The sequence below is a fragment of the Xenopus laevis genome, chromosome 1L, assembly GCF_017654675.1.
Source record: "Xenopus laevis strain J_2021 chromosome 1L, Xenopus_laevis_v10.1, whole genome shotgun sequence".
NCBI classification, from domain to species: Eukaryota; Metazoa; Chordata; class Amphibia; order Anura; family Pipidae; genus Xenopus; species Xenopus laevis.
The window spans coordinates 47251471-47323559 of NC_054371.1; the positions used below are offsets into that span (position 1 = coordinate 47251471).

The 72089-nt window shown below is 39.2% G+C and overlaps 2 protein-coding genes across 3 annotated transcripts; both read left to right on the forward strand.

Annotated features, from left to right (window-relative positions):
• The first annotated feature begins 931 nt into the window (after window positions 1-931).
• Window positions 932-36011, forward strand: irf2.L (interferon regulatory factor 2 L homeolog). 2 transcript variants are annotated; one of them, NM_001095257.1, is given in 9 exon segments: window positions 932-1073; window positions 17078-17184; window positions 25877-25976; window positions 27598-27774; window positions 29105-29151; window positions 30198-30315; window positions 33047-33211; window positions 33760-33800; window positions 34748-35345. In NM_001095257.1, coding segments are annotated over 8 exon segments (1044 nt in total). In that variant the 5' UTR covers window positions 932-1073; window positions 17078-17097; the 3' UTR covers window positions 35057-35345.
• Window positions 36012-46241: 10230 nt separating this feature from the next.
• On the forward strand, window positions 46242-64686 carry enpp6.L (ectonucleotide pyrophosphatase/phosphodiesterase 6 L homeolog). Its single transcript, NM_001093348.1, is given in 8 exon segments — window positions 46242-46545; window positions 50779-50958; window positions 55383-55494; window positions 57369-57510; window positions 58914-59093; window positions 59666-59803; window positions 60237-60360; window positions 64224-64686. Coding segments are annotated over 8 exon segments (1326 nt in total). The 5' UTR covers window positions 46242-46304; the 3' UTR covers window positions 64433-64686.
• Window positions 64687-72089: the final 7403 nt, after the last annotated feature.

Here is a 72089-nt window from a genome sequence, read left to right on the forward strand (position 1 = left end):
GGGTATTTTCCCGGTATCCCGCCGGGCCAGTCCGACACTGGGCACAGACCACACACACAGGGCCGCCATCAGGGGGGGAGGGGGGGAAGTGTCCCGGGGCTGAAGGGGGGCCGGCAGTGCTGCACTTTTCGAAGAGCCGGGCCTCCCTTCGCCGCTCCGCAGCCGTGCCTCTGCTTGTGAAGTCCCAAACAGCCAGATGTGGAAGTGTCGAACATACGAAGTCCTAAGCGGCGGAAAGACCCAAAGTCATGAAAGGAGCCGACACTGAAATCCTGAAGTAGCGAAAAGACCCGAAGTCACGAAAACAGCTATAATTGAAGTCCTGAAGCCACGAGTTCAATTCTACTGACACCAATGTGGGGTTTTTTGTTTTTTTTTAATCCCCTGGCCACCAATGTTTTATTTTAATAATCTATAGGCCCCTGCCACCAATTTTTTTTAAAAAAAATATTTTATGGGGCCCCAATTTTTTTTTAACTTGTTGTAAGGGAGGCCCTGGCGCAAAGGTTTTTTTAAAAAAAAATTATTTTTGGGGCCCCAATTTTTTTTTAACTTGTAAGGGGGGCCCTGGCGCAAAGGTTTTGTTGTATGGGGCCCCGTGACCCCACACACACGTACAGTTATTGATTGGAGTGTGAAATTAAAGTGTATTTTAGCTGTGAGACAACCGTCGGGTGATTTGCTTGAGGACATGAGTCCGCCCTTTGCCTTTTACAGCCGCCTCACACAAACTGCCGACGCCGAGAGCGGCAACAGGGAAGTGAAAATGAAATTGCCTTTTTCTGAGAATCTCTGAGCTTGTGGGCCGGCCTGGCCAATGGGAAGGCAGCAGCAGTAGCAGTGGCGGCGGCGGGGAGAGAGAGCCAGAGAGAAGCTTCCGCACTATACAAACCCTCCCCTCCCTGCCCTTGTGCTGAGTAAACCCGAAACAAACAAATCCAGCATCAGCCGGGAGGGGGGAGAGACTTCTTGGCTGAGCCCTCTCTCTCTCTCACACACTTTTCTCTCCTTGTTTTGCTTTCGATCTGGAGCCGTCACTTTTAGTTTTGATCCTGCGATCTCATTTAGTGCTGGTATGTAACTTCCATTTTGCACCCTTCCTGGGCACTCACCACTCGACTCCACCGAGCAACTGTCCATGGCTCTGTTGTAATAACGTGTTGTATGGGCGACGAGCAGTTCCGGTGCAGACACAGGGGAGACACAGGGGCCGCTGAATAAAGAGTCCATGAGCACTAGACCGGGGCACAGCGGGAGGGATAATGATGCCGGTGGAGAAGACAGACTTTTATTTTCACTTTTGGATTTGGGGGGTGGGGGTGCAGCTGCTTTGGGTAGTCAGTCGGCCTGGCAGCAGGGTGTGAGTGGGGAATGAGATCATTACTGGCCAGTAGTCAGTGTAGTTCATTTGCTGAGGATTTTCTGCTGGTGTAGAGCAGTCCGTGTGTACGCAAAGCTTGCCTGCCCCCCATTATTACATGTCATTCAGTTGCTCGCCCAGCTGACTCGCTGCTATTTACGGCTTTGATGTAAACGCCTTTAAAATAGCCCCCCGGTGGGTACGTCAGCAGGATTGTGTTGCACGTACGAATGTCTGCGCCTGGCAACTTCCACAACTCTCAAGTTGCAATGTGACAGCAGCTGGGGGGTTGCATACAGCCTGGGGAAATGTTACTGGTTAATGTGTTCTGCAATCAGTCGGGGCTAGGGGAGGGTGACTACATTTCCCAGAGATCCCTTTGGACCACAGCGATGTGTGGGGATCAGAAGCTTAGAGTAACAAAGTTTGCCTGCCTGATCGCTGCTGGCTCAATGTTTGGGGTTTACTTGCTGCTGTTATGGCGACAATTCGCGAGCGACATTTCAATGTGTCAGAAGCGCCTGGGTTGTAAATCCGCCTTTGGCATCTCAACCTGAGCTGTGTCCATAGACTGTTCCCCCTGTCTAGTATGTCTGGCCGGGTGTAGTCTCTCGCTGCGCACGGCCTGCCCACTGGCCTCCATTTTGAGTGCGCCTACGAGTCCCAGGGCCCTGCCGAGCCAGTCGCGCTTTTACCCTGTGCAAGCTCTAGTGACTGTCTCTGTTTCCGTCCTATGTGGCAACAACACCAACGTACAGGGAATATGGCGGCATCAGGGATTTGCCTTTTGGCGTTAACTATTGTGAAAAACAAAATATGACAGGTCGTTTTACAGCTGTTTCTGCCACCTTCTTGTATTCAATGATATATTGTTGCCAATGTAGTGTCACTGTCACCCCCAGGGTCCTGCTCTCCCGTTTGTGTGGAGATTGACTTTATCTTCAAGCTGCATTAGCTCCCAGTGTACTTGATATAGAAATATATTGCTCTCAGGTAAACTTGTCACACCTGAAGATTAGGGATAAGGGCTGGTCTGAGGGGAAGGCAGGAAGCACCAATACAAGGGGGGGGGGGGGGCTGAGAAGGTAAAACTACCAAAGACATATATTGTGCACATATTATTAGGTATTTCATGGGGTCTTTTCGTACATACACTAGATATGTTGACTCTGCAACCCTCCTGCTACTTTGCTGCAGCTCCCACAACCCTCATGTATTATTCCAACCTTCCTACATTTCCATCCTATCTAATGTGGCCATATCATGCATTGGTGGCTGCTTTGAGTCCCACTGGGCAGTGTTAAGGTAACTCTTATGTGCCCAACATATTTATTTTTTTGGGGAAAGGTGGCAGTTATGGTAGTGTGAAAGGAAAAGCTGTAATGTCAGTAATATTTTGTATTGGAGCAAAACAACCCACTGCATTCGCTACAACTCCCGGCTTGTTGTAGAAGAGCTGCAGATTGTATTATACTTGCCTGATGGCAAGTATACATTAAAAATAAGACTTTGTGATACTATGAGAGAAAGAAGGGATAACAGATCTACAAAAAATGTTCTTATTACGTTTGCCACGTTTTCAAGTAATTGAACACTATTTTTTTTTCAAATTTTAACCTTCAGCACCAGCTCCAGGAAAAGTTGTAGTTACGTTTGCCACTTAACAGTCTTTTATCAAAAAGGTTTCAACACTATCTGTGGTATAAGTAGGTTTCTCAAAGCAGCTTGTAGCCCCCCCCCCCATTTTACTAAAAAAAATCCATGTAAAACGAGGGGAAACTTACCAAAAGGGGATGTAAAATTGAGGTTTCACTGTATATTTTATTAAAACAGTAATTTTTGAGTTCTGTTTTGGCTTTTTGAAAGAACGTAGGGAAACATGAAAAATGCGGTTATTGTAGAAAATATATTGGGCAATTTTAGTGTGGAACCCATTCTCCATAGTAAAACAGGTGCCATTATGTTATGATTGTGTTTATATAGGATCTGAAGAAATTGAGAATACTGAGTTTATCTGTAACCTGTCTCAGGGTGGTGTTTAAACTGTGTGGGACATATGGTTTTGTTTACTTGTGTATTTTATTTGTGCATCCTGTTTAAGTTACTAAATGGTGAGCCTAATTACGGTAGTAAAATCCCAAGTATTTTATTTAGGTAGTACAAACTGCATGGGATTGTTGTACTGCCTCTCACAAAGATGAACTTGATGCAACTCCAGGTGGTTCCGGCCCCCTGTTATGGTATCAGTTCTGAGAATTTGAGCTACATGGAGGAACTTGGAAATTCCATGTAAGAGGAAAAGAGTCTGAAACTTGAATTGCAGAACATTGTTGTCATTTGGAAGGAGTACAGAAGCACTACAGAAGCACTGTGCATTCATGCAAGTGTATTACTTCGCCCAAGTGTACATTGGGGCTCTAGTTGACCTTTAAATAGCCTCTAAGGGCAGTGGTGCACGTTTCGACTCCAAGCATTGAGCTGCAGTTGCCTGGAATTGTGGGTCCATGTGCACATCGGAATTGCTACATGCCCCATTACCTCAACCTTGTAAGTGTATCAGTCCTACAAATTAAAGTTATACCTTAAACTCCTCATAGGCACTAAGATTGCACTCTGACTTGTAACTATACAGAAATGACTATAAGGCTATTTGTCCCTAATCATGATTGTGTTGTAGGTATAGCTCAATTGAATGTAATGCTTTTTAACTGAAGTCTCTGGAATGAGTGGTGAAAATGTTTTCAAGGCTACTCCACAAGTTCAGTTGCTAGATGTATCAGTACTTTGTATGGTTGGGCACCTTTAGTAGACGTATTTAATCAGTTGCTGCTGGACTGTAATTTCCAGCGTACTTTAACATATTAAGGCTTAAACCATTTGTGGGAGTTGTAGTTCAGCAGCATCAGAATTATATTCTGCTTGATAAAATCTATTCCCAGCTCTTCAGAACCATGATTAATATAAAACAATCCTCCAATGAGAATCACACCCAGTTTGTGTGATTTAGCCTCCGTTTTCTTTGATTTTTTCCAAATGGCGTTGAAAGCATTACGTTTTCCTAGCACCGAGAAGGAATGGACTCCCTCCCCATGTTTACATATGTAATATAAGACATACTATGTAAGATAAGTGAGATAACATAGAGCTGGCAAGCCGCCGTTTCATTGATAAATTCCATTGCATTTATAAATACGTTTTTTTGGTCTCCAGAATACGTAGTGGTAAATTGTATTGGTGAAGTTTTTGGTTCCTTTGCCAGCACAGGGTACTGTTGGCATTTGCTTTGCCGGCAGACATAAGCCGCCTTCATGATGTCTGGATATAGAGTATATCAGCTGCAGTTCCAAATTGTCTATTTAACAGTTCCTATCAAGTGGCAACATATTCCACAGCAATGTATAATAGAAGGATGTATGCGTCAAACATAAAAATGATGGGACATAATGTGTGCCCTGCTTAGTATAGCTTACAATCTAAAATAAGTGACAGTGTGGGGTTCTCTAACTATGTTATTTTCATTATCTTTTATTCTATTTCAGATTCTTTTTCGAACAAACTATTCTCCCATTACTTATCAAATAATTCATTGTATTCTTTATAGCAACTATACTGCATGAATTTTTTTCACGTAACATGTACATTTAACTGAGTCTAATTCTCATCTGAGCATGCTACCAAAGGACATTTGTCCTTGGCTATCTATTTTTTCCATTGAAAATGTGTGTTCATGGATGCCACGTTAAAGGGGTGGTTCACCTTTAAGCTAACTTTTTATATGTTTTAGACTGGCAAATTCTAAGCAACTTTCCAGTTGGTCTTCATTATTTATTTTAATAGTTTTTTTTTTTTAATTATTTGCCTTGTTCTTCTGACACATACTTAGCTTTCAAATGGGGGTCACTGATCCCATGTAAAAAAACAAATGCTCTTTAAGGCTACAAATTTCTTGTTATTGCTACTTACTCATGTTTCTATTCATATGCCAGTCGCTTATTTGAGTGCATGGTTGCTAGGGTAATCTGGACCCTAGCAACCAGACCGCTGAAATTGCAAACTGGAGGGTTGCTGAATAAAAAGCTAAATATGTGCTAAACACACACAAAAAAAGAAAACCAATTGCAAATTGTCTCAGAAGATCACTCTCTACCTCATACTAAGAGTTAACTTAAAGGTGCACAACCCCTTTAAATAATGATAGACGGTCTTATAAACTCGAAAAAAGATTCTCTTATTGGGCACTGGTCTTGTGTGTGAGCTAGTCACTGCTGTGAGGAATATATAGAGCGAGAAATTGTTGTGTAAATAAGTTTGATGCTTGTGCCCAGGCAGCATTAGCACCTTGTACCAGAAAGTCTTGTAGCAACATGTTGCACTTTATGACAAATGCCACTGGAATTGCTTTGTTCTCATACAGAATAATACAATGTATTTCAGGCACTTTTTCTTGGAGTGATCTTTTGCAAAATGATTGTGTTAGTTTGTTTGCGATGTAAATAGAAATTGTAACATAGTAATGTAATCACTTAAACTATAAAGGGAAAATACGGTTGTTATCTTATGGCAACAGTTCTATATATTTTTAATTTGCTTGTCTATGGTATATCATATTTAAGGTATCACATCTGTTATCCAGAAAAAATACTATATTATTGTTTTTTTCAATTTATAGTGCAGTACTGAGGAGGAATGCAGCATTGTTATATTCTGGTCATGTTTCTGAAAATTGATTCTGTATAATGCTGAAAAACTGGTTTAGCAAGAAAAAGTCCCCCCAACAAAAACAAAAGTCTAAATGCTTATAGTTTTTCAGGCCATTGATGTTTAACAGCAGTTTGGAGGTCATTGAGTTTCTCCCTGTTGGTTTAAGCTCATTGTCATAGTCTGTTCTGTTATTAATTAACAAAATAATACAAGTACATAGATTGAGCCCATAGATTGCTCAGGTGTTGAAATACACAGTCTGTATACATGTATATCATTAGAAGCTGGGGGCATCAGCTTGAATATTGCCTATTACAAGTATGTCACAAGAATGTTATAAGCCGGGCATAGAAATGTAGGTAGCTAGAACTTGTGAAGCCACGAGTACCGGTTTTTTCATTTTTTAAAATCAAATATTTTTGAGGAGAGACCTTTTTAAAAGTCAGATTTTCTCTGGCAGCTTCTTCTGTGATCATCTTTTTTCTGCAAGGCTAGGGGCTCAAGCCTTTGCAGGTAAGCACTGATGTCAGAAGCAGCACCGTAAGTGATTGCATCCTATACAGGAGGCTTCTGGCTAGAGAAACACCCTATATAGTAATTAACTCTATAAACTGATATTTTTGCATAGTGAAAACAATGAAGTAACTAGATGATACTGAGACCCACAACAAATTAATTTTAGGGACCCCAACATATGCAGAGGTTGTCCTGTTTTACCAACATATGTTATGGGGGCTTCCTTTCCTAGCAGATTTATTAGCGCTCATTCAAATAACTGATTCCAGTACAAAATCTAACAAAATAATTGCCTATAGCACAAATTTATTAGTCAGCTCTAATACATCTTCTTGGAAAAGGAGCCCCCCCCATAAGATATATTGGATTTAACTGTCAATGATTATCTGACATATACAAATATAAATCAGTGGAGGGCACTTTTTTTAGCTACAGATAAACAGGTGCAATAAGCCCCAGAAACAGGCCTCCATATAAGGCCTAAAACGGCACAAAATATTCAAATACAGGCTTGCACTCAACAAAATGAACAAACCAAGTGGTATTTCTAAAAAAAATTGTATTGATACAATAGTGCAGAAATGTTACAACATTAAAATACATATGAAAGTCAATTTAACTAGTTGTATCATGAAAATCAGTTCAACAAGATACGTTTTATAATCCAAGTACATACCACCTTGGTGCAATCACAGGTTAAAGGAAGTGAATATACTGACCAAACTGCACCAAGGTGGTATCTACTTAGATTATAATACTTATCTTGTTGAACTGATTTTCTTGATACTACTTGTTAAATTGACTTTCATATGTGTTGTAACATTTCTGCACTATTGTATCAATACAATTTTTAAAAAAATATCACCTAGTTTGTTCATTTTGTTGAGTGCAAGCCCATATTTGAATGATCATCTGACACCCAAATCCTGCATGAAGACAGAATTAAGAGAAACAGATTCTGAGAGAGGAATAGTGAAGATAAACTTGATTATTTCAGAAACAGTACAGAATATTTAATTGATTATATTTAGAAAATTTCTTAGTTTAGTATGCTGAGCTTATATTAAATTTTCATTTTGCGATCTTTCCCCTTTATGTTCTATTATTCACAGGCTTGAGCAAGTGGGGTATGTATGCTTATATTTTGAAAACTTATTATTTCAGTGTGCTGAAGCTTATATTAAATTTTTATTTTGCAATTGTTTAAATCCCCTTTAAATTCTGTTATTCACAGGCTTGAGCAAGTAGGGTATGTATGTGTAATACAGAGCATTTCAGTAATTGCTTTATTGGCTGTGCTTGTGCCTCCAGCCCGTGCTCATTTTGAGTGATTCAGATGGCAACAGCAAAACAATCACATAGCTGTTCTACAATTACATGCAAAAGTTTTTTGGTTCTTGAAATTGTTCATTTCAAGGTTTGAACAGATTATTTTCTTTCATCCAGCCCTGTATAACGGCTTGCAAAATTTAGAACTAAAAAGGTAATTTAAAATGACTGCACATTAGACAAATACGGTGAGACTGTGTCCCATAGATCCCAATTATTTTGCCTTATTGGCCTCCCCTTTACTCATTGGTGGGACAGTCTTCATTTAAAGGGGAACTGAATTCGTTATACTGAAATAAGAACATTTCTAAATGCAATCAATTAAATATTCTGCATTGTTTCTGAAATAATGAAGTTTATGTTCACTATCCCTCTCTCTCATCTATTTCTCTTCATTCTGTCTTCATGCAGCAGTTGGGTGTCAGATTTTCATTGACAGATCCAATATATCTTATATGGGGGGGGGGCTTTCTTTCCTAGCAGTATTAGAGCTCACTCAAATTACTGATTCCAGTACAAACAAAATCTAACAAAATAACTGCCTTTTGCACAAATTCTGCATGTAGAGAGACATGACATCTGGTTATTTCAATAGAGTGAGTTCTATATTGGATCTAACTGTCAATGAATATCTGACACCCAACTCCTGCATGAAGAGAAACAGATGCTGACAGAGGAGTAGTGACGATAAACTTGATTATTTCAGAAACAGTACAGAATTTTTAATTGATTGTATTTAGAAAGCTTCTTATTTCAGTATGATGAAATAAAAAGACGGGGGTTATGCCACTAATGAAGTCCTGATAAAGCCAATTGGTGGCTCAATGATAGCAATACATTTACACCTAGGAAGAAAGTTTAAGCTGGTATGTGTGCTACACCCAGGAGGTTTATCTAGTAGTGCTCACACATGAATGGCTTACTGTATATGCTTTTCATTCTATACAGCCCTTTCGACTGGCCTATATGTTATGATTTAGTATTTCTGATTTTAAATCATTTCACAGCCAACAGAGAGCTCTATTATTAGCACTTAAAAAAAGGAAGTAGAAGGAAGGAAGTTAACAAAAAAAAAAACAACATTGCAGTAAAACCTGCCTGATGTTAGCAGTGCACACAACTGCAATAACCAACCATTCAGAGGCAGCAATATATCTGGCAAGGAGTTATTGTTTTCATTGCACTGCTGATTATTACATGATTATTTAAAATGAAACCACAATAAGCACATCTGTCTGAATATTTTAAAAACACGCCCAATGACTAGCCTCATTATTCAGTAGAAGTGTTATACCACAACTTGACCTGTCCTATGTATCTCTTTTGATAATAAAGTGCCTTATACGTGATTTGCTAAATGAAAATGGACTCATCACAAATGTTTTGTAAACATGGGCGAAGTTATTCAGTAACCTGCAGCAAACAGCAGTTATATTTTACTGCTTTCTAGTGGAGCAGATTAAAAGCAAACATCTGATTGGTGCCAGAGAGTTAAGGCCCCCATACATGGGCAGATTTAGTGCCGACAGATTACGATTTATTGCCCAGTGTATGGAGCCCTCCAACGGGCTTCCCTGATTGATATCTAACCAAAAGTCAGCCAGATGTCAATCAGTAGGGCTTAAAAAAAAAAAAAAAAATCCCCGTTGGGTCAAGGACAGCATCTGTACTTTGATGCGGTTCTCAATTCGACTGTACATTTTCTCTTAGTTATGACAATCGATCAGCCAGATATCTCCCACCTCAAGGTGGGCATATTTGTGCAAGATCCGCTTGTTTGGCCAGCTTTTACAGTGATGTTTGTATCTAATTGGTCGCATTACACCAAACTATGATCAGTTTAGAATTTTCCTGGCAAATTAACTTTATAAATATAACGTGCTAAACTCTAGTATAGGTCCTTTGTTCTGTGTTGGCAAAGGTGCTCACCTGTCACACAAATCTTCAAAAGCAGGATTATCCTGGGAATTTCCAAGGGAATTTCCCACTAGCTTTGAATATCTTGGTTGTAGCTCTACTCTAATGAGCTGACTAGACTAGTTGTGCATGACATGGAATGCGGTCTGTACTCAACGTACGGGAGAGTAAATGTTAAAGGGATACTGTCATGGGAAAACATGTTTTTTGAAAACGCATCAGTTAATAGTGCCGCTCAAGCAGAATTCTCCACTGAAATCCATTTCTCAAAAGAGCAAACAGATTTTTTTATATTCAATTTTGAAATCTGACATGGGGCTAGACATATTGTCAATTTCCCAGCTGCCTCCAGTTATGTGACTTGTGCTCTGATAAACTTCAATCACTCTTTACTGCTGTACTGCAACTTGGAGTGATATTGCCCCCTCGCTTCCCCCCCCCCCCAGCAGCCTAAAACAGAACAATGAGAAGGTAACCAGATAGCAGCTCCCTAACACAATATAGCAGCTCCCTGGAAGATCTAAGAACAGCACTAAATAGTAAAAGCCAAGTTCCACTGAGACACATTCAGTTACATTAAGTAGGAGAAATAACAGCCTGCCAGAAAGTAATTCCATCCTAAAATGCAGACACCAGTCTCATGACTGGGGCAGCTGGGAAACTGACAAAATGTCTAGCCCCATGTCAGATTTCAAAATTGAATATAAAAAAATCTGTTTGCTCTTTTGAGAAATGGATTTCAGTGCAGAAGTCTGCTGGAGCAGCACTATTAACTTACGTGTTTTGGAAAAAAACATGTTTTTCCATGACAGTGTCCCTTTAACAATTAACATCAAGAGTAATAGTAACGCTTGCAAACAAACCAAATGAGCAACATTCATTTGTCTTTGTTCTGTTTTAAGTTTGTTGCAGTTGTGACAGATAAGAAAAAATGGCAAGCAGCCTGCAGAGGGAAGGCATCAGTGCAGATGAGCTGTTTATGAACAATATGATTTGAGAAAAGGGGCAGAATATAAAGCCTGAAAGTAAATTAAATAAAATCAACACCATGAAACTCTGCAACAGTGTTTTTTTCTTAGTCTTTATAATGATGTTGCATGAATGCAATACCAATTTTTACCCCATAATAATATTCATATTCTTTCTTAGGGGATTATTTATTAAAAGTCAAGTTTGAGGTTTTTTTTTTTTTCTACCTTGAATAAACTCACAACCCAAACGTTTGCTCATTTATGATATAACCCGAATGTTACAAAACCTGAATTAATGCAATCAAGGGGGAAAAACTCAAATTGATCGAATTATCGGCGAAAAAACCTAGAATTTGGAATGGCTGAGTTTTCGAGAAAAAAAAAAATCATGAAGGCTAAAAACATCTTCAATGGATCAAGGGACCTTTGCCATTGACTTCTACGTGACCTCAATGGGTTTTAGCTGAAGTATTTTCGTATTTGGACTTTTTGCAGCATTGGGCATAATAAATCTCGAAAAACTTTAGTTTTTTTTTTTTATCCTGAAATATTCGAGTTTTTACTGAAACTACCCTACAAAAGGTAAATTTTTTTTCAGGGAAAACACAACTCGACCTTTAATAAATAACCCCCTTAATGTATGAATCTGATTCCAGGTGCTAGACGTTTTGTGGTAATCTGAGTGTTTCCAGACATAGTCAAATGTTGCATAAACACTGAATAAATGTTATCCCATTGCAATATATTTTATTTACAGCAAAATTAAAGATCTGATGTAGGCCCTGCTCAGTGGAACTGTTAGCGAGCAATAACGCTGATTGTACTGTCAATCTTTCCTCTTGGCAAAATTCTGCTCAATTCTGTGCTGATTTTATATGTGAAGGATAAAAATAATTTCCCATTTCTGGCTTTTCCTTGTTGTAGCATTGAATAGTATTTTCTGCCCTAGGAAGCAGAGGAAACAAATTTCGTTTTCTATTGGTTGGAGTGGATACAATATATCGCAGTCACTTTAGTTTTAAGGTCATGTGCTCATTTATCTGTGCATGGTTTGCTTTAAGATAATCATGTGTTTTTGAGAGAAGTAAACACTGCTCAACAGAAAAACAAATGCGTTTTTTGTTCAGTGTGTTACCATGTGTTTTGGCAGGAGATATTCCCTTGCTCCAAAACACACAAACATACTGGTGGAAAGCTGTTTAAAGGAATTGTTCAGTATGAAAATAAAAGCTGGGTAAATGGATAGGCTGTGCAAAATAAAATAAAAAAAAAAATCAATATAATTAGCCAAAAATGTAATGTATAAAGGCTGGAGTGACTGGACGTCTAACATAATAGCCAGAACACTAATTTCTGCTTTGCAGCTCTCTTGGTTTCCACGGATTGGTTACCAGACAGTAACCAATCAGTGACTTGAGTGGGTGCCAAATGGTCATAGCTATTTGCTTTTTAGTCTGACCTGCATACTGAGGCTCAATTGCAAACTCATGGGTAAAACAGTTATGTCCCATATGGCCCCCTTAAAGTCACTGACTAACTCAGAGTTGAAAAGCTGCAAAGCAGGAAGTGTTCTGCCCTGTTATATAAGACATCCGGTCACTTCAGCCTTTGTAGATGACATTTTGGTTAACTAATTATATTAGAAACATTTTTTATTTTGCACAGCCTATCTATTTACCCAGTTTTTATTTTTCACTGAACTGTTCCTTTAAGGCCCAGTAATCTTGGGGCTTTTCATGCTCTTTGATGCTTCTAGGACATCATTTATTTAAATACCATACGTCCCAACTGTCCCGTTTTTGGTGGGACAGTCCTGATTTTGACAGCTCAGCCTGCAGTCCCAGATTGTTACTGTAATGTCCCGAGTTTCTTTTTGATCTCCTGCACTGATGCCAGAAAAAAATACAATGTTTCTTAGGGCTCTTGCAGACAAGCGTTTGAAGCTGCGCTCCGTTTTTATGCGTTCAGCCGCAGGGGAGCGCAGGAGTAGACGCATTCAGTTTTTTTCAATGGGGCTGTACTCACACAGGCGCATGTAGACGCCAAAAGCAGGAAAAATGCAGCATGTTGCGTCTCAACCTGCGTTCGGCGCCTGTGTGAGTACAGCCCCACTGAAAAAAACTGAATGCGTCTACTCCTGCGCTTCCCTGCGGCTGAACGCATAAACACGGAACAAGGGGAGCGCAGCTTCAACCACTCATCTGTAAGAGCCCTTACTTAATTAAACAAGAGGCTTTTTGGCAGAGAGCCCAGAACACTCAGTACCTGCAGTTAAATACATTTGTAAGTATTTAAGATAAGCAAAGGTACAATTGTAACTATTTAAGATAAGCAGGTCTCTTGGGAGAACTGACGCAGGTTAAATGGAAAATCACCTTTATTAGCAGAAATGTATAAACAAACATAAAAAAATTGCCCTAAAACCACCAGACTTTTGTTCAAAGTTTCCATGACCTGCCTTACAAATCTTCTAAAATGGACCTGGTATTTAGGGGGTGTGACGGCAAAATGGGCGTGGGCAGAACTTTTTGTCCTTCTTTCTCTTTTTCAAGTGTTGGGAGGTATGATAAACAGTAGCATAATCCAGCCTGTGGCCATGTGATGTATCGGATAATTAGTTAATCATATTGTCAGAGCTCACAGATGATTTACAGTGAATTTCAGTGAATGTAACCCACATTACCATGGCTATGTTACAGGTTTAATTAGATACCAGTTGGATTTCCTGAAATACAAACCAAACTTACCGTATGAGGGGTCTTTTCCATGTGAACAGCTCTGAGGTATTCATGAAACTGACAAAATAATTGCTTCAAGGCCATTTTTCTTTTGCTGCGAGCACCTAGAGTTTTGAGGACTGCTTTTCAAAGCCTTCATAGTGAGGGGATATTAATATTTTGGCACTGCCTTAGTATATTAAGATCTGTAGATATCCACCACCCTTCCTGTAGCTATTATAATTTTCTCTTCAGAATCGTGTACCATTGTAACACTCAGCCTGTAAAATACAGGTGGTAACCCTTAAACTCATAAACCCTGTTTAGCAAATAGAAAATAAACAATAGATTAGCCAAAATGTACTTTTCACCATTGCCCTGTACTGGTCTGAAGCTTGGGCATACATGCTAAATTAAACTGGTTTGGTAAAGTCTCTAAACAAGTGGATCCTGAAGGGTTTCTAAACAGGCCATGTATGTAAATCTGTATCTACCCTGAAATTATGCATACGTTTTACTCATGGTAAGAAATTTATAATCCTCAGTGATTTATTTACCTTTACTGAAATAATGAGGTTACAAGGTCCCACTCATGTCAGTCTGTCTCTCTCGACATGCTCACTTTATGTCAGAGTCTGTTCTTTTGAATGCCAGTTACCTCTTATACATTATCTAGTGATAAACTAGTGATGGATTAGATTAAACTGTCCAGGCACTTTTATTATTATTATTATTATTATTATTTTATTTTTATTTATTTATTTATTTTATTTTTTTTGCATAATGAAGGATTGTAGTTGTAAGCACTTAATCAGCATATGTTATTATAAAATAAAATATTTAATTTGTTTTAATAGTTTTTGAAATAGTGTTTGAAAGCAGTTTCTACGTGTCCTTTGATACTCCCTTTTCAATTTGCCAGACTAAAGACAATACATCAGAAATACATTCTCCAACTGTCAAGACTTCCTTGTACTTCTGTTAATCTCTTCCTTCTCAAATCTGTTTAGGGCATTGATAAATGGGTCGTTTTGTCACCTGTGATGCAATTAATCGGCAGGCGACAAAATGTTCATTGTTTCCTCTCCATTGGCTAATTTGGGAATCGGCACAGGTTACATAACAATACAATACGCAAGATTTAGGTTTTATGTAGAAGATAAAAAAACTACAGAATGAATACCTTGCTCTCTCTCACGTTTGTTGCCAAGAAATAATTTATTTATAGGTTCTAGATCAGCAGACCCTTAGGGGCAGCTTTATTAAAGGAATAGTAACACCAAAAAATGTAAGTGTTTTAAAGTAATGAAAATATCATGTACTGCTGCCCTGCACTGGTAAAACTGATCTATTTGATTCAGAAGCACTACTATAGTTCATATAAACTGCTGTGGAGCAATGGCGGAAATTGAAAAACGGCTATATGGCACAGGTTAACTAATGGATAATAGATAACACCATTAGACAGACAGAGCTTATTTGATATCTGCTGTGTAACTTGAGCTTTTTCTCCTTTGAATGGCTGCCCCCATTGCTACACAGCTGCTTATTTATATAAACAATAGTAGTGTTTCTTAAGCAAACACAGCAGTTTTATCAGTGAAGGCAACACTGCATTATATTTTCATTACTTTAAAACACTTGTGTGCCATAGGCAGAGCTTTTGCCTCGCTCTTCTACAACAGGTATTAACAGACAAGTTTGGTCACAAATGCTGTTATTGGTTTCTGGACAGAATGCCCAATGTGCCATAAGTATTATTTATGCATTTGCCTACTAAATCAGATCTGACTGCTTCCACTGGAATCCAGAAATTGTATTCACTGACCTGTTTGAAGCCAGATGTGTGTGTTGGGGTTTTTTTTTGTATAAACCCTTTTAAATCTATTGTCAAAAGAGTTACGTATATGTTGCATGTGGCACGTCATTGGTTTTACAATTCAATACTGTGGTGTATCTTACAGCTCGAGTTTCCATTTGTTTGCATATAGAGGCTCAGTGTCTACTTGGGTCGAATGAAAAATTTTAATTTTCTATTTTTTTTTATGTTTAAAACTCTCCAATTCGATTTGTGAATTATCCAAACTCTACTCGAATTAGATTTTTCAGATTTATCACACTCTGGCCCTTTAAAAACCCAACTCAATTCGACTATTCACCACCTAAAATTTGCTGAGATCATGTATAAGTCAATGTGAGAGGTCTGGACATGTTAGTAGCCTTTCTGACATTTGAGTTTTTTTCGGGAAAAAAAACTCGAATTGAGTTTAGTCAAATCAGATTCAAATTTGATTACAGACTTCGAGTCGGTAAAATTTGTGCGAGTTTTAGATTTAATTTTTTTATTAAATAACCCCCCCAATTGAATTTCGAGTATATTCGAATTTGATAGAGTTTAAAAAAAAAAAAAAAACTTGCATGAATTCAAAATTCTACCTTTGATAAATGTGCCTCTCTGTGTTAAATATATTTTTTTCTTTTAAATGGTGTGCCACGGTGTTAAGGGTCTGGCCACACGGGGAGATTAGTCGCCAGGCGACAAATCTCATCTTCTTCGCGGCGACTAATCTCCCCGATCTGCCTTCCGCCGGCTAAAATGAAAATTGCCTGGGGGCAGGCACTCGGAGCATCTAGTTTTTCGAAGTCACCCGAAGTTTCCGAGTGAGTCAATTACGGGCGACTTCGGAAAACGAAGCGATCCGAGTGCCTGCCCCCAGGCGATTTTCATTTTACCCAGCAGAAGGCAGGGGTAGGCAGATTGGGGAGATTAGCTGCCGTGACTTATCTCCCTGAATCTGCCTGTGTGGCCAGACCCTAAAGGGTCAATGTTTAGTGTTTTTTTTTCCCTTCAAAAACAAAGAACAGCTTTATAAATGTGGCCCTTAGTGACCATAAAGCTTTCTGCTTCATTAGTTCTTCTTTTACTTATTTTGGCTCCAGAGCAGTACAGGCAATATAAACCTTTGCGTGAATAAATAGGCTGAACATTTACTGCTATTCCAGTTCACCAGTGTCTCATGATGTGTCAGTAGAGCCTTGTGCCAATGCATACATGTAGTATCCTTGTTTGTGAAAGGTCATGTAAACAGTTTGCTTTCTATATCCGTTTTATGACTGATAAGGAACTGTATTTCCACATACCATTCATAAATCGCACTACCTCCAACAACATTATGTATCAGATCTTTTGCTATGTTTCTTATTGGTAGCACTTTCTAATAAAGCAAATCATATTGTACGCTGATTTCACTTTATAGTGTCTATATAAAATTGTCTATAAATATCAATGTTTCGTGTGGCCCTCGCCTCAAATCGATACCGACACATTCCTATAAAAATGATAGGAACGTGTCCGTATCAAGTAGTTGGTGCAACCGGAATAGTTCCACTGACCGCCCCCAGCCCCGCGACCCATTGCACAGCCGACCTGTTGACACAGCTAACTGATCTTCTGCCTTGCTTCCATGATGCTGGGCTGGGGGCACACTTTACTAATACTTGCATATTTATTTAAATTATGGAAAGATTTCTAAAACCTTTTTTTGTCAAATAATTTTTTTTTCCAGTTGCTAATCATCTTGGTACAATGCCAGTAGAAAGGATGCGAATGCGACCTTGGCTAGAAGAACAAATAAATAAAGATCTTATTCCAGGCTTAAAATGGTTAAATAAGGTAAGATTTTTGTTTGTGTATTTTTATTATGTATAAGCTATGTAAGAAAATTCTATGGTCTGACCCAATTTGCCAACAGCTGGAGCCTGGACTGGACAACATTCTGGTGGTCAGTTGCTTGTCTGATATACTTTGATTCTGTTTCACTCCAAATATGTTACATGTACAGGCTAACCTTCATTTTGTATATTTCCATGATCGGGCAGAACTATTCCCAGACTAATGTAGTTGTCCTGGGGTTCCCAGAGTCCAAAGACGGGTTATAATTGTATGTAAGTATGTACAGATGCTGATGATGAAGATTGGGAGGAATCTTTTTTTCTGTTACAGGGACCTTTGAAGTGTTTTGCCACTGGACCCTATGACAGAAAAAGAACCCTTTTCTTATAAATGTACACATAACTTGAGATATGAAAATCTAAGATTCTACTTAATTTACAATTGCAACTGTCCCTTTTTTTAAAGTAAAGGTTCTTGTATGTTAGCTTTAACAATTTTATTATATGGTTACATATGATAAAAGGAAAAATAGAAATACAGGTATGGGATCTGTTATCTGGAAACCCGTTATCCAGAATGCTCCAAATTAGGGAAAAGCTCCAGTATATTCCATTTTATCCAAATAATACAACATTTTAAAATGATTTCCTTCTTCTCTGTAATAATAAAACAGTTCACTGTACTTGATCCTAACTAAGATATAATTATTGGAAGCAAAACCAGCCTATTGGGTTTATTTATTGTTTACGGGATTTTCTAGTAGTTATGGAGATCCAAATTATGGAAAGATCAGTTATCTGGAAAACCCCAGGTCGTGAGCTCTCTGGATAACCGGCCCCATACCTGTAGTTTCTCCTGGAACACTAACTTCAAATTGTTGTAAGCTGTTCCTACAGTTTTGTTACTCCAAATTCATAAATGTGGCACATGGAACAACAATTTAATGCCACTGTGTAAAAAAAACCCACCTTATAAGTGACACTGGAGTGGGACTTTAGTGAATTTGACGTTCTTTTTATACAATTTGTTTTGCATGTTTGTGAATGAACCCCCTAAGAGAATTTTGCCTCAGAAGCTGCTCACAGATAAACAGGACTGACAATTTAATTATCTCCCTCTCAAGATCCAAACATATGGGGTAGCTTTCGTTTCCTATTCATTGCACTTATGCTGAACAATGGGCTATACTGCCCCTTTAACACTAGACTGCCAAAGACTAGAAGTTTGTAAAATATCATTCTTAAAAGCAAGGGTTGTTGCCTGACCAACATTTTGCCAGCCTACACAGCAGGCCCGGACTGTCAATATGTGGGTTCTGGCAAATGCTAGGGTGTCATAGAAAATCCATATTTAGTGGGCTGGTGGGGGCTGTTTGGGCCTCTGTTTGGTCCTCTGTGTACCTTAAATGGCAGGGCCTATTTTATTTCTCAGTCCGGACCTGCTACACCGTAGTACTTACTTGTTCTCCAGTTAATAAACTGACACACTTGTGTTTGTCTTACTCCCCGAGACATTCCTATGGAGCTTAATCTCTGCAGAAAACGTGCCAGTCATGGGCTTATGAAAGCATTTAATACAGGACTGAAATAATGGGGAACAGTTAGCTGCTGCTGCACAAGGTTTTGATAACATTTATTTAGAAAGAAACTATTCAGCTAACTAGTAGCTTTACTGTGTTGCGGCCAGGGAAAACCTTTTGTTTTGGATCAGAAGGAAGTTGGTAAGCAAAATTGTCAGAAAAAGTTGTTCAGAAAGTTAAAAAATATGGTATTTAAATAAATCAATTTTTACATTTCTCTTTAATAATGATTCTGCCTTATGAATCCATATTGATGGAAAAAACAATCCTACTTTTTATATAGTTAAAGGGGGTGTTCACCTTCCAAACACTTCTTTCAGTTGAATTGTTTTCAGAATGTTCACCAAAAATTTTTCAATTACTTTGCATTTTTTATTTTATTTTTACAGTTTTTCTAAAATCTTAGTTTAAAGTTTAATGTCCCTGTCTTTGGTGTTTGTGTCTGGCAGCTCAGTAATTCAGGTGCAGACTCTAAACTGTTACAATTTTTCAACATTTAGTTGATACAATAGTTGCTAATACTCCAGAGATACTTCTGAAAATGTATCATTTGTAACAGATGACTGTAATGAAACTCAGGAATTCTGCTCATCAGTGACAAAGATAAGAAATGTATCAATTTAGAACGGTTTACAGGGTCGACGACCCCATTCCCAGAGCTGCTTTAGAAGGTGAAAAATGACACTTTACACTTCAATATTAGAAAAACAGTCACACAAAAAATAGAAAGGAATTGGAAAAAGTCTTTATTTCTGGTGAACTGTCTAAAACCAACTGAACTGAAAAAGTGTTGGACAGTGAATAACAAACATTTAATTGTTTTTAGTAGCCTTAAGTACAGTTAATGTAAAAGTTATGGTAAGTAAACCCCAAGTCCCAAGGATTATAGACCCCATACCTGCAATAGTTGTTCATCACTTATTCAATTTGTTGCTATCGTATCAGACTTTGTGTTTCATTTGCATCATTTATAGGCAAAATATTCAGCAATTGTTTTGCATGTACTGGGGTCTTGCATCTTTTTAGTCATTGAGCCAAATACTTGGATCACAGTAACTGACACACTCATCATCTCAATGACATTTTTAAACCTGCCCACAGATATTAATGAAGTATGCCCACTGGAGTGTCCCATACATGATCCGGTAAGCTGCCAACTCAGTTGGCCGCTTTTAATTAAATAAGAGGCTGTAGACAAACGGTAGCTAGTTGTTATTTTTGTGTAGGAAGGTCTGATATGTATGCCTAAATACCATGGTTTATAAATATGCAAACCATATATACTAGATTGAGGATTTCTTTTTTCATTTTCAGTTGGCAGTGTTCCTGTATGAAAGAGCAGCGCTTGTGGATACATATCCTGTGTTTATCAGCCTTGTGTAAACTCGCCTTTATCTGCCGTTTACTTAGGACACTCATGTTGATCGTTTAAATCATTTATTTGTATTGTTTACTGCAGGCTTTTTTTCTACAGAAGGAAATGCAGATAACATGGCTGTTGGGTAATAGTTGTATATGCTACTGAATATTGCAAAGCAGAAAGATATGTGATACTTATTTTCCAGTTAGACCAGTTGAGCTATATTTTTACCTATGAGAAAGTGCTTTTTTGAGAGTTTAACTCAGAGCTCCCTTGTGCATTCATTTGGATATCTGTTTACTCCAGTTGATAATGTACATGTTGTTATAATGACCATGAATCCTAACCAGAAAAACCAGATTATAAGAGTAAGACCACAAGGCAGCAGCATTTATTTACTTTTTTTTCATAGGTAAGATGTACCAATAGACACCAAGAGGCAAGCTCTCCAAGAGGACCACATCAAATGGAGATTAAAATGAGATTTATTTTACATCGTTAAAAACAAAAAAGCTCTGTTTTACCTTCAGCTGATCAGCGGTTCTCTTGGAGTGCTTGCCTCTTCTTGTCTAATTTTGAGGTTTTCTCCCACCCTTAAGCTATGGCTCTGGGGTAAGGCCACCAACTCTCCTTGTTGAGTGACTTATATACCCTGTATTATCTACTATAAATTTATTGCACTGTTGATCTGACTAAGCAACAGCCCGGGGTTTATACACCCGGCTCAACGTAATCCTGTGTTAGTGTTTTACTCACTGTTGAGGCTGAGGGATGTTATTTATTGATGTAGGATGTACCAACAGCATGTAATTAATTTATAAGAAACTCTAACTGCAGCATTCTGACACATTGAGAGAAGTTGTACAAGCTGTGTCCTTCTCTACGTATATCAGCGGTTCGTGAAGATTTTGCTGCCAATTAATAAAAATCACCCCCAATTTATGAAAACTGGATGTTTAGTAATATAACAACTTGCAGGGTTTTTTTAAAGGGGATGTTTTAGGAATATAACATCCCTTTATATTGCATGAATTAAAGAAAAATTATGTAACATGTAGAAAGCAATGGTACAGGTATGTGACCTGTTATCCAGAATGCTTGGGACCTGGGGTTTTCTGCATAATGGGTCTTTCTGTAATCTTCTTGCCTTTAGGGGGTTACTTATAAAAGGTTGAATGTTAGAGGTTTTTTTATACCTTGAATAAACATAAAAAAGAACTCACAACTCGAATCTTATTTAAGAAAAAACTGGAATAGGAAAAACTCGATTCTGCGAGTTTGCGTTGCCAGTTTTCGGGCAAAAAAATCATGCAGGCTATGGGGACCTCTGGCATTGACTCCTTCATGACCTCGACAGGTTTTAGATGGTGTATTTTCTGATTCAAGCTATTTCCGAGGGGGTATAATAAATCTCGAAAGATTCAAGTTTTGGTTTTTTTTTCCTAACCTGAAATGTGAGTCAACTCGAAATATCTAATTTTTGTGAAAAACATAACGCGAACCTTAATAAATAACCCCCTAAGTCTACTAGAAAATCATGTAAACATCAAATAAACCCAGTAGGCTTGTTTTGCCTCCAATAATGATGAATTATATCTTAGCTTGGATCAAGTACAAAGTATTGTTTTATTATTACAAAATCATTTTTAAATATCAGGATTATTTAGATAAAATTGAGTCTATTATGGGAGATGACCATGTCGTAATTGGAAGCTTTTTGGATAACGGCTCCCATACCTGTATATTAATGGTGCTTTCTGCTTCTGCCAGTAAAACATTCCAAGTGGCTCAGCATTAGTTGATCAATAAGGTGCAGCAATTCATTGTGGTTACTGTATCAGTATGTACAGATGATTGCATTCCTTTCAGAAGTCATTTTGGCATTGCAATAGCGACAATAATAAGAGTTGGTGTGTGCTGATAAATGTGTTTGGTTGCGTTCCAAATAAATACAATTTCTTATCATTGGGAACTGCAGGAATCGCTGCAGGTTAAACACTTGTGATTCACAATGAAAAGTTATTTTGAACTCTGTGTTTTCCACACATGTGTAATTTCTCAGTGACAAAGCACCCCCTGTGCCATTGATTTAAGATGAGCGCAGATTGTGATTTGTAGCTCGTGGAACGGTGACCAAATGTTCCAAATTGCCCTCCATTCAAAGGGAATATGAATTGCTTCCAAGTTCACAGTGCTGTCATGTGACAGGAGCGTATCAGACAAGAATGCAGCCCAGCATGTTTTTGAGAGATACATAGGTGTCAGTTTATGGGAACAGGCACTCAAATGAGTTTACTTTGAATTAGGGGCATTTCGGTCACTTTTTCACTCTCCCGTGGAGTTACAAAAACACCGGTGACAAATTTTGCCCTCTTTGGGGGGGGGAAGAAATGTGCTAATTCACATTTAGCAGAATGTATAATTTGCCTTTGGTATGTGAACAATGTATTCGTTCTTCCCATTTCTCTTGCGGGAACACATTACTGACCAAAAGGCTTTGAGCTTTTTTGCAAAAAAATGTGTTCTTTGTATTTTAAAGGAGAAGGAAAGCTACGGAGGCATTTTATTGCCAATAGATTAGCTGCAATAGTGCAAGCTAGAATGCTACATTTATTCTGTAGAATATTTTACCATACCTGAGTAAAAAGCTCTAGAAACTGTTTGTTTAGAATAGGAGCTGCAGTATTAATGTGGTGTGACATCACTTCCTGCCTGAGTCTCTCCCTGCTCTGGGCTCAGATTACAGTAGAGAAGGGAGGGGTGGGGGGAAGAGGAGCAAACTGAGCATGCTCTTGCCCAGGGCAATGAGGTTTAAGTTGAAGGCAGGAAGTCTGATACAGAAGCCCATGTGTACACAATAGAAGGAAAGAAATGTGGTGTTTCTTTTGACAGAGGACTCAGAGCAGCATTACTTTGGGGGTTTACTGGTATATTTAGATGGACCTTTCTGATAAGACTTACTTAGTTTTAACCTTTCCTTCTCCTTTAAGGAATATGCCTACTTTCAATTACTCTATTTGTAGCCATAATTATGGGCAACATTGGGTGCCCACAGAAGGCTGGTCTGCAAGTTTGGGGTAACCCTATAACCGTGATCACAGACATGTGACGTTAGATAAATAACATGGTGATGTTTAGCCCTGCTAAGGTCAGAACTGCAAGGTTCAGTGTGACTAGCACTATCATGTGCCAGCTTAGGGTCAGTCCACACGAGCAGATTCAGGGAGATTAGTCGCCCCAGCGACAAATCACCTATTCGTCAGGACAACAATCTCCCCGAACTGCCTTCCCCCTGCCCTCCGCCGGCTAAAATGAAAATCGCCTACGGCAATTCACACGCGGCGCTTCGTTTTCCAAAGTCACCCGAAGTTTCCTCGTGTTGATGTGAACAATGCAGGGGGGGATTAAAAGTATTAACAATGCAGGAGTTTATAGTCTGAATTTGAGGTGTAAACAATGCAGGGGCCAGTTAATCTCAGTAGTGATACCTTTTAAAGCAAACACGCAGACAGAATTTTATGTGGAGGGCCACACAAGGGGGGCGGTCGCATGCAGCCCATGGGCCACCAGTTGGGCAGCACTGTTGTAGGGGATATATTTGCTAAGAGGAAAGGTATTTTCAGATTGAAATATCAGTTGTGCAGAGATGATTCATAGACAGTGCAGATGAGTGTAATGCACGTGGGGCTTTTTGTTTCTTGTTGTTGCTGTTTTTGAAGATTAAAACACTTATGCTCCATAGTGAAATTGTTTCTATACAGTCTTGCAGCATGCCATGAACTGATAGCTAATCAGCCCTGCAACATATGGACTCATGGTTTGTTTTATAGTCTCTTCCTTTTTGTTTCATTCATTTCCATTCCTTTATTTACCCAGTAAAACAACCCCCCTAGGACATTTTAGTAGTTTCAGAAAATGTTATCCAGTTCAGCTGAATAGACAGATTTTGTCCAGCTTTTGATTTCACTCAAAAGTATTACCTAAAGTAATTGATAATCCGTAATGGAGCGTGTGTATTATATGTGTGTGTCCACAAGAGCAGATCTCTGCCTGATTTGGCCACCCAAGTGGATCAGCCAAATTGGTTTCAATTGCTGGTCCCTGGACAATGCAGCTCTGTTGAAGGAAGGTGAGGCAGAGCACACTCCTGAAACTTTATGCTGTGCGAATGCCTGGTGCGCAGTGTTAGGAGTACGGCATACTCCAGTAAATCTTAGAATAGAAATACACTGGCACTCAAGGCAACTTCAATGCAGGGTTACCCCTTGCTGGTTTATTTGGTGCGAACGTGAACAAGGGGTAACCCTGCATTGAAGTTGCCTTGAGTGCCAGTGTATTTCTATTTCAATTAGGGTTGCCACCTTTTGCAAAAAAAAAGGGGCGTGGGGTTGTGATGCAAAGGGGCGGGACCACGGCGTGGCCAGGACAAAAACCGAAGGACAAGCTAAGTTTACAGGGGATGGGGGGCGGGCCGAGGGGTCTTTTTAAGGGTATTACAAATTTACCGGCAGCTACATTGCCGGTAAATTTGTAATACCGGCCCCGGCCTTGGCAGGTGTGTTACCGCCTAGGACAGTAAAATACCAGCCGGGTGGCAACCCTAATTTCAATGCAGCTCTGTGCCACAAGTTTACAAACCTGCTGATAGATTCTTGCTGATTTTCAGGGAATTCATTACTTTTATCAGTGTGTGTTTGGCCAACTATAGGGTAATGGCACACAGAAAGTTTTGTTGCCCACACTAAATAACCTATAAAAAGGGGCAACAAACTAAAAATCCCTGTATATTTTTCGTTTGATTAGCCAGGTAAACTGTTTTACTGGTGATGATTCAGGTTGATGCCTAGATGTTTAAGAAACCTGCCCTAAATATGATCGAGCAAGGTTGTTTCCTGCTTTAGAAATCATATATTATATAGGTTATATAAATTAGCTGCTGTGTAGCCATAAGGACTGCCATTCAAACTGAACAGTGCAAATAAACGCCTGCATAAATAAGGGCTGTGATTGGCCATTTGGTAGCCCCTATGTGGACAGGCAGCCTACAGGAGACTCTGTTTGGCAGTACATCTGGTTTTTATGCAACGAAAACTTGCCTCCAATAAGCACCTGCTTTAAGGCCACTGGGAGCACCATCACCGTGTTGTCTGTAGAGCAGGCACTCAAAGAGAAGTCCTCCAGACAGATAAGTTAAAAAGTAAGTATTTATTGGAATACATACATTCTTAAGTGTTGCAAGTACACAAAATGCATAAGGCTGTAATCCATGTTTGTACATCAATGAATACTTACTTGCTTTTTAACTTATCTGCCTGGAGGACTGCTCTTTGAGTGTCTGCTCTACAGACAACACGGTGATGTCCGCTCCCTTAAAGGTGTATGGCCAGCTTTAACACATAGCAGTATAACCCCCTTTTCAGCATCAGTTTAATAAAAAGGGATTGTGCCAAACATTTTGCCTATTGTTTAATTAGGAATTATGTTTTTTTTTATTTGGTTTTTTTTTATAGTTCTTGTGCAAAACTAGTAACAACCTCTGAAATTGAAAGCAAATCCACATTCCATTTCTACAGGTTTTACATGCATAATGAAATCAAATAAGCAGTGCGAAGCCCTCTGTTTATTAACAGCCACCCCCATATAGTATGTAACTCAGTACCTTCAGCAAAATCTGAAATTTAACATAAAGATATGATTTGATTGTTAATAATTATCTAGATATAATGTGAGTGGCTTTTGTATCTCATGTATAGGAAAAGAAGATATTTCAGATTCCGTGGATGCATGCTGCTCGTCATGGTTGGGATGTTGATAAGGATGCTCCTTTATTCAAGAATTGGGCTGTACACACGGGTATGGGCTGCATTTATTACATTTTTAAGAATTAAATCTATTAAATTAGACATAGGGGTGCTTCAGTCATGAAGCAACATGAGAACCTTGCTTTAGCAGGTACATTATCAGGAGCAGCAAAAGCTCCTCTGGTAATTTCAAGAGACCAGATTCTTAAAATTTGGCTCTTCTAGTAAAGACAATGCTGCCCCTCCACCTGCTGTAATGGCTGTAGTGGCATCAGGGTTGCTTGTCTCAGGCACAGCAGTTCAGCTGCTGTTCAGCAGCAACATGTACTTTGAATGACACATTTGCAAGTTTAAAGGGGAACTATTGCAAAAATGTTGTCTTACTGAAATAAGAAATTTTTTAAATATAATCAATAAAAATATTCTGAACCTTTTCTGATATAAGACAGTCTCCCTTCTCAACATCTGTCTCTCTTCATGCAGTTGGGAGTCAGATTTCCATTGGCAGATCCAGTATATCTTTTAGAGGGGGGCTCCTTTTACCTAGATATATTAGAGCTCACTCTATTAAAAATCACCAGAAATCTTGTTTCCCTAGGTTTGTGCCAACGTCAGTTATTTAGCTGGATCGGTTATTTGAGTGAACTCTAATACAAATGCAGGGAAAGGAAGCCCCCTAAAAGATATTGGGGTATATTTATCAAAGAGTGAAGTTAATAGTGAAGTTCCGCCACTAGAGTGAAATTCCGCCACTCTCCATTCATTTCTATGGGATTTTTATAGGCGTATTTATCAAAGGGTGAACTTTCACTTCACCCATTGATAAATACGCCTTTCAAAATCCCATAGAAATGAATTGAGAGCTGTGGAATTTCACTCTAGTGGCGGAACTTCACTCTTTGATAAATTTACCCCATTGGATCTGTCAAAAAAAAAAAAAAAATCTGACTCGCAACTCCTGCATGAAGATAAGAGAGTGAAGATAAACTTGATTATTTCAGAAATGATACAGAATATTTAATTGATTGTATTTTGAAAGTTACCTATTTCAGTATGATGAAGCTTATATTACATTTTTATTTTCCTGATAGTTCCCCTTTGAGGCAGTGGGCAAATAAGGAAGGTGAGAGCCTTAGTTTAGTATTATATTGGGGCTGTTTTACAGGTGAAACACTTTATATTCTCATATTTAGAACAAGATGGGCCCCTTAAACTGATCTTCTGCACCTGTGTGTGTTGCATCAGTGGAAATAACAGATTTGCAAATGTATCTTTCCACTAATAGCTTGGAGTGGAACTGCTCGGTGCAGTTTGTCTTACATTACAACTTGGTGTATTGCCATCCTTGGTTTGGCTAACCAAAGGATATTGGTCTCTGCATAAACCAACACAAGGGATTGCTGCCTTACCTGCAGAGTCTTTCTCTCCTGTGGGTGAAATCACTAGGGGACAAGTCGTCTGGAAGTGGTGAACCCCACCCACCAACAATAATTGTGGTTTCCAGTTGGCAGTTGCAGCTTCATTTGCTGTCACCCTGTCCCTGCTAACAGTGGCCCTTGCTGAATTAGAAAATATTGAAATCCGAGGTGATGCTATACAATATATACAATGTAATTACTCTATATACACTTTTGTATCTAGATTGCTGAATTTGTATGTTTTTTTTCGTAAAGGGAAGTATCAACCTGGAATAGACAAGCCAGACCCAAAGACATGGAAAGCAAACTTTCGCTGTGCTATGAACTCTTTACCGGACATTGAAGAAGTTAAGGATAAAAGCATGAAAAAAGGAAACAATGCTTTCAGGGTGTACAGGATGATCCCAGTAGCAGACAGACCATCAAAAAGAGGTAAACCTCTGGTATTGTATTATTTTTCATTATGTTTCTTGCAACTGTTTATGTGATGCGCTATTTTTTCCATTTATCTGTTCATTTACAGCTGCACTAATGATTCAGGTGAAATGAAACTTGTGAGCACAGTTGAATCACACAGAAATACTTTTAAGCTTAAAGGGGTTGTTCACCTTCCAACACTTTTTTCACTTCAGTTGGTTCCATATAGTTCATCAAAAATAATGACTTTTCCCAATTACTTTCTATTTTCTATGTGTGACTGTTTTTCTAATATTGAAGTCTAAAGTGTAATTTTTCACCTTCTAATGCAGCTCTGGGAGGGGGAGTCACGACCCTGTAAACTATTCTAACTAGAAACATTTAGTTAATACATTTCTTATCTTTGTCCCTGCTGAGCAGAATCTCTGGGTTTCATTAAAGGCAGCTGTTAGAATTGATAAAATAGTTGCTAATACTCAGAGAAGCACCTGAGAAATGTATCAACTTTATGTTACAAAATTGTAACAGTTTAGAGTGCGCCATTAAACTTTAAACTTAGATTTTGGGGGGAAAAAAAGATAAAAAATGGAAAGTAATTGAAAAATGTCTTTATTTTTTGGTGAACAATCTGAAAACAATTGAACTGAAAAAAGTGTTTTGAAAGTGAACAACTCCTTTAAGGCAAGTAATAGGTCTGATGTGGGCCAAGCCTTAAAGCTGGCCATAGACGCAAAGATCTGATCATACGAATCGAGGATTCGTACGATTTTCGGACCGTGTGTGGAGAGTCCCGTCATTTTTCGTCTGGCGGAGATGGGTCATTTGGTCAACAGGTTAGAAAATTTCTGTCGGCTGCCCATAATATATCTGCATGTATTGCCGATCGTACAATGCCTAATATTAAGAAAAATCACTAAACTGTTGTGTATTCTTAATATTTTCTGCACATTTTGTTTTATTTGCCATTCTTATAGTCTTTGGGATAATCATATTTAACTAGTGTGCTAATATTGTTGGAACAGCAGACAGCATAGCACATATGTGAAAGTATTGCTACTTCCCTGTTAGTTAAGAGGTTAAATAGTAATGCTGCTCCTGAAAAGCAGTTTATTGGTAGTATATGAGATTGAGAAATAGTGGAATTATGAAAGGAACAACCATGGGGACGATTGCATAACACTTACAACAGCAATAAAAGCTGCTACCAAACCCCGGAAAGGGACGCTGGGTGTATATTTAATGTGTGTGTGTTGTGCCTAGATAACAACATGGCTTATGTTACAAGAATGAAAAAAAACCCCTCTTGTTTTACTGGCTACTAAGCTACCTGGCTTTGCTTTTATAGGGAAAAAAAATAAAGGAGATAAAGAAGAAAAAACCAGACTGGAAAAGGTAAAATCTTTTCTTACATATAACCTGAATGCAAAATAATCCAAACTGTGTGTGGACACTGTGTGTTGTAGTGTGAATTTGAATCCAGGGCCCTCTAATGCATGTTTGTATTGATTCAACTGTGAGAGCTGCCATACAACCTTCCACATTAACAATTTCAGTTCTTAATTCTCTGTGCAATGTCCCGGTTACATTTCGTTTTCCTATTCCTGATTCTAAATACAAACATGATAGACACAACATGTCCACGTGCATTAATATGTACATTTAGAAATAGTTTTTTTTGGAGTGTTAGATGATATGAGATGCATGACTTTTGTCACTGAAGCTGGGTGAAATACTAATATACTAAGCCCCTGATATCTTGTGCATCATATAGATCAGCTCAGGTGTGAAGGAGATATGTCACCAGAAGCCCTAATGTAAAAATTCTTGTATTACCCTGATATACAAAGTGTCACTCCAACAGTTTATTTTGCAAATTTAAGTGGAAAAAAAACAAGCAAGATGTGGTGAAATATACACGGTCAGTGCTCCATCCAGGGGAGCAGTGTACCTCCCATTATTAATGTTTTTAGACCACAGCAGACATTACTCGCTGGAGCTCATATGATTGAATAATGTTGTGACATTTTGGGCTTCTGCTACTGGGATTTGATCTGTGATGTGTTATAACAAGTATCATTGCTGAGCCCAGGGCAGAATCATCCTGTGGCCTTCAGGTCATGTTATGTTATGTTATATGCTGTATATATAGGGCTAGAAAAACTTTCAGAGAAGCAGTTGGTTATTTTTCTCTGTTTATAATTTCCCCTAGCAATAACACTGGCATCAGTACCATCTGGCACTGCAAATACTAGAGAGAGAGGCGACTTATCTCCCCTATGATTTCTCAGTACAGACATGTGCAATTAGTTTAGTTGTCCGTTCAGAGAGGATTCTGGTATCCTGAACTAATCCTTATTTTGTCTGAAAGTCCTTTGCAGGACCTGGCTACAATATAATCCAATCTATGTTGCTGCAATGTATGTGTTTGTTTTGTACAGGAAGAATCTACTGAACTACCAGCACCTTCAATCAATGGAGTATCTCTGGCAACCCTACCGTTTAACGTTTTTAATCAACCCATAAAAACCGAAGTTGATAGCACTGTGAATATAGTAGGTATGTACTTTGGTTATCTTTGCTTTTACTGCATGTTCATTGTGTGTGTGTAAGAATAACAGCTGAGTGTGCTGTGGACTCCTAAGTATTCAGCCTGGTTTATGTTCTTAAGTGGTGGAACTAGTGCTAGCTTGCTGTGAGACTGATAAGTGGTGTGTATGAGCAGGAAAAAGCAAATAGGGGATAGTGTTTTGTGACTGGTGGTCTGTGTGTTTGGGACAAGTTACGCTGTGTAAATGTAAATATTTAGAGGCACATTTATCAAGAGTCAAATTTCGAAATCATGTGAGTTTTTTTTAATATACTCAATTTTGACCGGTGGGTTATTTAAGACAAAAATCGAATATCTAAACACTAATATTACTGACCTGAAAACTTGAATCGAATTCAACCAAACTCGATTGGAGTTTTTTTTCTCTGAAAAATACTAGAATGTCAGGAAGACTACGAACATATCCAAATTGGTCACTGCACCTCTCACATTGACTTATGCATGAATTCGGCAGGTTTTAGGTGGCGAATAGTCGAATTCTTAAAGGTCCAGAGTATGATAAATCTCAAATCGAGTTTGGATAATTCCCTAGTCGATTTTGACAGTTTTGACCATAAAAAAAAAAAAAAAACGAAAATTGTTTCCTTGGGGGGAGTGTTGTTTTAAGGGTAGGGACACACTGGATGATTTGTCGCCAACGTTTTAAAAAAGTAAATCGCGGCGACAAGACGATCGTCTTTTTTGAACAGACGATTCACAGCGACTATTGGCACAGAGCGATTTGTATCCCATTACTCCACCCAAACCGGAAGCGGTTTGTGCTTCCCGCTGTAACCTGGCGTCTTTACGTGCTTGCGTTCTTGCGTCATTGTGTTCGCATTGTAATTTGAATACAATTGCTGCTACTTATCTGTATGCGTGTCTAGGAGATTTCAGTGCTTTTCTATGTACATGCTATTTCTGATGAATCGCTCGGAAAAGGGTTTCAGTGCGTTTTGGAGCTACAGGCGATTCACAAACGCGCTGTGGGCACAGGAGCTGGCGTCTTTCATTTGGTTTTGTTCAGAGACAAAACAAGCGATATGTCGCCGCGATTTGCTTTTTAAAAACGTTGGCGACAAATCGTCCAGTGTGTCCTTACCCTAAGGGATGGGCTTCTTTCAGAAAAAATGTCTTTCCAGATGGCCAGTCAGTATACACACGTAAATGCAATGGAACTGCCTTGCTATCAATATGTACACACTGTGGAACACGCACAATCAATGGCTGCTTTGCCCGTATTTATTTGCCCTCTCCTGGATCTTGCATTTGGCACTACGACAACTTGATTTTGTGCCCAGCTCCTTTTGCCCTTCTGTTGGTTGTTTCCATTCATCTCTTGCCTTGTACTCAGGAAATACTGGCTATTTCTTTACTGAAAATATTGTGGCTTTGTGGTTCCAGTAGGGAACAGGGCTGAACATCTATTGTTATGCCTCCCACCCCAGCCGCAAACAGGGAAGCTGCAGCATAGGTGATGTATCGGTGCTGTACTGAGCATTAGGGAGGATTGTCACAGCAGCAGTAGCTGACAGATGAGAAGAGAAATAACAAACGTGTGGGTTTCTGTTCTTTGTGGGAAAGGGAGCCTGCACATATATCTGGCTGCACAATAACATATTATTTTGGAGCCAACTGGCATGTAACATTTCCTTGTGAAAGTGTACTTTCCCTTTCAAGATGTGATGTTTGTAGTAGTGCAGATCATAAGAATCAGAATGATATGCTGTTTTGCAGACTTTCCCATTTTTAATGTCAGGCAGGTAGTGGACTTTGGGCAAATAATCTCTACAACACCGCCCCCGCCCAATGTTGACAGCACTACTGCTGGTTACATTGTGTGTAGGCGCTGATCAGCCATGAAAACTCCCTGCTGCATTTTTTCCTTTCACTCCATGTGTAATGAAACGGATTCCTGACAGATGCATGTTTGATTCCTGTGCAGCCACAATTATTAATATGTCATTCATAACATTCTACAACTGCACTGCTTACTTACAGTATATACACACACACACCAGTCACACATACACACTTTTGTACTGTGCCTCCATAAAACTGTCAGCCACCAGCAGCCACCCAGCAGGGTAATGTTACTGTGAGGTGCCATATTCTGAATTCATGTATTTTTCAGTTTTTTTCATTTAATGGGAACCTCCGGTAATTCCCCATAGCTGGGAAACCATGAGTCTGACATATTTATTTGCACACATGTGGTTTAGTTATGAGTCACTGTAAGCTCTGCACCCCTTTTTCATTTCTCATGACGTGCTACCAAAAATAGCCGTTTCCATTGGCACAGTGTGGAAAGTGTGTGTGGGTAAGCTCAGCCATCGCTTTGCACATAGGAAAGTCTGTATAAAAAAAAGAAACAAGTGTTGGATATTAATGTGATTTGTGTTACACTGCAGTGCGTCGGTATTACTAGTTTCACATTCATTCAGATTGTCGTTATGACTTTTGACGTTCTCTATTGTGCATTGATCACTTAGAAATAAAACCTGGCTGGAATGATGGCAGCCATTGTATTGGATCACTGGACACCATAAGGAAAGTTGGAACTGATGCGTGTCCCCAGTTGTCTCTAGATGTGAATTGTTCAGAAATTGTCACACATGCGCCCATGTTTACTTGTTACAAATTCCAGAAGAATTAGTGATCCTGAAGGTTTTATTAAATATTGTTCTATTCTTTTGCCAGTTGTGGGGGAGCCTATGTATAACACTGGTATAGTAGAAGAGATGATCGTCGCCAATCCCCCTGACGTCTGCCAAGTTGTAGAGGTAACAACAGAAAGCGAAGAGCAGCCGTCAGTAAGGACGCAACTTTACCCTTTGCAAATCTCTCCCGTTTCTTCGTATGCTGGTTAGTATTCAAACTCCACCTGAAAATGGCTTTAATTTTTAACAGCAGTACAATGTCTACACTGAGCTGTAATTGGCTAGATACTGCGTTGTGGAAATGATTGAGCACCTTGCTACAGTTTTACCTTTCATTATGTGAATGATCACAAGGCATAATATCCAGTCAGTAGGATAGTTAAGCAAGGTCTCATTCCTAGACTTCAGTGAAACGTGTCCTCCAGAGAGGCACGCTGCTTGCTGAGATAGGCCAAGCTGTAAATCAGTACAGAAGTGTTGCTCTACAATGTTCTTTACTTTACTTTTGGGCATGTTTAATTAGTCATGTTAGCTCTCTCTCTTTTATTATTTTCCTCGTGACTCGTACAAATATTTTTGGTCCCGTAGATGTTTACCTTTTGGCCTTGTAAGCAAAACTGGTTTTACCAGTCTGCCTGGACCAAAGCCACCCATGCAATAAAAATAACCTTGCATTTGTTTTCCTACGGCACATTTGGTATATAATTCATTATCTGTTTATTTCAATCCTATTCACTGAAACTTTTTTTGCAGAAAGCGAAACAGACAGTGTACCTAGCGATGATGAACGGATGGTAAGTGACATTTATGTAAATACAGCTAGTCTGTAAAAGCCAATGATGTAGATTACTTTGTTTCAGCCATAAGAAAAATTATTTTCCAATATCTATCGGAAAGCAGGGCTTTTCCAATATCTATCGCAAAGGGAGGAGCAACTTCATATTAATAATTCAGAATGAGAAAGGGAGATGTCCAGATATGGAGAAGATTAAAACATGCATTAAAAACATTTCTTAAAACAGAACAATGTGTCACTTCATATGAACTGAATCCACTGCTTTGGGGAGTTTTTTTTTTGAGAAGTGTTCAAAATCGAGTGAGCTTTGCATTGAATGTATGCAGTGCTTTTCTATAGCCACTTTACAAATAAAACTCATTTTGGTTTTTGCACATCATTAGCACTCATTATTCTTGTTAAGTATATCTATAGTTATACGTCAAATCAACTGGACTTGCTGTATTTTTTTTCCCCTTGAAGACATTTCGCTAGTCATCCGACTGGCTTTCTCTATTCAGAGAGGAAAAGAAATACAGCAAGTCCAGTTGATTTTACTTATAACTATAGATATACCATGACCTGGATGAATGAGAACCTTCACAGACATTCATTTCCCTTTTCTCTTTAATAAGGCAATTTCATGTTGAATAAGATGTAAGAGCTGTTACTGTGCATGGTATAGAGGTGTGACTGTACAGATGGTTTTCATGATTAATTGCAGCTAATGGTAACACAGGCCAGTACTTATTATATAGAGCACATTATCTCTTCTTGCTCTGGAAGGGAGAGTGATACTAAAGCATGCTCCATGTATGAATGAGTGCTAATAGTTGTATGTGCTATGGTCACAGAGATTCGTTACTGCTATTCTTAATAAAAACATACAAATCAGTTCATTTCTTGCATGTTTTATTCTAACATGTTCCTTTTTTTTTTTAAACTTATTTTTTTTACATATTTAAGAGCCGTCAACGTCTGCAGAAGATCCCTGGCAGCAAAGAGTCTGTAAGAACGTCAAGCCAAAGAGCCCCTTATAATTTACCTGGCATGGCAACATTTGTAACCTCCAAACCAGACCTTCAGGTCACTATAAAAGAGGAGAATTGTCCTCTCCCTTACAACAGCTCATGGCCTATATTCCCAGACAGCTCACCTTATTCACAGACGGGTGCATCCTCTTCACTAAATAGCTCCCGACAAGACCATGAAACTAGAGCTTCTGTCATTAAGAAAACCTCAGATGTTACACAGCCGCGGCTCAAGACATGCTAAGGCCATGTTGCAGATTTGGATCGATATTCAGTATGGGAACAAATATTGTGGAAGAACTCGTTGGCTGCCTTTAAGATATTGGATTACCAAAGCAAAGGATCTGATTGTCAAGCGTAGCTATGGACAGCTCATTGTAGCAGAGGATTTTCTCAGGATTGGGCCATGGGGGCGGTCCAAGTGAGTCTAAAAAGGAAATAAATCATTAAAGCTTGACCAACTTCCATTATGGGGAAGGTCAAGGCTGAGGACATGCAACAAGGCCTTTGGACAATAAAATGTGAAACTGCAAGAACCTTATTCTTTTTTTTTTTTAACAAAATCTGTGTTGTAAATATGTATATTTTATACTTAAGTTCTAGCTATCTGCTTGTGCACCTCACAAACAAGCACTCGCACATAAAGGCGGCCTTCTTTTGTACTGCTGTAAATGGAACTTAGGCCAAATCCTGTCGCCAGGTAGAAACACTAGTTTCACTGAAAGCTCTGGCTGTTGTGCCTGTGACTGAAACAATGAATTTATAGGTAACAAATTACAATGATTAACAACAGGGATCCGTTTTCTAACCTTGCTTCGCTCACAACCAAGGTACATATAGGAATTGCTATCAGTCCCAAGACTTGAGAGTTAATATAAAATAGAATTATGCAGACATATAATGACCAGAATTTAACTATTAACTCCCAGAGCAAGCTATTTTTTTATACAGGGGGGTATTTTATTTGAAGCAAAATCCAAAGTTAACATAATTATTTTCTATTTTTTTTTTCTTTTATACAACAAATTTATTATATGATTCAGTTTCCTGTTTGTCAGCAAAACTGTCGTGGCACATTTTCGTAGGTCCTTTGTTTCCTAACATGAAACTGATATATATATATATTAATCTATTCTGTAGAAAGCAAATTTATTATTATTATCCTGTGGATTGACAAATAAATAGTCATTGCAGTTTTATTTGTAAAGTTTTTCTGTCTGCACTTGTTTCTTTTTCAGAGACAAAGGAGGATGAAGAGTTGTTTCTCTCACGGGTGAAAGAAGAAGCTTTGTTTATGCTCTTGTGATGGAGTTGTATGTGACACTGTATTCTGCCTTTCCCTTTATTAGGGTTACCAGCTGTGCTGCTATGCATTAGGTATTCTATCACTGGAAAATGTGCAACACTGGCCTGAAAGGTAAAACAAACAGTAACAAAAGGAGAAAGGATAAACTGTGATGCTCTTTGTATGTTTGGTTCTACATTGAAAAAAGGGAGTTGGCATGAGAGAGAGAATCTGTTAAATGTATATTTATACAAATTATTTTCCTCTTTTTCTTTTCTACAAAGCTATGCTTTCTGTTACTGACATTTTTAGATTTGATCCCAGAGCTTTGACTCTTCTTGTTCTAGTGTCACACAGTTAGAGGCACATGTATCAAAGAGTCGAATTTTGAATTCATGGGAGTTTTTAAAAACTCTCATAAACTCGAAATTTGACCAATCGAAATATATTAATAGAATTGAATTTTCTCGTACGCATTGAATCGGCCCAAAAACTCAAATCTAATTCGATTTGAATTAGAAAAACTCGAATCTAATTCGATTCGAATTAGAAAAACTTGAATCAAATTTGAGTCGAATTAGAAAAAATTATGATCAAATTAAATTCGAATTAGAAAAACTTGAATCGAATTTGAGTCGAATTAGAATAACTCTAATCAAATTCCAGTCTAATCTTTTTTTCTCTGAAAGAAACCCAAATGTCAGGAAGGCTGCAAACGTGCCAAATCAAATTGATCCCTGGACCTCTCCTATTGACAGTAATTTGGCAGGTTTTAGGTGGTGAATAGTAGAATTCGAGTTCTTAAAGAGCCAGAGTATGATACATTTCGAAATTTGAATTAAAACTCGATTCTAGCTTGGATAATTACCTATTAGAATTTCAGTTTTGACCAAAAAAAAAAAAATAAAAAATTGCCTGATGCTTCACTTTACCTATCCATTACCCATGTTCCTCTATGAGGTGGCTGTCATATTTGTGCAGCATAAGTCTGTCAGCTTTAGAAACTCTTAACAGGTTGGCCAAAGGGACCGTCAGGTTGGCAAAACAGTTGGGTTTAGGAGCTTCAAGTAACAATTATTTACAAAAGCAGAACTATCTTATATATATATATATATATATATATATATATATATATATATATATATGTATATATATATATATATATATATATATATATATATATATATGTGTATATATATATATATATATATGTGTATATATATATATATATATATGTGTATATATATATATATGTGTATATATATATATATATATATATGTATATATATATATATATATATATATATGTATATATATATATATATATATGTATATATATATATATATATATATATATATATATATAATGCTGTATATTCAGGAAAAAACTGCTAACGTTTTGTATAGCTGTTTTTTGCTGAATAAACACCATTTTTTCATCTTGCATAAGACCTGTGAGTGCATGCCTTATTTGGGACAGTTATCTTATTGTTTGCATTTTGCATCCAGGCACACTTAACCTTTATAAGTGCCGTGCCGGCTTCAAGCAAGTTTTCGTGTGTGTAATATATATATATAATTAGTGTACACAAGGGGTGGATTTTGGGGATGAAATTGCACACCAGTATTTTTGAGCCAAATCTGCCCCAAGTTTTGCACACTTTGCTGGAGTGATTTTGTCCCATTCCTGCTGACAGCTTTGCTTTGTGCTTGTTTGCCTTCATTTCCAAACACTGACCCAGATTCTCAGCTGGACTGACATCAGGGATTCTAATGAGCCATTGTAGAACATTTATTTTGTTCTTTAGAGCGTTACTTAAAGGAGAACTAAACCCCCCCCACAGTCAAAAGGCCCCCCTCCACCGAGACTGACGAACATGCCATCCCTGTGCTCCTCTGCGCTGTTCTGCATTTGTGGTCCGTATTTTTAAATGGGGCACAATTCTGGAGTAACACTGTACAGGAGGGAAGGGCCAGTGAAGGGGGGGCCAGACTTTTGACTGTGGGGGGTTTAGTTCTACTTTAAAGGAATAGTAACACCATCAGAAAAGCGTTTTAAAGGAATGACAATATAATAATAATATATTGCTTCCCTGCACTGGTACAACTGGCGTGTTTGTTTCAGAAACACAAATATCGTTGACATAAAAAAGCTGCTGTGTTGTCATGGGGGCAGCCATTCAAGCACGTGATACACAGTAGATAGCAGATACGTTCTGAAGAATCCCATTGTATACTACAGAGCTTATCTGTTATCTGCTGTGTATTCTGTACCACTGCAGGGCAGCAATACATTATATAGTCATTCCTTTAAAACACTTTAATTTGGTGTTACTGTTCCTTTAAGCCTTGTTTTTGGGATTGTTGCCCAGCTCAAACCTGCAGTTCTCCAAAGATTTGGAATGACCATTTATTTGTGTAAATAGTGATGTATGACAACTGCAAAGTTCAACCCCATATTCTTCATCATGCCTTTATAAGGTTCAGGAACAATAATTATATTTATATCAAATTATTGGATCAGAATATTGAAAAAGGTGGAATGCATTATATTATATCAGAGGTCCCTAAAGGGGGTTGTTGCTTTTAAGGCAATGGAGGCCCTGAGCAGTGTCCAGCCTGAAGGGCAGCTAGTGTAAGATATGAATGGCAGTTTGCTCTCTTGGTGATCCTCAATGACCAGTTTGAAGAGCATTTGCAGAGAGATTTGTAATGATCACTAATTTGCTTCTCTCTGTAAAGCGCTGTGCAATATGTTGGCAAAATTAATATATTTAATTATGTAATTAATAATTATGGGCCTTTAGCAATTGTTGGACCTGAAAACCTGAACAAAGTCTGATTGTTATAAGGAGCTCAAACATAACTGAAATTACATTATTGATCCTCTGTTGGATCTCCTCTTATTTGTTCTCTAAGGTTCCATAAATGTAATGAGCAAATATATCATAGGAATGCGCCAAATGCAGGAAGAAATTTGGGGATAGTCTACACCCTGTTATTCCACCGAACCCAATCCAAACCATTAACATGGAGTGGGATTCAAATGCTGGGCAGTTGCAGGTGACAAGCTTGGAAACTATTTTTGGGGCCTTGGAGGATTTGTATTAAGCCTGATCAAAAAATCCTGAAATTGATGCAGCCTTGATATTCAAAGGGGAACTATGGCGAAAATAAAAATGTAATATAAGCTTCAGCATACCGATACAATATAAATATATATAAATACAATCAATTAAATATTCTGCATCATTTCTGAAATAATCTAGTTTATATTCGCTATTCCACTCTCAGCATCTGTTTCTCTTCATTTTGTCTTCAATCAGCAGTTGGGTGTCAGATGAATGATCCAATATATCTTATAGGGGACTCCTTTTGCCTAGAAGATGTATTAAAGATCATTTTATTAAAATCACCAGACATCATGTCTCTCTACATGCAGAATTTGTGCAAAAGGCAGTTATTTTGTTAGATTTTGTTTGTACTGGAATCAGTTATTTGAGTGAGCTCTAATACATCTGCTAGGAAAGAGAGCCCCCCTATGAGATATATTGGATCTAACTGTCAATGAATGAATGAATATCTATCTGCTGCATGAAGACAGAATGAAGAGAAACAGATGCTGAGAGAGGGATAGTGAATATAAACTTGATTATTTCAGAAACAATGCAGAATATTTAATTGATTGTATTTAGAAAGTTTCAGTATATTGAAGTTTATATTAAATTTTATTTTTTGCAATGGTTTCCCCTTTTAATATAAAATAAATATTTTATAATGGTTATTAAAGTACAGCCATGTTCTTGCTCTAAACACCTGCAATATTCTCATGTCTCAACCTTACTGTAAACATCAACCATCATAACAGGAACAGAAACTTCTTCAGAATTTAATATAGTACCAGGAACATTTACCTCTGAAACTGGTGTAATCGTGTCTTGCACAGGCACAGAACCATTACTGAAAACTCCCACAGCTTCCTCACTCTGCATCGTAGTCTCCCTATTCAGCACAGTTCAAATGGGACAGTTAGCAAACAACTGCAGGGGCATTCACTGAAATCTATACAGACTCAAATGTTTATTATAAGCAGTTACAGCCAGACACCCTCTTGTATTACCATTTAAACACTAATTAGAAACAGGGTAAGTTCTAAACCCGTAAAACCTGACTAGTAGAAAGTTGTTAGGTGACGAGTTCTATTTGTAAACAATACTAATGTGAAAGTGAGCGACCTCTTTAAAGAAGAAATTATTAAAAAAAACCCTACCACCCCACATATACCCCCCTCCCTCCCCCCCAGCCTAGCTGCTACCCCGGCTAAATGCCCCTAACTTTTTACTTACCCCTCGGTGCAGATTCAGGGATCGGCGTTCACGGCAGCCGTCTTCCGGGTCTTCTGTAATCTGAGAATGAGAGCGGTGCATGCGCAGTTGGAGCAATTTCCCAGTTTACGACAACTGCATGTGCTGAAATGGACGGAAAGTGCCGAAGCGTCGGAAGATGGCTGCTGTGAACTCCGATCCCTGAATCTGCACCAAATGGTTAGTAAAAAGTTTGGGGCATTTGGCCGGGGTAGCAGCTAGGCTGGGGGTGAGGGGGGGGTACGGTTTTTTTAATAAGGGGTTTATTTCTCCTTTAAAGTAGGGTTAACAGATCATTTGGAAATTCAGGGACACGTAACATAAGGGATCCCCAAACTTCTTTTACCCGTGAGCCACATTTATATTTAAAAAGAATTGGGGAGCAACATCAACATGAAAAAAAGTTCCTGGGGTTCCAAATAAAGCCTGTTGTTGGTAGCCCCTATGTGGAGTCTCTGTTTAGCAGTACATCTGGTTTTATGCAACCAAAACTTTCCTCTAAGCCTGAAATTAAAAAATAAGCATCTGTTTTGAGGCCACTTAGAAACATCCAAGGGGTTGGTGAGCAACATGTTGCTAATGAACTGCTGTATATTAAGGGGGTTGTTTATTAAAGGTTGTGTTTCCCCAAAAAATTCAAGTTTTTCTAGGGTAGTTTCACTAAAAAAACTCTAGGGATATAAAAATATAGTATGCCCCAAAGCTGCTAAAAGCCCAAGTCCAAAAATACTGCAGCTAAAACCTGTCAAGGCCATGTAGAAGTCAATGGCAGAGGTCCCTTTAAGCATTTGAAAATGTTTTTTGCCTTCATGATTTTCATTTAAAAAAAAAAAAAAAATCCTTGTGGTATTCAAGGATTTTTATCCTGTAACTGGATAAATTCGAGGTATTGAGTTTTTTCCCCCGCTTGCATTCAATCTAGTTTTTTTTACATTCGGGTTTTTTCATAAATAAGCAAACATCTTTATTTGAGGTAGGAAAAAAACTCACAAACTCGACCTTTGATAAATAACCAAGTAAAAAATGTCACCTCGCATGGAATCTTGTTTGGAGTGGAATGGGCCATAACTGCCTCAGAACAGGGTGCCAAGCTGCTAATGTACTTACCCCACAAAACTTGCAGCTCTAAATACAACCTAATATTGATCAACAAGTATCTGCTTTTTGGCTTCATTCACTTTTGTGTTCCATAAAAACTATTTGCAATAAAGAGATCATTTTTTTTGTAAATCAAATAGAAAAAAATCTCGGTTAAATCCATTTTAATTCTAGGAATGGGACCTGTTATCCAGAATGTTCAGCGCCTTGGGTTATCTGGATAAGGGATCTGTCTATACTTTGGATCTGTATACCTTTTTCTACTAGTCAATCAATTGCACATTAAATAAACCCAATAGGCTGGTTTTGCCTCCAATAAGGATTAATTATATCTTAGTTGGGATCAAGTACAAGGTACTGTTTTATTATTACAGAGAAAAGGGAAATCATTTTTAAAAAACTATTATTTGGAGGAGTAAGGCCTTCTCATAATTCAAAGCTTTCTGAATAATGGGTTTCCGGATAACAGATCCCACACCTGTATTACCCCAGACAGTTTATAATAGATTACTTGTGATGAGACTCTCTCTAAGAATAGTGAAGTATAAAAATAACTGATACAAAAGAACATAACTCTGTCAGTAGCGACACATGAAAAAATGCAATTGTAATGCAACTTCCCCTTTAAATTGGGTGGTGCTTCTATATGTCACTCCCTACAACAAGGGTCTTTCTTGCAGGTGGTACCAAGCAGAAGCCCTGGAATGCCTGTAAAAACTGAATAATTCCATCTCTTATCATTCATTTGAGCTGCAGACAGATGAAATGTCCTGATCTGTAAAGACAAATTCTCTTATCTGGTAGAGTAACAATTATATTTATATTCAGCCTCTTTGACCCACGTTATCTTGTACCTTATCTGCTTGTCTCTTGCAGATCCCCTCCTTAAATTACTTTTTTTTTGTTGGTCATTTGACCTTTGAGCTGAATGTTGTGTGTGCGTGTGTGTGTATATGTATATGTGTGTGTATATATACAAAAGGGTTTCCGTGTAACAACTTTACCTGCATGGACTGAAGCACAAAATACATTCTACTCTGATGCCTCAGTCACAAGGAATGTCAATAATATTTCCCAAGATGGAGCTCCCTCTTGTGGTAAATCATGGTACTGTTATTTATTGAATGTCTGGGTACTTCTAAGTGCAGGGTTTGTCTATATTAAAGGACAAGTTACTGTATATACAACAGAATGTGACTATGGTGTGTCTGTTTATGGCAATAATTAAGTGGAAACCAGCAGGTCTGGATTCACAATTGGCCCTGGAATTTGACATAAGAGCACAAACAACCCACCCAATGACTAGTGACTGGCTACAGATTGTCAGAGTGTTCTTGGAAAGCATCAGCCCTTACACTGCAGTGTATACTCATAGCATAGAGCAAGAGGGGGGGGGGGTGTAGATATTGCAAGTGGTTGGGGGACTGAAGAGAAGGGGGTGTTTAAAGTAAAGAAGAATGAGAGCAGATAAGGTTATGGGGGGGGGAATGTTGGAAATGGAGTAAAAGAGTTCTGAAAAGAGTCGGACATTAAATAGAGAAAAGTTAAGGTAAACTGACAGAAGGGGGAAGAAATAAACCATAAGGCTAATGGTATATGGGTCATATTGTCTTGGGAACCTACAAAGCACCTGCTTAGGGGAAATATTGGTGTGGAAGAGCAGAGTATTATAAGTGTTCGGTAAATAATGTGTCCAAGGCTGTAGTACCCACTGCCTCTCACTGTATATAATGTGCCTAAGATATTAGTAGCCACTACCTCTCACTGTTTATTATGTGCCTAAGATATTAGTAGCCACTGCCTCTCACTGTATATAATGTGCCTAAGATGTTAGTAGCCACTACCTCTCACTGTATATAATGTGCCTAAGATGTTAGTAGCCACTACCTCTCACTGTATATAATGTGCCTAAGATGTTAGTAGTCAAAAAACCACTGAAGTGTGAGTCAGGTGTCCTAATAGCCAGAATACCTGTCCTACAACTCCCAGCAACCCAGTTCAGACCGCCAACAACAGTGCTGGTGATAGCTTAACACTAGTTCCCCATAGCTTAAAACATAACTTTTAATAACTTATTGGTTAAAAACTACACACACCCTTAGTGTGCCACACTTCCCACGACCAAACAAAACCCACTGTGTTAACTACGTCAGTGCTGGACAGTGTCCTTAAAAACATTCAATAAAATTGCCCAGGTGGACGAGTGGATGGTCTCGTGCCAACTTGCAGCGTGACCTATGCCCCTGAAGAAGCCGCTGAGTCAGCGAAACGCGTAGGGCAGCATAGGTGGATGGTAGTGAGAGTAGCTCCGACCGCTCCCTACGTAGATAGGCAGGTACTCTTGGATAAATGGAAGGGAGGGGGTTACAGTCCTGATTGGAGCATACTTTCCTATTAGGAACACTTTGGTGATTCTGGTCACGCTGCAAGTTGGCACGAGACCATCCACTCGTCCACCTGGGCAATTTTATTGAATATTTTTAAGGACACTGTCCAGCACTGACGTAGTTAACGCAGTGGGTTTTGTTTGGTCGTGGGAAGTGTGGCACACTAAGGGTGTGTGTGGTTTTTAACCAATAAGTTATTAAAAGTTATGTTTTAAGCTATGGGGAACTAGTGTTAAGCTATCACCAGCACTGTTGATGGCGGTCTGAACTGGGTTTCTGGAAATTGTAGGACAGGTATTCTGGCTATCAGGACACCTGACTCACACTTCAGTTGTTTTTTGATTGTGATATATTGTATTCAACCTTGCAGACCAGCTATCAAGTAAACATTGTTGTGCAGTGGATGCTAAATTGAACAATTGATAAGATATTAGTAGCCACTACCTCTCACTGTATATAATGTGTCCAATGTATTATTACCCACTGCCTCTCACTGTTGTGGGGTTCACTCGCTGGTAGGCTGCAAATGAGGCGACTTTATACACCAGGATCAGTTTTAGGGCTTCCTGCCCGCGTTTATTTTTCAGTGGTTCCAAAACTTCCACTCGCAGGGGGAAGGTAACCGAAGAAGAAATAGTTCAACAGAAAAATCCAACCTTCTGGTTAACGCAAATCAAATGCTTTGCTTTCTCTCGTGAAGCTGAGAACACCAGCAGTTTGTCTCACACACATTCAGCCCTGCTGCTCAGCATCAGGTGTACTAAATAGGCCTAGGGCTTCTTGAAAACCTGGTCTACGGATTTGAGAATCCGTCCCACCCTACTCTTGCGGGTTCCCAGTAAGACCAGTCCCGGATCAGCAATTACAAAAACCTAGAGAGAGAGAGTTTCTCTACTAACAGCACTACTGGTCTCACCTCAGTAACAATATCTGAGAATCCGTGGCCCAACTTACATTCCATCAATCACTTTTCTGCAGGAAACTGGGGACCTTTTTGTCACCATACCACACTGTATATAATGTGCCCACGGTATTATTATCCACTGCCTCTCACTGTATATAATGTGCCCACGGTATTATTATCCACTGCCTCTCACTGTATATAATGTGCCCACGGTATTATTATCCACTGCCTCTCACTGTATATAATGTGCCCACGGTATTATTACCCACTGCCTCTCGCTGTATATAATGTGCCTAAGATATTACTATGCACTGCCTCTCACTGTATATAATGTGCCCACGGTATTATTATCCACTGCCTCTCACTGTATATAATGTGCCCACGGTATTATTACCCACTGCCTCTCACTGTATAGAATGTGCCCAATGTGTGTCCACTGCCGATTTTATGGAATATGCACAAGGAATCATTACACGCTGCCTCTGACCAGATCTCATGTACTTGGGATTCCCGTAACCACCAGCCTTCACTGAATACTGTGTTGGAGATGCCATTTATAATTGATTTTATTTGTGCTGAGAATACCATTCTATTGTCTATTTCTCTAACTGTATCATGTGATAGGCATGCCATTATTATTGCTCTCACCAAATAATATGTTGGGAAACCCTTTATCCATTGATCTCACAGTGGAAAATGCCTGGGGATACCAATACTCACTGCTCTTGTGGTATTATGCCTGTAGACTAGTAAATATTCTCTGTTGGCATTCGGTATTGTCATTGTGCATCCACAATTAATCATATTTTCCGGAACTGTTCCCCAACCCCCCCCCCTTTCCAAAAATAGTTGTGCCCCAAGCAGGTGCCTCTGTTGCCTCCCCACTAGTTCAGGCACTGAGTGCAGTTTCTGGTTACTGTTTGTGCCTGCGATGGTATGAATACATGTAACCCTCCCAAATAAAAGCACGAGGCTGAATGTATATCGAGCCCCTGCATCAGTCTGGAAAATATGTGTAGGGAGATTGTGGCAGCTGTCAAAACATTTTCTAGATAACATGTAACATTATAGCGAGGAAAATGGGCAGTGGTTTTACTAAATGCACCCAGTTCATACCCATTCAAGCATTTAGCTTGCATCCTGGTGGAGACGGAATCTACGGGCGAGATCAAGAAATTCAATGTGGCCCAGTCTCCTGCCATACAAACCATTGCAAATCCTGCACATTGCTCTGCTCTTCTGGAACATTTGCCTTTCAGCTATGCACGGATATAGGAATTGGGTTGCACCCTTGCCAGACAAATAGGGTTAAACATTTTAATCAGAGCAGCTTTGGGAATGTGGGAGGATGAAAAAGCCCAAATGAAGGCCGGCCCCCTCTGTGGAGAGCAGCTGATTATTCAGTGACCAGCAATTGCTCTTTCTATAGTTTGGCGAAAGCTCCAGATTGTGGCATGGCTAAGTACAGCACGTTGTCCCTCATCCTCCTCACCCTCTCCCTGCTGCCCCCGTCCTCTGCTCGCCCCAAACTCTTGCTCTTTCTGATCGATGGCTTTCGCTTCGACTACATCAGTGATGGAGAACTTCAGCATCTTCCCGGCTTCAGGCACATGGTGGAACGTGGAGTAAAAGTAGATTACATGACCCCAGCCTTCCCAAGTCTTTCCTACCCCAATTATTACACTCTGATGACCGGTAAGTAGCCTGGATTTCTGTACTGTTTGCTGTCATTCTTCATTCTAGAACTCCTGCTGCTGTTTCATTCCTCAGGGAGAGACAATCATTTGCCATATTGTCATAAACGGAGCTTCAGCCAGGATCAACTTCATTTACCTTTGTAAGAAGAAGGCATTTCTTTTTGCACCTAAACCTTCCAGCACTGTATCTGTGCTCTGCACCCTGTACTTAAAGGGCTTGTTCACCTTTGAATTAACTTTTAGTATGATGTAGAGATCAGTATTCTGACACAATTTCCAATTGGTTTTCAGTTTTATTATTTGTATTTTTGAGTTATTTAACTTTTTGTTCAACAGCTCTCCCGAATTGCTATTTCAGCCACCTGATGGCTAGGGTCCAAATTACCCCACCAATCATGATTTGAATAAGAGACTGGAATATGAATAGGAGAGGGGCTGAATAGAAAGACGAGTGATAAAAAGTAGCAATAACAATAAATGTGTAGCCTTACAGACCATTTGTTTTTTAGATGGGGTCAGTGACCCCCCATTTGAAAGCTGGAATGAATCATAAGAAAAAGGTGAATCATTCAAAAACTATGAAAAAAATAAACAAAGAAGACCAATTGAAAAGTTGCTTAGAATTGGCCATTTTATAGCATACTAAACGTTAACTGAAAGGTGAACCATCCCTTTAATGTAGGTGGAAAGTACAGAACGTGTGGCCCCGCTATAATTCTAGAACTCCTGATTATTAACACACAAATGTCAACAAATCTTATGGCTCTCAATGCTTAACTTTATGAAGTCCATTTTACTTTGTGTTTGATGAACTATTGCTCTGAAAAATCCAAACTGTGTCTAGCTCTGCAAATAATATATATTTATGTTTCCGCCCAACTCACTGTGTGTAGCTAAGGGAACCTCTCCCTTCTCAATTAGAGGAAGAAATACTATTCTCCATAGTTGCTTCCCACGAATAAGAAAATGTTTTAATGGTTCGTGGCCTTCCTAGGATTTTAGTTTATCCTTTTTTTTTTTTTTTTTTTATTATGGGCTTGGCAGCAAATTGAGCTTATCCCATTGATCCCATCTGAACTGCCCAAAATAATGAATGGATGCTTGGACTTGCAGTCCCGCTGCTTTCCAGAGAATCATGAATCCCCAACTATGGAAAGCAGAAGGATTTCAACCTGGGAATCATCACTTCACAGCAGATCAAGGCGGGGGAGGAGTTGCATTACACCAGGAGCCTAAGGGCTATTTAAAAATCATCTCAAAACATAATTTTTTTTAGTCCGACAAAACAGGTATGTCTGTGTAAAAAAAAAAATAAAATATATATTTTTGTCAGTCCAACTGAATTAGCTCATGTCAAAAAGGGGGGAGAGTATGTATTCGCTATCAAAAATAAAACTTGTGTATTTCATTCTTTCAAATGTACTAACCCCCCTTAAGAGGGGAGAGGCAAATGTTTGACTCATCCTTTTGGTGACCTGAGATGTTGGCTCTCTGAAACTATCATCTATCTCTGCACAACACGAAATCCACTGGGATTAATTCATTAGGGGGCAATGGACTTTCATAGAAAAATACACAAGCTCCAAAACCACCCAAAAGCGAGAAAATCAAATCAGTCTTTAACTGCAGGAAGTCTTTTTCTTGGAAACAACTCCAGCCAAATTTAAAGGGGGAAATATATGCCAAAGCAGAATGAAGGATAATATTATTATTATTACTACTAATAATTAATTTATTTTCGGGTGTTTATTAGTAATGTATGAGGACATACCTCATTACCAAATGTGAGGACAATAAGTTGGGTCATCAGGATGTGTTGCAGTAAATCCAAGGCTCAATGACATGATTTATACAATCATTTGTGGTTCTTAGTAAATTGTCAGAATATTAAAACAAATTAACATTTGCCAGACATTAGGGCTCTTTTACTGATTGCTGGACTTCTGCATTGTGCAGAGCTGACATGTTTACTGCACTTTGCTCCCTGCCTGCCATCAGCATCTGTAGATACTGCCCTTCCTCCATAAATACAGCATTGTCTTCATTCAGCAGCATTGTATTCATGGGATAGGTGCCCCTCCCCTGCCCATACCCAATCAGCCTGGATGCCCGCAGGATCCCTGTACTTTACTCCTATGGAAAAGCTTCCTTGCACCTGCTGGGGCTGCTCTCGGCACATAATTCTGGATTCAAAATTTGAGTGCAGTTTGAATGAATGCTAAAGGGTATGATTTTGCATCCCTTAGTGCTCTAGCACTTTGGGGTCATCATAAATGGGTCTCATAAAATGTAAATGTCTACCGGTATATATTATTTTTTTATAAACTGGAATGGCTGATACATCTCATAATGTATGTAAGTATAACTATATTTGTAAAGCGCTGTTAAGGAGCCGCATCGCTGTACAGTGCATAAAAGTACAATATACTTTCTCTCTATCTATATCTATATATCTATATCTATATATCTATCTCTATCTCTATCTCTATCTCTATATATATATAGACAGACAAATCACATAATAAATATATACAGACTCATATCAAGACAAAGAGCTTAAGTACTATGTGGTAAGAGACATAGTGGGAAGGAGGTCCCTGTCCTCTGGAGCTTACAGTCTAAGTGGAAGGGAGGGTAACATACAGGTACAAATTGGAGATGAAAAAGTGTACAAGGCATAGTCAGTAGGCACAGGACTAGACTAATCAGCCCAATAAGTTACTGACCCATTCTACACTGGCCTTCTGGAAGGATCCATTGATTAATGACGATGGTTTGCACATCACATGGTACAAGTTATTTTGCACAAAACAACAGATTCTTTATACAGCAAGTCCAGTCCTCATTTGTGGCACCAGGTCTAAGAATTATTGTGTAAAAGCATGTATTAAAGTATCCACTGTCACCTCTCTGTCCTGTCCTGTAACACTGGGGTATTGTAGTAGGGCTGCACCCTCCACATTATGTAGATCAGTGCTGTCCAACTGGCACCCAGCAGTCTGACCCTCCCCCTTGTGTGGCCCCCCTGTGAAAGTCTGCCTGCTGTGTCTGCTTACTAATAGGTATCAGTACTGAGATTAACTGGCCCCTGCACTGTTTACCCCTCAAATTCAGACTATAAACTCCTGCATTGTTCATACTTGTGACACCTCTATTGTTCACAGCCCTAAAGCCCGTACTGTTCACCCATGAGACCCAGACTGAAACTGCCCACATTGTTCATCTGGTCACACTTCATACAAACTACTGGAGGGCCACCAGCACTGTGTCACTGTATGTAGCACAGTAAAAACTGTTCTTCTTAGTGTGATCCTGATAGGTTTTCCTGTCTCCTGCTCTATTCTGCCGTCCCTATGCTCCCTATGTGTGCCATACTCTACCTTCCTTATGCTCCCTGTGTGTGCCATACTCTGCTGGACCTATGCTCCCTGTGCGTGCCATACTATTCCTGCCTTATGCTCCGTGTGTGCCATACTCTGCCCTATGCTCCCTGTGTGTGCCATACTCTGCCTGCCCTATGCTCAGTGTGTCATACTCTGCCTGCCTTATGCTCCGTGTGTGTGTGCCATACTCTGCCTGCCCTATGCTCCCTGTGCGTGCCATACTCTTCCTGCCTTATGCTCCCTGTGTGTGCCATACTCTGCCCTATGCTCCCTGTGTGTGCCATACTCTTCCTGCCCTATGCTCCCTGTGTGTGCCATACGCTGCCTGCCCTATGCTCTCTGTGTGTGCCATTATCTGCCTGCCCTATGCTCCCTGTGTGTGCCATACTCTGCTGGCCCTATGCTCCCTGTGTGTGCCATACTCTGCTGGCCCTATGCTCCCTGTGTGTGCCATACTCTGCCTGCCCTATGCTCCCTGTGTGTGCCATACTCTGCCTGCCCTATGCTCCCTGTGTGTGCCATACTCTACCTGCCCTATGCTCCCTGTGTGTGCCATTATCTGCCTGCCTTATGCTCGGTGCGTGCCATACTCCTCCTGCCTTATGCTCCCTGTGTGTGCCATACTCTGCCTGCCCTATCCACACTGGCTTCCATTATCAGCCCTCCACCATGTAGGCCAGAAAATTCCGGCCCTCTGTACCACAGAAGTTGGACAGCACTGATGTAGATATTCTCACACCCATACCTGTTTCCAAACATAAACATTCCAGCCTATCCAGGACTTCAGCCATATTCATGTGAAACTATTTTGGGTCAGCTGAGACTAACACAGACATTCTTTTCCTCAGGGCGCCACTGTGAAACACATCACATGACTGGAAATTTTATGTGGGACCCTAAAAAGAACATCTCGTTTGACATTGGAGCTAATGAAGACAGTCGACTGCCACAATGGTGGGATGGAGCCGAACCTCTTTGGGTCACCATGGAAAAGGCAAAAAGGAAAGTCTCCATGTATTATTGGCCTGGTGAGCAGAATCCAATCACATTATGTCACACAACAGATTATTCTCCATGATACCCTGTATATAACAATGCAATGTTTTCTGTGAACAAAAAGAATGAAACAAACACGCATAGCCCTTCATCAGGCTCATTGGAGAGGGAGGAGGCCTCCCTGAACTGCTTGTAGATTCATCACTATGGGCTGATTAATTTCTATTACTGCAGTAATGATCAACTTTGTACAAGTAGTGGGTGAAGTGGGTTTGAGGGTCAGATAATAATGTCTGTATTTAATAATAACCTCTAATTAGTCTATGGACCCGGTGAGCAGACTCCACTTCCCACAATGCACACTGATTACTAGAATATGGGACTATGGAGAAGAACAGGGGAGTCTAAGGCATTGGCAGCGGCTAATAGTTTAACAAATTCACACTAGGATTTCACCATGGGTTTTGCTTGCTGAAATAAAAACATTTGTTTTTGTGCCATACAAAACGCCAATGACATTATTAGCATTTCTTTCGCATTTTGCTTCACCACCAAAATGCTTTTATTTTGCTCTGAGAAAAACACAAGAGAAAAGGCCCGCCCCCTTGACATCAATGCATGGTGTTGGTGAGATTTCATTATTTTGCCAACTTTTCCAAATTTTTCAGAGGAAACGGCTCAGTTTTACTCATCACTACTTATAATACTGATAATAGTTCTCTCCATCAGACGACGCATCTAGGAAATTATATCCAAAAATGGGCCCTAGGACTACACTGAGAACTTCCAGAAGTTTTTTGTGGGTTATTTGTATGAAAGGCTATAAATGACTAGTAAAGTATTCCAAACAATGAGTCATTATTGCTGGAGATATAAAATACCAATAAAATAGGAGCCAGGAGCAACCTTATCTTTCTTCCACACCTTTTGGGCAGAGACACACATGGAGATTCGGGGAGATTTAGTTGCCTGGCGACAAATCGCCTCTTTTTCGTGCGTCTAATCTCTCCACAATGCCTTCCCACAGGCTAGAATCTAAATCGCCAGTGGGATGGCACTCAGAACGCTTCATTTTCCTTAGTCGCCCGAAGTTGGCTCACGAGGAAACTTTGGGTGACTTCGGAAAACGAAGCAATCATACCGCCAGTGATTTAGATTCTAGCCAGCGGGAAGGCATTGTGGGGAGCAGGGGCGATCCATGGGCTGCTGCCGCCTGAGGCAGCAACCCCGATGCCGCCCCCCCTCTTCCGCGCTTAAAGGTTTAGCGTCAGAGCAGGTCAAAAGGGGTGGGAGCGCTAGTGCAACCAGCGAGTACTGCGCTTTCTGCACTAGCAGAGCCAAATTTCCGGTTTAAAACCCAGAAATTCAGCTCTTAAAGTTACAGGAGGCATCTTTTTGCCGCCTCTTGTAACTGCCCATTTACTGGTGCCTGAGGTGCTCACCTTGCCTCATGACAGGAACAGCCCTGGTGGGGAGATTAGACGCCCGAAGATTTGTCTCTGGATAACTAATCTCCCCGAATCTTCACGTGTGTCTCTGCTCTGTCACCTTATATTTACCTATGAGAAAAAAAAGACCATAGCCAAGATCGTGTCTAAATTCTCTGCAGTGAAGTTATTCAGTTCAAAGCTCTTATTTCACTTGCACTGAACTGTGTGCAACACATGTAACTTCATTGTACAACGGTAATAATTATGGCAGTATTGGATTTCTTCTCTCTTTATTAGTTCAGCTGTTTTCCTTGTGTTACAACTCAATAAATATCTATAATTAAAAGAAATAAAAGGACTGAGCACATAAAAAAGCTTAGAAATGGCTAATAGTACTTCAATAGGACACGGTATTGTTTAAATCCGGGGTACTGAGCAGCTGAGGGATTACTGGCAACACATTGTTTGAGGAGGTGACAGTCTCATATACAAGTTCATAAACAAGCAATATCTGGACTGTAAACTGCTCCTACCAGTTATGTATAACTCTCAAGGGCTGCAATTCTATACAAATTTGTTTCTGGCACCCGAAAAGCCCAGTTATGACTCGTTTTTCAAAACTGTCATCCAATATGACCACTGGCCAGCTAATGGCCTTGGAAGAAATGGTTCTCATTATTCTGGACTAGTCATTTATGAAAAACAAAAAATCTCCCACTACCCCTGATGCACTCTATATGTACATATAGGGGATGTTCACCTTTAAATTAACTTTTAGTATGATGTAGAGAGTGATATTGTAAGATAATTTGCAGGTGGTTTTCACTTATTATGGTTTTTGAGATATTTATTTTTTTCTAAATTTCAGCAGCGTAGTTGCTAGGGTCCAAATTCCCCTAGCAACCATGCACTGATTTGAATAAAAGACTGGGATATGCCTTTGTATAAAGATGAGTAATATAAAGTAGCAAAATACAAATAATTAAAAAAAATATATAAAAAAGGAAAAATTACGGACAATTGAAAAGTTGCTTAGAATTCGCCATTCTATAACATACTGAAAGTTACTTAAAGGGCAACTAAAGTCTAAAATAGAATAATGCTAGAAATGCTATATTTTGTATACTAAACATAAACATGAACTTACTGCACCACAAGCCTAATCAAACAAATAATTTATGCTTTCCAGTTGGCTACAGGGGGTCACCATCTTGTAACTTTGTTAAACATCTTTGCAATACAAGACTGTGCACATGCTCAGTGTGGTCTGGGCTGCTTAGGGATCGTCATAAATTATCAAAACAGCACAAGTCAAATAATATCTGCCAGAAGCCAATACAGCAAGACTGATTAATAATCAGAATATACAGGCTGCACTGGGTCCTGTGTTATCATGTAATCTAATGTGGATTTTATAGTTTTTGTATTGTTTAATACAAACTTTCTCCAACTCTGCAGAACCAGTGGCTGCAGCAAAATAATCCTCCAAATAGAATCCCAGTTGATCTGTTTAGATCTGGCTCCATGATCTTTGTCCCTGCAGCTGGAGTTGGAAAAGGCAAAATAAAATCCAATACAAGTCTCTACACAGTCGCTAACTGCTCTACAGGGAAAAAAACCCCCAAAGCTGCTTGAGTTCTGCATGGTTGGGGCTCCCCCTGCTGTTCATAAGTATGATTGTTTCCCTGCAGAGCAGTTAGGGACCGTCTGACAATTCCTATCCACAGCAGTAAATGATGGGGGAATTTCACTGCATACAGTCCGGTTTCTTATAAAAACGATACACATTTTTTAATTAAAGTATATTGGAGATGGGTTTCTTTTTCATTAAAGAAAGTAAAAATTGGTATTTTATATTTTTGCCTTTACATGCCCTTTAAAGGAACAGTAACGTCAAAAAATAAGTGTTTTAAAGTAATGAAAATATCATGTAGTGTTGCTCTGCACTGGTAAAACTGGTCTGTTTGCTTCAGAAACACTACTTTAGTTCAAATAAACAAGCTGCTGTGTAGCAATGGCGGAAATTGAAAAAATGTTATATGGCACAGGTTAACTAATGGATAACAGAGAACACCATTAGACAGACAGAGCTTATTTGATATCTGCTGTGTAACCTGAGCCTTTTCTCCATTGTATGGCTGCCCCCATTGCTACACAGCGGCTTATTTATATAAACAATAGTAGTGTTTCTGAAGCAAACACAGCAGTTTTATCAGTGCAGGGCAACACTGAATTATATTTTCATTACTTTAAAACACTTTTTTTTTGACGTTACTGTTCCTTTAAAGCTGAACCAACTATATACAGTGAAACCTTGATTTTAAGTTCCCTGGTTTAAAGTTTTCCTGCATTTTCCTTTTTTTTATTTGTGGTCCCACCAATTTATAATACATTTCAATGGGTGCATTTCCCTGATTTTAAGTCATGTTTTCCCGGATTTTACATCAAAACCTTGTCCCAAAAACTGCTTTTTTTCCTCTATGAATGTTATTATTTGTGGAATAAAGAGGTTTAAAATACTAACCAGATGTTATTAACACAGTAAACATTGTATCGCAAAGTAAAACGGACTCCTGTGCTTATATCCTTGAGGAAAAAGTTGCTTTAACAAATTTATTTATTTTTTTTTTTTTTCCTTGTCCCATGAAAAATGTAAAATGGTGGTTCTACTGTTGAAAAAAATGAGACATAATTTCTCTAGAACGATTTTCTAGACCTGTTGCTGATGAGTATTGAGAGAACAGAGTATTACATGGATAATGACTGGGATCAGCCACCATATATATATATTTATGTGCCAATAATAGAACAAAACTAGGTCTCACACAATTAATGGTACGTAATCGTGTATGACCAGCTTTATTGTCTCTTCAGGTGTAAGAATACACCTATTGTGGTGAAGCTGGGAGTTATAGTACAGCAACTGCTTTAGAGGCTTAAATTAGGCACGCATGCTACAGAAAGGGTTTTACTGCATTCCTCATTTACACCAATCCACATTGATCTGTTTTCTTCTTTATTTTCAGGTTGTGAAGTGGAAATTCGTGCCATTAAACCAAATTACTGCCGGGAATATTTCTATTATCCGTCAGAAGCCGAATTTGGCAAATCAGTGACGGATGCTCTTCAGTCTCTAACGTAAGCTTACAAAGCCCTTTGTTTCACAAGCAGTAACAGACCAAATCTATGGGAATATTAGGGGCTTCTTCACGCCAATACTTTTCTTTGTCCAATTTAGTTTGGTACAATATACGTTAAGTGCATAAATGTTATTTTGTTTATGTCATTATTTGAAATGACTGCTCCAGCTTGCAAGTTCATTCTTTAAAGTAATTAGAGGATTACAGAGAAGTTTCTTTTGAATTACAAGTACTTTGCACAAAGGTATAAATGGATTTGTTTTCTTCTTCCACCACTGGAAACTTGAAGGCAGAAATGAACACAAACCATTCAGTTTTGACATCCAGCAAAGGGGCAAACTATTCTGTGTAGCAGTTCTATGATATTTTCAGAGAAGCCCATCTGGAAGTCCCTCAGCTGTTGTTGTTGTTGTGCTGCAACTCCCACCATTTAGGAATCCCCATTGTCATAAATAAGAGCCACAGCATTCCTGCATTGCTTATACACAAGATCCAATTGTTCATGGAGGGTGCGAAACAAGAAAATCTGAACCCATTTTAGGAACCTTCCGTTTTTTTTACAGTTATTCCAAAGTGTAGTATACCTAGTTGCTCTCCTAGAAACCCCTGAAAACTCGGCTTGGTTACTTATGTAGAGATTTGGGGTAAACACTTATTTTCTGCCCTACTCATTGTAAGCTCTATTGAGCAGGGCTCTCTTTACCTCCTCTTCAATGTATACCTTGTATCTATTGTACAGTGCCTCAGAATATGTTGGTTATAATAATAATAATTCATATGAGTGACGGATACAACAATGCTTTCATATACAGGATTTATTATATGGAATGCTCAGAACCTGGGGTTTTTCAGACCTTTTTAGTAATTTGGCTCTTCATACTTTAAAGGAGATATATTATGTACCAGTGCATTAAACTATTTTAGATATAGAAGGAAAGTGCTTTAAAAAGTTGTGTTTCTGGTTATCTAATGTAAATTTCTGCAAATACCCTACTAGTCCAGCCAATCTGTTCCACTTCCTGCTGCCTCCTTTCCCAGGCTGTGCAGGGGAGCTGGCAGCACTCAGCTTACTGCCTACTTTAAGTCTACTAAATAAACACTTAAAACCTAATAGGCTAATTTTAAATAATAGGCTAACATTAAATAACCTAATAGGCTTATTTTGCTTCCAATAATGATTAATTATATCTTAGTTTGGATCAAATACAAGGTATTGCAATGTAGATTTTTGTAAAATGGTGTCTAGTGGAGATGGCCATCCTGTCATCCTGAGCTTTTCGGAGGATAGGTTTCTGGATAACAGATCTCATACCTGAATTGCAGGAAAAAAATAATGTTTAAAAATGAAAATTATTTGCTTAAAAATGAGTCTATGGCAGGTGACCTTCCCATAATTCAGTGGTTTTGGATAAGGGATTCCATATCTACATGAGCTAAGGGAAGTTACACCCTATGTTAAAGGAATTGTTAAGTATAAAAACTGTATAAATAGATAAGTTGTGCAAAATAACTGGTTAAATAGATAGGTTGTGCAAAATAAAGAATGTTTCTAATATAGTTAGTTAGCCAAAAATGTAATGTATAAAGGCTGGAGTGACTGGATGTGTAACATAATAGCCAGAACACAACTTCCTTTGCAGCTCTCTTGGTTTCCGCTGATTCTCAAAATGTTTCACAGACACTTGCATAACCAATATTATAGCTAAAAAAAATACACTTGTTGGTTCAAGAATAACATTTTATAGGGTAGAGTGAATGGTTTGCAATGTGTAATTTAGAAATAAAAAAAAGTCAACTATAAAAATCACAAGAGAATTCCTTTAACACTTCTGCAGTATGATTCCATAAACATGGGCATACATTTATTTATAGGAGGGGAAATGCTGAAATGGCTGCGGTTTACTATGAACGTATTGACGTGGAAGGTCACCATCACGGGCCCTGGTCAGAAGAAAGAAAGAACGTCACCAGAGAACTGGACCAAATCTTATGGCACCTGCACCAGCAAATTAGGGTAACCATGGCAACCATTCTGTATTGTCATTGGCCACTTTGCCATGTTAGATGAAATTATAGAGTTTCCATATTGTACAGCATCAAATCCTTTGGGAAATACATTAATCAACATGAATCACTACATTAGTCACTACATTTGCCAAGGAGCAGTAACAAATAGCAACCAATAAGATGTTTCCTTTTAAACAGGTGACCAGTACATGCTTCTTGCTGATTGGTTGCTAAGGGTTACTGCTTCTGGGCAAACTTAGTGACTTTTATTACATAACCCCATGTGTGTGCTGCCATCATTATTCCTATGACCAAGACTATTAATATTAGGAGGAGTCAGGAATGAAGCCTACAGTCATTTACGTTGCTCTCCAGTGAGTATACGCAATATAATAGTTACACTTTGTGACTTTATTTAACAGTGCTTAAGGTGGTCAAAGACTGACATCCGCCAGTTTGTAGCAGGCAGTTTGGCCTGCACACTATACATGGATACTGCACAAGTGGCCATGCATTTTACAGCTACATTTATATTGTTGCATTATTCAAGCCGACAGCCTAGGCCTATGATAAAACAAATTCTGTAATCAGAAAGCTCTTCATTAAAGGGAAACTATCTAAAAAATGTAGTATAAGTGTCACCTTATAGAAATAAGAACCTTTCTATATATGGTAAATTAAAATTCTGTGCCGATTATTAATCAATTGACGCGTCAGTATGCCCCCTCTCTGCAATCTGTATCTCTACCTGTGTCAGAGTCAGTTCTTTTTAAAGCCAGTTACTGTATCTCAAATATGCTGTTGGGAAAAGGAAGCGCTCACTAATGTAACTGCCAATCAAAATCTGACTCTGACTCCAATATGGAAAGAGACCGTTTGCTGAGAAAGGAATAGTGGAGCTAGTTATTTCCGAGACATGAGGCTTATATGAAATAATTACTGTTTATTAAAACCACTGGGTGACCCAGTCAGTATCAAATATATGACAGAAGATTTGCCATAATATTCAGTTGTGGTTATAGACAATGACTATATATACGTGTCCTATTAACTGGGCATCTGGTGCTGTTTAAGGCTTTTCTATGAATAGAATAAATAGAAACTGTGTGTTCATTGTAATAATGCAGTAAATTATAGGGATGGACCGAATCCAGGATTCGGCAGAATCCTTCTGCCTGGCCGAACTGAATCAGAATCCAAATTTGCATATGCAAATGCGGGGTGGGGAGGGAAATTGCGTAAAAAATTGTTCCCCCCTTCCCATCACTAATTTACATATGCAAATTAGAATTCGGATTTGGTTTGGTATTTGGCCGAATCTTTTGCAGAGGATTTGGGGGGGTTCAGCCGAATCCAAAATAGTGGATTTGGTGCATCCCTAGTAAATAACCATGTTTTGTCATTTTGCAGGAGATGGGACTGGAGAGCGAGTTAAATGTCATTTTGTTCTCTGATCATGGGATGACCGATGTTTTCTGGATGGACAAAGTGATCGAGCTTAAGAATTACATAGACATGCAGGACATAATACAGATGAAGGACAGGGGCCCGGTGGTCAGCTTGTGGCCTGCGGAGGGGAAATTATCCAAAGTAAGTGACTGACCAAGATAAACCCCACGGTGTGACACAGGCGGCACTAGCAGGACAGAAAAAAACGATTGACATTGTTTATCTTTATATACAGGGTGCCTGAATGCTACTATAACTCAGACCCTTAACAACCAGATGGCTGCCAAAATTCCAAATTGGGGAGCTGCTTAAAAACAAATTGCAAATTTTACCGCCTACATTTAAAAAAAATGGTGGGGCTGTTTGGGCCTCTGCGTGGGCTGATTGGGCCTCTGTGTACCTGAAATGCCAGGGCCTATTTTAATTCTCAGTCCAGACCAGCTAAGGCATTATTATTAATTTCATGATGGAGGCTGAGTCAAAGTAAACTTTGTCATCTCAGCAGTATACAAATATACAGTGAGACGAGACGACGTGGCTCCAGCTAGTACATATCACAAAAACGCACCACCGATTCTAATTAATGCGCCGCCTGAGGCGGTTCCTTCAATGCCGCCCCCCCCTCGCTGGCAGGAACACTATTGCAAAGAGCGCAATTGAGCTCTCTCACAATAGTAAAGCTCTTTAGTCTGACATGACTGTTCTTTACTCAGGTGTACGAGGAGCTACGAGCTGTGCAGCACATGAACGTTTACCAGAAGGAGGACATTCCAGAAAGATTCCATTACAAGAAAGGCACATTTGTGTCTCCTCTGACTCTTGTTGCAGAACTGGGATGGTTCATAATTGAGGTACAAAACACCCTATTATAAACGCTCCTTGTTACCATCACCATAGTGTCTGATTGGGCTAAATACACAGCTGCTCACACTCACACACCAGCCCTTCCTTGTTAGTCATTCATAAAACTCTACGTTGGCCTAAAACAAAGTTTTTCTATGTTAGTTTGTGATTCATTTCAGCACAGATTGCTTGGGAAGAGTTTAGACACTGAATATGTGTATAACAAAGAGGAGCACGATTGCCCAAACTGTGACCCTCTGCTAAAACTCCCAGCACCCCATTCTTGTGTGAAAGGAGCGTTTATTTTCCCCTGGTTCTTCTGAATTGAATTAGCTACAAGCGCTGTCATTTTTGCTATACATTGGCCCACTTTAATTTAGATGTATACAGTCATTGTTTTATGTTAAACATTATTATTATCATCATTTTGAATACTAATAGAGGAAAGAAAAGCTTCCATTTTGGAACAACGGCACGAGTATCAATATTGCCTGGCAACATGGGTGGCACGGATACGACAATGAGCTGATGGATATGAGAGGAGTGTTCTTGGCGTACGGTCCAGGTAATTATAAATGACAACTTAATGATTCAGTGATATGGATTTTACATCCTAACGCATATATACTGTAAATATATGGGATCTACTAATGCAAAATGCAGAAGAAAAGGCACAGTGGGGTCATTTATCAACACTGGGCAAATTTGCCCATGGGCAGTACCTCATGGCAACCAATCAGATTGCTGCATTCATTGTTCTACTTGCAGCTGGCTTCAAAAAGCTGATCATTGATTGGTTGCTATAGGTAACTGCCCATTGGCAAATTTGCCCAGTGTTGATAAAAGAGCACCAGTAAACCTTCCCAAAATTTCAGCCAGCAAATTGCATGGTAACTGGCACAACATAACACCACAAAATAAGAGATCTACACACATATATGGCTTTCCACAGATTGTGATACTACAGATGGAACAGCCAGCGCCTATAATGTGTGACACACAAGGGAGCCATGTACTTAGGGTCTGTTCACGGCTGGTGTCAGGTACAGGGCTACTTACATGCGTTGGGCCTCATCTATCATTAGAGGTGCAACTGGGAAATTGCTGCACAGCTGTAACATACATTATCTTTATCTGGGCCAGATGGCAGGTAAGGTGTTAAATTTTATACCTTCACACAGATGAGTGTAATCAAATTATACACCTGAATTGTCTGCAGGATAGTGTTCATTGAAGAACTAATATACTCCACAACCACTAGAGACGCAGGGAAAGTAAAGAACTTTGTAGAGACCCTGTGAACTCCAAGCTACCCAGTTCAGACAAATTGTTATGTAAGGAAGTGTTCACATTAACATAAAACGTAACTTTTAATCCAAATAGGTTAAAAACACACACTTAACCACAAAGACCATGCCTAATCTGACTCCATTAACAGTGTATGGACGTCCGGGACAATATCCCTAAAAAACACAACTTTAAAAACAGGCATGCGATGGCACGGTGGACAAAAAGTGTTGTCAGCATTTAAATCACAGCCTGACAACCGCAGTGTTAAAGTATCAGCCCAGCTCTTATGGCTATTCCCAAATCCTCCCTTCCAGTCATTCCCCAGTGACAATTTCCTGCCTAACTACGTGGGGAACAAGTGGGAGCTAATCGCCCACCGTCCACCTATGCCACCAGCCCGACGCGTTTCGCCGTATGTCACGGCTTCCTCAGGGGCATAAGTGGCGAGTGCGCGTCCAGAAACCGTTTAAATAGGCTTCCAATATCGTTCGTATGAGTTTGTGCATGCGCGTCACATCCGTCCTGTCACTTCCGGTTGCGCACAGTGACTTCCGGCAGCGCTTCCGCGATTGGCCCACAATGGCTTCAATGAACTAGTGCGCATGCGCTGCCCTCACTTTCGCGTAATGACAGCTCCTGCTGTATACAATGACACGCTGGGATTGCCAAAAGTTACTGCGCATGCGTACCTCTACACAGAACATCCTAATTGCGGGAGCTGGCTAATACCAGGTTTCCCTCACTCCCAAAGAGGATCTGGTAGGAAATTGCAGCGTGGGCAACCCCATAACAGGCTAAGCAAATATCGGATGCCCAAAATGTATCTCAAAACCCTCTAAATGGATAGTGCAACACACAATCATGCGCATATTTACTATTGTATATAAATGGTCACAAATCAACATCAAGACCAAAAATTTTTTTGAAAACACATATTTTATAAAAAGGGGGAGAAGGTAAAGCCTTCATTTAGGCCATTAGGAACTCTCGTATTTAGCCAATAAATCCATTGCGCTTCTCGCTGCAACAGTTTTCTGTCTATCACCTATTCGCATGGTGGGTTCAATCCGGTCAACTGCTGTAAATTTTAACATTTCAAGGCTACCGTTATGGAATTCATTAATATGCCTGGCCACTGAGGTGTTTCTCCTATGTTTCACATCACCAACATGTTCGAGAATTCTTCTCCTGAATTCACGTTTCGTTTTCCCCACATAGCGTTTGCCACATTTACAGGTCATCACATATATCACCCCTGATGTTTTGCAGTTCATAAAGTGTTCTAGAGTGTAAATGGGGTTTGTCTTCTCTGCCCTGATAAATCAAGGCTCTTTCTATGAATGGACAGGCCAAGCAGCTGCCACATTTGTAACAGCCCTTAGTTCTGTTCTCTAGCCACGTTGGTTTCACATTCTTACTGAGATGACTATGTACAAGTTGGTCATGCAGATTCCTACTACGTCTGAAAGTAATAGTGGGTTTGGTTCCTATTACACTGGTTAGATCATTATCTTGTTCAAGGATCTGCCAGTGGTTAGTTAGTATCTGTCGAATCTCCTTTTGTTCAGAACAATAGTTTCCTATAAATCTTATTATTTTGTTGGACTTATTTGTCTCTTTAGATTTATTGGGAATAAGGAGCTGATTTCTATCTGCCTCTAGGGCTCTCTTATATGCTGTCTTCAGGGAATTATGGCTGTATCCTCTCTGTTTGAATCTCTGATACAGCTTATCAGCCTCTTTTTTAAACTCCGTCTGTGTGCTACAAATCCTTTTCACCCTTAAATATTGTCCAGTTGGTATGCCTCGTATCAGAGTAGATGAATGCTGGCTTTTAGCATGTAGCAGATTATTGGTTGCTGTGTCCTTTCTAAACACTGTGGTTTGTACATCATTGTTAAAATCTCTATAAATTCGGATGTCCAAGAAATTTAATTGCATCCCTATTAATTTTCAGACGTCACCATTGCATGCCTGTTTTTAAAGTTGTGTTTTTTAGGGATATTGTCCCGGACGTCCATACACTGTTAATGGAGTCAGATTAGGCATGGTCTTTGTGGTTAAGTGTGTGTTTTTAACCTATTTGGATTAAAAGTTACGTTTTATGTTAATGTAAACACTTCCTTACATAACAATTTGTCTGAACTGGGTAGCTTGGAGTTCACAGGGTCTCTACAAAGTTCTTTACTTTCCCTGCGTCTCTAGTGGTTGTGGGTTAAACTTAATACCTAAGAATAAATGCCAGTATGACTTCAAATATCTGCACAACTTTAACTGGGCAAAATGTAAGTAGTTAAAGGAGAACAAATGCCTTACACTGATTTCTAACCAGTCTGCCACCTGTATTGGCCTTACTTCCCCTCCTGAATCTGCCTCCTTAAAGGAATTGTTCAGTATAGAAATAAAAACTAGGTAAATAGATGGACTGTGCAAAATAAAAAATGTTTCTAATATAGTTAGTTAGCCAAAAATGTAATGTATAAAGGCTGGAGTGACTGGATGTCTCACATAACAGCCAGAACACTACTTCCTGGTTTGCAGCTCTCTTGGTTTCCACTGATTGGTTTCCAGGCAGTAACCAATCAGGGACTTGAGGGGGGGGGGCACATGGGTCGTATCTGTTGCTTTTGAATCTGAGCTGAATGCCGAGGATCAATTGCAAACTCACTGAACAGATATGTCCCATGTGCTCTCCCCTTAAAGTCACTGACTAACTCAGAGTAAGAGAGCTGCAAAGCAGGAAGCAGTGTTCTGGCCATTATGTTAGACATCCAGTCACTCCAGCCTTTATACATTACATTTTTGGCTAATTAACTATATTGGAATCATTTTATTTTTCACAGCCTATCTATTTATACAGTTTTTATTTTTACACTGAACTATTCCTTTAACTCTTCCAGAAATGCAGAGCGGCTGCCATACATGGTCACATGACTTCCAGAGGGGTGTCATTGCTTCCTGTTAACATAGACAGTATACATTTGTACACATTGTTGTAAACTACAATAAAGGATTTCAACTTGTCGTGGTTTTACTTTGTGTAGCAGAAAAAAAACTTTTCTTTAGAAAAAAAAAAAATTTACTATCTCGTCCACATGAATCTTACTTGAAAGTTGTTGTTGTTTTTTTCCTTTTCAGACTTTAAAGTGAATTTCAGGTCGGCTCCAATTCGATCAACAGACGTTTACAACATAATGTGCAATGTGCTGGGGATAGAGCCGCTGCCTAATAATGGATCCTGGTCCAGAGTGCAGTTTATGCTGAGGAGCAGCTCTGGCTTTCCAACAACTTTACATCTGATAAACCTTTGGCTGTCTGTCCTTCCACTGTCTCTGATCTTATTTTAGCACATTCATATCCCCAACATTATACACAGTACTTGACTCCTTCATAAACTCTCCAGTTCAATAGTAAATCTGCCTTTGATGATGTTGCAAATTAATGTAATTATCATCCAATATAACAATAATGCACTTTGTTTTAGGGGTGATGGGGCAGGACACCAGTATCTTCTTTTCTAAGGGTTTATGTAAAGGCTTTGTTCACCTTTAAATTAAATTTTAGTATGATCTAGGGAGTGATATTCCGAGACAATTTTCAATTGGTTTTCATTTATTATTATTTGTGGTTTTTGAGTTATTTAGATTTTTATTCAGCAGCTCTCCAGTTTGCAATTTTACCAGCTGCCTGGTTGCTAGGGTATTGTTTGCCTTAGTGATCAGGCAGTGGTTTTAATGGGAGACTGGAGTATGAATTTAGACAGAGGTCTAAATTGTAAGCTCACAGAGCAACAGATTTGTGTCTGCCAGGGTCAACGACCCCCATTTAAAAGCTGGAAAAATAAAGAAGAGCAAGACATGTAATTCAAAAAGTTTTTTTTAAAAAAAAAAATGAAGACCAATTGCAAAGTTGCTAGCAATAGGACATTCTATAACATACTTAAAAAGCAAACAACCCCTTTAATAATACATAGGCAAAATGTTACCAATAAACCCAGGGGAATAAATAAGATGCTAGATTTTCCATTAAAAAATTTGAAAATAAGGGGAACTCATGGGAAAAAGGAAGTGGTTATTCAACCTTCCCTTTAGATGGGTGGTTTACCTTTAAGTTAACTTTTAATATGTTATAGAATGGCCAATTTTGAGCAACTTTTCAACTGATCTGTATTTTTTTTTTTTAATAGATAAATTTTTTGCCCTTTTCTTCTGATTCTTTCCACCTTTTCAATACACATGTATTGTTATTTATTCATATTCCAGTCTTTTATTCAAATCAACACATGGTTCCTTGTGTAACCTCATCCTGAGATAACTTCAATTTCAATTGGCCTTAGAGGCAGAGACTCTCCTCTTTTTTTGGGCAACAAACCCCCCCCCCCCGAACTGCCTCCCGTTGGCTAGAATGTAAATCAACGGCGGTGTAGCACTCGGAGCTTCATGAGGAAACTTTGGGCGACTTCGGAAAACAAAGCGCTCTGAGTGCCATCCCGCCAGCGATTTAGATTCTAGAAGGCGTTAAGCAGTTCGGGGAGATTAGTCCTGAAGGAGAGGCGATTTATCGACGGGCGAATCTGAGCGTGCGTCTCTGCCCTAAGGCACATGTATCTTAAAAAGAGCAATAAAAAGGAAGGAAGTCATAAAGCCACATTTTAGTTCAGCCATTGTCCCCACAATCTGATTCTCACCTTACTTGAACAAATCACTTATTTTCTCCACTTCCACAGCCTCATTCTTTGTTCCTTCCTTTTCTCACCACCCTTTCTAGCAGTAAAGAATATATTTTATTTTGGTTTAGTTTAAAAATGTAAAAGAATAAAACATTACATATGGAGAAATAACTTTTGACTTGGCCCATTTTAAAAAAAAACAAACAAAACAAAAGACAAACAAAACAAATATTTATACGTAAATATGTTGCTAATGACGCAGAATTCAACCACAAACAATTGAAAAGAATTGTACTTGTTTGGGTAATACAACAGCAAAAGCACCAAGGTGATGTCCTGCTAAGCTTGACTTTATCTTTAAGCAATACCACCCTCTAGTGGTCTTTATAAGTAAAGTAGTGCAGGAATCTTTTTCAGCATTTTAAATGTAGTTCAGGTGTGTGACATAGATGTACAAATGTCTTCCCTTTTTCGTCATATATATTTTAACCATTTTAACAAATATAACAGCTGCCTAGTTTTTTTTCTTCCAAAATTTCTCTGTAGAAGAAATTCCAGGAGGAAACATTTATTTTAACAGGAGAATAATAAATTGTCTTTTATTTTTGGCCAGGCTATTTACTATTAATCCACCTTAATTCTCCTTCTATAGCAAGATATAGGATTATTGTGTGCTGGTTGGTGCCCCTGCCTTTTTTTCATTTTATACAGATTCATAATAGAAATATTTTTGTTGTACACGCACAACTGATTTAGAAAGTTCAATGTCAGATACCTGCTATGTGTAGGGTTACCAAACTACATTTTAAGATGATTGCAACATTTACATACCCTAAGGGTAATGAAAGGCATTGAGAATATCAGGGATGTTGTACAAAGTCACATCTGCATTGCTTGTGATAATGAAATTATCTTTCTTAAGGGAATTGTTCAGTATGTAGTAGGTAGGTAAATAGATAGGCTGTGCAAAATAAAAAAATGTTTCTGATATAGTTAGTTAGGCAAAAATGTAATGTATAAAGGCTGGAGTGACTGAATGTCTAACATAATAGCCAGAACACTACTTCCTGCTTTTCAGCTCTCTTGGTTTCCACTGATTGGTTACCAGGCAGTAACCAATCAGAGACTTGATGGGGGCCACATGCACAAATTCCAACGTTGAAAAATAGAAAGAGGGACAAAAATATCTGCCACAGCAATTTTTTTAAAATGTAAAATTCTGAATACCACATCCAATTTACAAAGGTTATGGAAGGTCTTAGGATTCAGGCACACAGGCTGTTGTCAGCGGCTGTTGCCAGTATGCGGATTTTTGCAGGCTAAGAGAAGCAGATATGCTCAGTGCCCCCTGCTCCATTGAATTGAATTCAATCAGCCTGAATGCGGTCACACACAAGCTGAGGTCAGCCCAAATACTCACACACACACAGGCTGATTGGATTCAAATCAATGGGCAGATCTGCATCTCTCAGGCTGCAAAATACACAGCCTGAGAACAGCTGCTAACAACAGCCTTTGTGCCCTGAGCTGAATGCTGAGGATCAATTACAAACTCACTGAACAGTTATGTCCCATGTGGCCCCCCTTCAAGTCGCTGACTAACTCAAGAGTAAGGGCAGAGACACACAGTCAGACTGGGGGAGATTAGTCAGCCGGTGACAAATCTCCTCTTCTTCGGGGCGACTAATCTCCCCAAACTGCCTTCTCGCCGGCTAGAATGTAAATAGCTGGCAGGATGGCACTCTTGAGTGCTTCGTTTTCCGAAGTTACCTCCCGAGGAAACTTCGGACGACTTTGGAAAACAAGGGATCTGTGTGCCATCCCACCAGCGATTTACATTCTAGCCGGCAGGAAGGCAGTTCAGGGAGATTAGTCCCCCGAAGAAGGAGATTTGTTGCCTGGCAACTAATCTCAACGAATCTGACCGTGTGTCTCTGCCCTTAGGGTGGTGGCAGACATGGCTACCATCGGCCAACGTCAAATCGCCTCTTCGGGCGACTAATCTTCCCTAAACAACATTTTTTGGACACCTATAGACTTTAATGGGTGTCTGCGACATTTCGCCGGCGGCGAATTTTTGGCGAAACGAGTCAAATTCACCCATCCCTACTCAAAAAATCTGCTAGGAATTGGCCAATCTCGTACTTACATATAGTTCATTAAAAGTTGAATTTCTCCATTAAAAGTGCTGTGCACTACAAACCAAACAAAATATCAGGGAAATAAAGTAAGAAAGAAAGTGCACAGGCAATTTCTTACATTCAAATGTAAAACATGTCAATTGTTCACGTTTTGGAACTGAACATTTCCAGTACAATGAGCGTTTCTTATAAAAGGCTTCCATAATACATTGAAGGTAATGGGAGATGTATTGAAAGAAAGTCAGCGTGTGTTGAAGGAGATTGACAGAATGACAGGCCATGAAGAAAGGTTTGTCCCATGTCACAATAAAGTAAAAAAATGCAGGCTTTAGACTCACTTAAATAAAAATATATTTGAAAGGCAAAACATAGAAAGTAAGGAGAGCAGGGAGAAAGGAAGTGGATATAATGAGGGCAGCGTATGGGATCTTTGGCACAGTAAGATGTTCTAAGGAGCAATATAGATGCTGTCTGGTACAACGGAGTTACGCTGCCTTTGTTGGCACTTCTATTGTTGAGGGAAGACATTCTGTTGTTAACAATAAAAGAACACAAAAGCAGTAAAGAGAGAAACCTGCAGAACTATGAATAGTTTCTGTTGTCTGACATTGGCTCCCATTTATTCAAGGCTGAAGCAGCAAACACACATTGTTATCTGCATGGTTTTACTTGCCATACATACACTACATGGGGCTCTGAAGGCTCAGGGTCGATTCATTGGAGAAGAATAAGAACAAAATGCACACAATCCAAAAGCAATGAAATCAGCCTGAATACAGACCATTTCCCTCCAGGTAGGCTGGGAAAATGCTAGGCTAAATCATTAGAATTCATTAGAATTGCCCCTTTGATTTGACTATGGTAACCTTATACTATGGCATCAGAACCATCCAATGTACAGGTATGGGATCTGTTATTCTGAAACCCATTATCCAGAAAGCTCCAAATTATAGAAAGGCCGTCTCCCATAGACTTCTTTATAATCAAATGATACAAATGTATAAAAATTATTTCATTTTTCTCTTTAATAATAAAACAGTAGTTTGTACTTGAAATAACAAAAAAGTTTGGAGAGTCTTTGCAAGTGTGTAGTTTTATTATCGCACTACATGTTTCGGACCCATCTGGTCCTTCCATGCACCAGAGGAAGGACCAGATGGGTCCGAAACATGTAGTGCGATAATAAAACTACACACTTGCAAAGACTCTCCAGACTTTTTTGTTATTTCATGCTACTGAGGTGGAGATGGCTACTCCATTGGTCTGTGGAAGAGTCTGATTTACTAAAGCTACTGGTGGATCACTGAGGAATAAATTTCCAGTTTTCATTGTAGTTTGTACTTGATCCAAACTAAGATATACTTAATCCTTATTGGAAGCAAAACCAGCCTATTGGGTTTATTTAATGTTAACATGATTTTCTAGTAGACTTAAGTTATGAAGATCTAAATTACAGAAAGATCCTTTATCCAGAAAACCCCGGGTCCCGAGCATTCTTGATAAGAGGTCCTATACCTGTACCTTATATACACATGATAAACACTGATATCCAGCTGCACCCACTACACCAGTAAAGGGAATAAGCATTCTCTGTAGGCTTGTACCAATACAGACCCAGAGTACAAGGGTCCATTGGGTTGGGCTGACTGATAAGGAGGCATATGTATCAAGAGAGAGAGCTTACTACACTCCAGAAGAGTAAAATTCCACCACTTTTAATTTCTATGGAATTTTAAAAGTTCACTGTGAGGAGCTCTGATTTCACAATTTTATAAATATGCCCCATAGACTGAAAAAAGTCATCTTTCCAAATGTTTGGGGCAAGTAGAGCTTGGTACGCAGTTTAAATATTACTTTTTGCGGGTAATATTCCACTTTTCAACATTCCAATGTTTTTATAGATTTTTCATTACTTCCCTTCTTCTTTAAAAAACATAAACATATTGCTGTATGAGGCAAACGTTTTATTGTAACTTCTATTACTTGTCTCTATATTCAGGCCTTCCCGTATTCATCTGTCAGTCTCTCATTCAAACCACTGCCTGTTTGTCAAAGTAAATAGGACCCCAGTAAATAGACAGAAAAATTACCCCCACCCCCAAAAGATGAAGATCCCAATTTCATATTGTCTCAGAATATCAGTCTACATTTTACTTAAAGTACATTTTAAGTTAAAATTCCCCTTTAATATGCTGAGGGGTGCTTTCATTTCTACGCACGCAGCTGAATATATCTAGTCCCCCCCAGCATTACACAGTAAAGGAGACATCAATTATGAGTTATACCTTAGCTAAAAAAAAAACAACCCAGAAATGGCTTAGAGCGAATCATATGACAGGTGTAGTACAATAAGGGGTTTAAAGAGACCCCGGTCACTAATCTTGTGAAAGCAAATTGAGCTTCTCTATTATGAACCAATTGTGAACAGGGAGGAAACAAAACAATAATCAGGATTTCAGCAGCCAGTGTCTTTGGATCCAGTCATTGTTTTGACATGTGATTAGACTGGGTTAGCAAGAACTATATTGGTCAGTGGTGGGAGGAGGGTGGAGAAACTTGGGTATTTTTTGCACAGGAGGGCCCTATCAAGGTCCCAAGCCCTCTATAATACTTGTCCTTCTCATTAGCCACAACCTGCAGGTTTTCATTTGGAGGGGTTGAACTTGATGGACTTTGTCTTTTTTTCAACTCGATTTAACTATGTAACTAGAACTATGTAACTACGTGCTGAAACCATGCAATAACAACAAATCAATAAGTAATACATAATGTTTCTTCTCCGCAGAAGAGAGGCCTGTGAAGCACCCAGCTCCTCATAAATTATTCCAAATACTTTTTTTTTTTTTTTTTTAAAGATTTCACTATTAACTATTGACTTTTTTTAACATGTTATCCTCTGCGCAGCCTGTGCCTTCCTACCCTAATGTGCTTTATTCCCGTCGGCTTGTCAGAATGAGGAGGCCCTTATTAGGTCCTACTTTACACTTGGTGTTGAGGCATCTGAATTTCATCAAAGTTTCATCAAAGTAAATTAGATAAAGAGACCTAAATTAAACATAAGCGCTGCAGTCAGCTAGAAAGACTAACTATGGCAAATACAGAGCATTGCACAACGGCTCATCATAAATGATAGATTTTGTGAAGCTGGTAAACTTTGCATGAACTCGTCGGGCTTCGCTACCTGACTTACCAGCCGCTAATTACTGTGATAAAGGCGCGTGTGGAGCACATCTGCTGTTCAACTCTGTTTCACCTCATTCCCTGTCACCGGCACTTGCCAGGCATCACAAGTCTCTTTTGCTGTCATTATATGAAACCCTGTAGCTGCAAATCAATTTCAGACTCTGTCTCCGAGCCATGACATATTTTGATAAGTTGGGGGGAAGAAAGTTGCAGTTAATACGACTAATACTTGCCTTGTGTTTGTGTGGAAAAGAGCCCAGGGCTGTGGATGTGCTCATTACATGGGTTGCTAAAATCTCCTTGTTAACTTTATTTCTTACCTGGTGATGAACCGGGTCCTGATTTGATTTTACTCACCTACTCCATGCTTAGGAACTCGGCAGTCATATACATTGGCAGGGTTATTAAAAATCCCATGTAAATCCGGTTATCAGCGGTGCATAGAAATGCTAAATTGGAAACAAAAGAAATTTAAAAAACGTCACATATATTCGTATATTCTATAAGCAACAGGAATAACTCTTCTGACATTCCTAAAGCTGGCCATAGAAGCAAAGATCCGATCGTACAAATCCTCGATTTGTACGATTTGCGGACCGTGTGTACAGCCCAGACATTTTTCACCCCACGGAGATCGGCCGTTTGGATGATCGGTCAGTTTGAAAGATTTGTCGGCTGGCGATAATTTGCATGTATTGCCGATTGTACGATTTTCAGTTCACCAGCTTTGTCAGACATAACTTTCGTACAATTGCGGTCAAGGGCAGAACATCGGCTGATCTGTTCTTTTACTACTTTATTTAAACTGAAGGTTAGTGGCAGGTCTGGAGATGGGAAAGTCCAATCGTTCGTCTTTGCGTCTATGGCCAGTTTAAGGTGCAACAGTTCAATATCTCTGTTAATGGCCGAGGGATAAGCAAACAAGGGGTTAACATGGCTGATGCCAAACCAGCTCACAAACACTGGAAGTTGTTCTCCAGTAAAATCATTCACATAACAACTTGGGCTTTA

What these genes read in the sequence shown, in the direction of transcription:
- irf2.L (XM_018248817.2), top strand. Translation starts at nt 3,865, where the DNA reads ATGTGCACATCGGAATTGCTACATGCCCCATTACCTCAACCTT. An exon ending in TGCCCCATTACCTCAACCTT is followed by an intron (nt 3,908 to 17,077) that starts GTAAGTGTATCA and finishes TTTTTTTTCCAG; the next exon opens with TTGCTAATCATCTTGGTACA. An exon ending in AAAAAACCAGACTGGAAAAG is followed by an intron (nt 29,152 to 30,197) that starts GTAAAATCTTTT and finishes TGTTTTGTACAG; the next exon opens with GAAGAATCTACTGAACTACC.